Source organism: Stegostoma tigrinum, chromosome 21 (genome assembly GCF_030684315.1).
Source record: "Stegostoma tigrinum isolate sSteTig4 chromosome 21, sSteTig4.hap1, whole genome shotgun sequence".
In the NCBI taxonomy this organism is placed as follows: domain Eukaryota; kingdom Metazoa; phylum Chordata; class Chondrichthyes; order Orectolobiformes; family Stegostomatidae; genus Stegostoma; species Stegostoma tigrinum.
Window position 1 is genome coordinate 3,207,808 of NC_081374.1, and position 60,948 is coordinate 3,268,755.

At 42.7% G+C, this 60,948-nt stretch overlaps 1 protein-coding gene across 1 annotated transcript; it reads left to right on the forward strand.

Moving 5' to 3' along the window:
- Window positions 1-35,201: 35,201 nt before the first annotated feature.
- gpr61 (G protein-coupled receptor 61) lies at window positions 35,202-60,046 on the forward strand. Its single transcript, XM_048552999.2, has 2 exons — window positions 35,202-35,748; window positions 58,348-60,046. The coding sequence occupies exon 2, from the start codon at window positions 58,698-58,700 to the stop codon at window positions 60,042-60,044; it is 1,347 nt and encodes a 448-aa protein (XP_048408956.1). The 5' UTR covers window positions 35,202-35,748; window positions 58,348-58,697; the 3' UTR covers window positions 60,045-60,046.
- The last annotated feature ends 902 nt before the right edge of the window (window positions 60,047-60,948 follow it).

Sequence of the window (60,948 nt, forward strand, 5' to 3'; positions counted from 1 at the left end):
GCACAGGGTGAGATATAGAGTAAATTCATTCTACACTGTCCTTATCCAGCAATTCCCTGACAGGTACAGCACAGAGTTAAATAAGATTAAAACCCCTTCTGCACTGTTCCCCAGCAATCACTTCCAGGTAAGGTGCAGAACGGGGTTAGATTTGTGGCTTAAATCTGTGAGGAGACTGAATGAAGCCCATTGAAGATTGTGACATCAGCCTATTAAAACATCCCAAGACACTTCACTGGAGCATTAAGTATGACAGAATTTGACACAACAACAAAATTTGAATTTGAGTCAGGTGACCAAAATTTGACTAAACAGCTTTTTTTCAGGGCTTTATTGGAAGTTAAGAGGGAGATGTAAAGAGGAGATTCCAGAGTTAGGACCCACACAGTCACCAGTTTGGAGCACTGGAAATTGGGGATATGCAAGAAAGTAAAATTGGAGGAACACAGATATCTCTTCCCATACAGGGTATGTATTCATTTATGCTTCATTGGTATTCTTGTGAATTGCCCTGATGGGCGCAGAAAGCTTCAACAAAATGTATCTTGTCTCATTAATATTCATGTATGTTACTACCAAAGAATTATGAAATTATTCTCTCTTCATTTCTAAATCTGTTACACTGGCTGATTGATACGCTGTATGACAGGAAAAGAAACAAAGTCGTCAACAACTTTATCTGTTCCTGACAGCTTTCAACTTTCAACAGTGTCAATGCTACATCCTTCACAGTACGAATTGAGCTGTGGGCAAGTCATTATGGCTTATCTCTCTCTTTCACTCTTTTGTTGCAGTGCACCAGATGCCTGAAGCTATGTGGAGCTGTCAACACACACAGGAAACTGTTTCTTCGTCATGCTTCAGCAGCCCCAGGGGCTGAACAGAAAGAATCTGACCTGACAGCCAATCTGTTGCCCTTAAGAATAAAACATGTAAACAATTCCCAGCAAGCTGCCAGCAGATGAACCATGGAAAAGTAACAGTATCAAAATTAGCCCAAAAAGCGATACAGAACTCTGCCAGTCCCTCAAGAACAGGAGCACAGAGGCCTGGCACCAGAGTTGAGATATTTTCGGATCTATTAGCTTTTATGTGTGCAGCACACTCAGCTAATTCTTAATATCTCATGGAATAAATCAAATTGGCTGAAGACTGGCGTCTGTGAAGTTAGAAATCACACTACACCAGGTTATCGTCCAACAGGTTTATTTGAAAACACGAGCTTTCAGAGCATCAGTCCTTCTTCAGGTATTAGAAGGACTGAGGGTCCGAAAGCTTGTGTTTTCCAATAAACCTGTTGGACTATAACTGGGTGTTGTGCGATTTCTGACCTGGTCTAGCCCAGTCCAACACCGGCACCTCCATGGCTATGATGTTAGGGAGCTGAGGAGGATATCAAGGTGAGGCATCCACTTCGCATTAACAATAGAAAGTTTTGGAGAATCTCAGCAAGTCTGGCAGCCTCTGTGGAGAGAGAAACAGTTAATGTTTGAAGTCCAAAATGACTCTTCTTCAAAACTCACCATCCATGGCCATCCATCCATTTGGCACTTTAGTTGAAGATGGCTCTAAATTTTTTTTGCTCATGTTCTGAGCTTCCTAATCCTTGAGGGTGGAGATATCCACAGAACAACCTCCTGTTAGTTGTTAATTTACTCATCACCGTTCATGCGGCAAAGATTTGATCTGATAAACTTGGTAGTGGGATCACTTCGTCTGCCGCTTCTGAGAATGGTGGCAGGGATGAGGAACTTCAATTATGAATATAGACTACATGCATTAGAACTGTTTTGCTTTGAGAAAAGGCCAGAGAAGGGATTTGAGAGAAATACGAAAACCATAAATAGTTTGGACAGAGTGGATAGAAGCTAGTTTTTCCCACTAATGAAAACTTTGAAAATGACAGGCCACAAATTTAAAGTTGTTCATAAAAGAAATAAAAATGATACGAGGAACTACTTATTCACAAAGCATGTGGTTTGTGTTTGGAAGGTACACCCTGGCAGTATGTTCTGTGTTGTAGCTTCATCAGCTTCATTCCTCATTCTTAGGAATTTCTCATGCTGCTCCTAGCATACCTTCCTGAATTCCTCATTGAACCATGGTTGGTCCCTGACTTGATGGTAATGTTGGACTTAGTGGTGGATGAAGAGTGGGCAATATGCTGGGCTATGGGATTCTGACGGAATTTAAATCTGCTGATTGTGATGGCCAATGTTACCTCAATTTTAAGCTGCTAGATCTGTTCTTAATCTATCATACTTACAGATAAAAGGCAACAGTGTGTGCTATAATTCTCAGCGTGGGTGATTTCCTGGCAGAAATCTCCAGTGGAAGTCATAGAAGGCTTAAATCAAGCCTCTTGCAGTCAGCAACTTAAAAGAAAAATTGATTCATCAAACCTAGGACTTATAATGCAAACAGCACAATGGATCCGATGCTATCATTCGCTACAATCCTCTTCACACACTTAAGCCCAGCAGTTGTATTCTCATCTAAGAACTTATGACATGGTACTATTGCTATAAAAGCACTGTCACTTTAAGAAATTCAACATGAAGATGAGCCTAGTACCTGGATGTCATCATATGACCAGACTATGGTCAACTCTGCATTGTAGTAGCCCAGGCAAAAGATGTGAGTAATGATTACGCTATACTGTCTATATTTGTTTATTGGTTAACAAACGTACCAGATCATCAAATAAAAAAATCCATGTGCTTCATTTGTGTTACATATAGAGCACAAGAACAAGCATAACATTAATTAATTACATGATTGTACACAGAAACAGGCCAATTGGTCCTATAAGTTCCTGCTGGTCTTTATATTCCATTTGAGACCCTTCCACCCTGTAGCACCTCACCTAATCACTTGCCTTCATATGTTATCTAGTTCTGATTTGATTTGATGTGATTTATCATTGTCACATGTACCTAAGCGCAGCAAAAAGTTTTGCTTTGCGTGCAGTACAGGCAAATCATACCATACAAAATGCATTAGAGTAATAGAACAGAGCAGGGAATACAATATTACGGCTGCAGAGAAGGTGCACAGAGAGTGAGAGCAACATTAAATTTAAAATTTGAGAGGTCCATTCAGAAGTCTAATAGCAGCAGGGAATAAGTTGTTCTGGAATCTATTCACACGTATACACAAACTTTTGTATCTTCTGCCCAACAGAAGAAGGTGGAAGGGAATATGACTGGGCTGGGAGGGGTCTTTGATCCTGTTGGTTGCTTTCCCGAGGGAGTGGGAAGTATACCTGGATCCAGTGGATGAAAGGCTGGTTTGCGTGATGGACTGGGCCGTGTTCACAACTCTTTGAAGTTTCTTGCAGTCTTGGGAAGACCAGTTACCAAACCACAATGTGATGTATCCAGATAGAATGTTTTCTATGGTTCATCTATAAAAATTGGTAAGAATTCTTGTGGGTGTGTGTGGGAACCCAGAATCAGGACTTTCCCTGAAATGTATCAATATTATTCACCTCAATTGTTCCCAATTGCAATGAGATCCATTTTTCACAATGTACAAAGCCTGTTACATTTCTATATTCAAGGTAACAAGGTGTGAAGCTGGATGAACACAGCAGGCAAAGCAGCATCTTAGGAGCAGTAAAGCTTTCCTGCTCCTCTGATGCTGCTTGGCCTGCTGTGTTCATCCAGCTCTACACCTTGTTATCTCGGAATCTCCAGCATCTGCAGTTCCTGCTATCTCTGATACATTTCTGTATTCCTTCATTTCGGACAACCTGTATCAAACTAAAACATTAACCCTGCTTCTTGCCACAGAAGCTGCAGGACCTACTAAGCATTTCTAGCATTCGCTGCTTTTATTTCCACAGTCTCACCGCTCTCTGGGATTTTATTTTCTCATTTCCCTATTGGATTTATTGGCTGTCTCTGAGGTGCCTTCTGGTATCAGGATGGAAATGCTGACTAAGTGGAAAGTTGGAGCTAGAACAGAACAATTTCATGTTTCAAATAAACAAAGACTCTGTTTGACATCCGTGGAAATAAGGCATGAGGTTTGAGCAACTGCTGATGGCAATGTGCCACGTTGCAGGATTTTATTTATTGATTATAAGCCAGGCCTCAGAGTTATTTGCAATAGCTACAGGAATTATGCTGTTGTTTCTATTTAAATGACTGGATAATTTTATGGTGGTGGAAATGAGAGAATGGGAGGGGACAGGTGGAAAGGAGTGAGAGCAGATGAAAATGAGAAACGTGGGAGAGGACAAATGAAGAATAAGAGGAGAAAGAAATATCAAACATGATGGAGAGATGGGAAAATAGGGAAAGGGGATGAAAAGAGGTGTGACAGAGGAATAAGGATGGAGGATACTTGGAGAAAGGCAAATGGGGAGGAAGAGAGAATAGGGGCTGTGAAGGGGAAGTGGGCGAAAATTGATGGGGAGAAGGTGAAAGGGGAAAAGAGGCAGAAAGATAAAGATAGGGAGGATGGAAAAAGGATCTTGAAGGAGGGCAAGAGATGAGGGGAGGAAACAGAGGAATTGAGAGGAACCTAAGGGAGAAAAGAAAAAGAGCAATAAGTTGTCACGAATGTAAGAAGATCTTCCAATATGGTCTCTTGTGCAGACCTTGCCTTCCCTCCGTCTTCCCGGTTGAAAACTCATCCTCTCCAATTCTAACTGCATCTCTTCCAGAACCTCATCTTCCACCTACAAAAAGAGTTGCATTATCTGCTATTCATCCTTGCTGCTTACCCCTGTCCTGAAGATCTTGGCTCTGCATTCACATTTCTCCATAAAGTTTTGCCTCTCAATTAACTTAGCTTTTACTTTGACTTCACTGTCACATTTGCTGTTTTCAATCCATTAATCACTGAGAGTTAACCCAAAGTTATTCTTGGCAAATGAAAGATTGCCAATGTTTAACGTGTACTTTTAGCCTGATTAACAATGTTGTGAATAATCTACTCATTCCTCGTTATTCCTCTCCATATAACAACAGAGAATGAAAAATCATACAGACACAATAATCACCAGGTGATTTGCTATGGAAATCATACAACATCAAAGGGAGGAAAATTCTATTCACCTCCATTAACGAATCCTCCTGCACAATTAATTTTATGATGCTGTTTTCTACTGTAACGTTTATTGATCCAAGCTTCCAACATAGAAAGACAAATTGTTGCCTCCCTCTGTGTTTCAACTTAATCTTCAACAGTTCAATATTACCAACCCCAAGCCTCCATTTATACTGTAACCAATCTTTGTTTGACACTGCATTTGAGGCAATGAACTTAAAGATGATTAAGGACAGGAAGGTCAGGTCAACTATGTTCTTTCCTGATGAACCAACCCCATGAGCTCAGTTTTTTCATCACAGAACAACATTACATGGGTGTGTACACACTATTTTATAAAAGGTTTCTCTTTTCATTGTTATAAATGACACTAGGTTTGTGCAGTGTTGAGACTGCAGATAATGTCTGCCGACTTCACATGGATTATGATGTGTTGCAAGATTGGGCTGATAACTGGCAAATGATATTTAACTTGCATAAGTGCAGAGTTACGCTGAGCACAGGATGAATGATGCATTCATAAATCCTTCAGAGAAAAACAATGAAGGGGGAACAGAAAGAAGAATATCTGGAAGTTCTAGTATTTATATTTCCAGAGGTACATGTGAAAACAATTCCTAAAGCAAACTGAATATTAGATTGTGTCCATAGCATGAACAAGTGACGATAAGATTAAGTATTATATTTTGTCTGCATGCAAGGTGTCATCTAGCTCTGAAATGAAAATGCTAGCATTACCAGCAGCTGTGGCAGCATCTGTGGAGAGAAATAAAGGCCTGGATCTACAGAACAAAGTCTATGGCCAAGGGATTGCCACTCTACATGTAAATTTGCACAACCCGACCACTGAAGCATATTTCAACCAATGACTTCACATCACCATTTCCACAGAAATGTGCTGTTCACCACCCAACTGAGAACTCCAACAGAATAGAGTAGAGTTGGGGAAGACAGGATGTACCCCCCACCTCCTTATGGCACTAACTTTGAATAGTAAGTTGAGAGATCCCATGTTAATATTAGTGCTGGGTATGTAAGCATGTGACCCTTACACCTATTCCAGTTATTTAGTTTGTCTTCAGGACCACCTTATTTTAAATTTTTTGTAATTATCTCTCTGCCTCACTTAATTGGATTATAGCTCATCCCTTCACTGGTAATTCAGTTGTAGACACCTTACTCACTGTTTAACACTCTTGGTCACCTGCAAAGACTTACTATTTGATTCTCGCACCAGTCGTGAGATCTTTTGATCTCTCTGCCCTTGATCTCTCTGCCTATAGGATCTGTGTCTGTGTGCTCTGCTCTCTCTCTGCATCTGATGAAAGGGCTGTGCTCTGAAAACTTACAATTTCAAATAAACCTGTTGGAGTATAATCTGGTATTGTGTGACTTCTGACTGGGTACATAAGTGAATGGGTTGGTGGAAACGTGTATCAACGTGTAAATGGGTAAATGGGTAGGTGGTTAAAAGGGTGAATGTGTATGTATATACTGATGTAAAAGTCAAATTTTTTGAGACCAAAGTTTTAGGCTAAGAGTTGGCAGTCGACCTATATATGAGTAATGGGGAGATGATGGCCTAATGGTATGATCACTGATCTGTTAACCCAGAGACCCAAGTAATATTCTGACACAGGTTCAAATCCTGCCATGGCAGATGGTGAACTTTGAATCTAATAAGAATCTAATGATGACCATGAATCCATTTTAGATTATCAGGAAAAACCTGTCTGGTTCACAAATGTCCTTTAGGGAAGGAAACTGCCATCCTTACCTGGCCTGGCCTACATGTGACTCCAGAAACACAGCAATGTGGTTGATTCTTAACTGCCCTCTAGGCAATTAGGGGTAGGTACTAAATGCTGGCCCAGCCAGCGATGCCCTTATCCAGTGAATGAATAATAAAAAGCAAAACATTTTGAGGTGTTGAGATCCACGTTTGTTCTTGGGGACAGAGAATAATGAGGCTGTTGCACAGTTGCTGGCCACGGTCCTGAATTCAACAGGAACAGGTGTCCAGACCCATTTATTTCTAATGATTTAGGTGAGGCAAGAACAATTGTGAAAAAAATTTCACCTTGCTATTTCCATGAACCACCCAACAAAATTACCTGAGCACATGTAGTAAGTGAGTGAGGTGGGTACGTGAAGAAATCTGCCATCCTTATCTGGTCTGGTCTGGCCTGGCTGTGACTCCAGATCAACAGCAATGTGACTGACTCTTCAATGCCCTCTGAAATGGGTAAGTGAAACACTCAGTTTGAAGGTAATTAGGGGTGGGCAACAAATACTGGCCTTGCCAGCTATGCCCACTCCCATGAAATATATTTTTTTAAATCTCCAATAAGAAATTCTACACAGTCTTCTTTATCAAGGGGTAGTGGGAATATGGGACTTGCCTGCATAGGGAATGGTGGAGGTAACTAATAGAGATGCATTTAAGGGGAAAATAGTGAGGGAGAATGGAGTAGAAGGACACAGCAATAGGGTGAGATGAATTAGGGTGGGGTGCAGGGTCATGAGGAGCATACACTCTATCATGATCCAGTTGCGCTGAATGGTCTTTTTTATGCTATAAATTCTACCTAATACTCAACACAACAATGAAGCTAAGTCCTGTTGCCACCCACTGCCAGGACTCTGAACAGATAGAAAATGTGTGTCTATTATTTTGGCTGGTGCTGTAAGTTAAAACAATGGCAACCAGAGATGGACTCTTTCGTTCTAACGATACACAAAGACCAGCACACCACTCTCCATAAACCTAGAACAATGATAATCTATGCACTGCCCAGGCAGAGGGATCACTGATGACAGTACATGGGAGTACCCAATGGGCTGGAAATTTATTTTCACTAGGGATGTTCATTGGATGCTGATCTGACTGATTGTTTAGAAGACTCTGCTTGTATTAAGATCAGGCCTGTACTCTTGTTGGTGAAAATTAAGAAGTTTTATTAAACATAACATAGCAAAGGATGCTAAGAGAGGGCATCTTTTGGAACTCCACAGCCTCAGGATCCAGTTCCATATGATCTGATATCACTATGACAAAACTCCTTATACACATGCTTTGTCATTATATTTAAAGTAAAACGGCTACTTGTTACGCCACACTTGTACACTTGTAAACTGTGTCAATCTCTGCACGAAAACAGACACGATTAAAAAGAAAATCAGACTTAATGTTTCGAGTCCAGTGAACCTTCCTCAGTACTGAGGAAGTTCTGAAGAATGGTCACAGAACTCGAGTGTTAACTCTGGTTTTTGCTTTACAGATATTGCCAGACCTGTTGAGTTTTTCCAGAAACTTCTGTTTTTGTTCCTGATTTACAGCATCCATAGTTATTTCAGCATCTGCTTTGCATCATTTGGAATCTCTCCTCCTCTAATGTATCAATTACTGAGAGACACAGTATAACAAACACACTGGTTTCAGTTCTGCATAACATCTCCTGGTCAGCCCTCAAATTCTGGGTATTTCTGCTGGATATTTTAGTGTAGCTTTAAATTATATAAATTAATACATTGCAGAAATGACACAAATTAACAACATTTCCATGTTAATAAATGTATGAACACCTTTGGTGAGCTGTATTGTAGATATTTACCCTCTACTTCATCAGAGCAGGGGATTGCTCCCTCATGTCTTGTCCAAAATGTATCCCTGTGTCAACATCACACAAAAAAGCTTCCCCTGTCATTTGTCATTGTGCAGTATGTGGGATGTTGCTGTCTGCAAATTAGCTTCTTTGTTTCTTACAATACACGAATGACTGGACTCCAAAAAAGATCTTTTCGGGCCTGACTCTATTTTTGGATATTCTTAGAGTGCAGAAGGTATAATTGAAACAGAAGGTCATTGTTATTATAAGAGATAACAAGATGCAGAGCTGGATGAATATACCAGGCCAAGCAGCATCAGAGGAGCAGGAAAGCTGACGTTTTGGGTCTGGACCCTTCTTCCAGGCCCAAAACATCAGCTTTCCTGCTCCTCCGATGCTGCTTGGCCTGCTGTGTTCATCCAGCTCTGCACCTTGTTATCTCACATTTTCCAGCATCTGCAGTTCCTACTATCTTCATTATAATTATTTTCTCTTTATCTTCAGAAATGTCTTGAAGTTTGACGAAGGTCACAGCCACTTTGTAAAAGGTATGGCTCCTCAAGAACGGTTCCTTCCTAAAAGTCACGCGATAAGGTCAAACCCCAGTGCTTGATGTCATTTACAAATGAGAAAACATAAAACTATCAATACATTGTCACCTCAGTATGAAAAATAAATTTGTATTAACTGTGCAAAAGACAGCTCCAATTAACGACAATCTCTTGCAGGCTTCCAGACACCAGAGGGAGTGCTAATTATGCAATGGCTCATTTGAAGCTTAATTACTAGAGGATATACACAAGTTTGCCATGGGTTCCTTAAATCACACGTGGAGATGCTGCAATACGCAGCAATTTTAATTGAGGTGGTCACACCTCATTGTCTTGAAGCTGCATTTGCTTATTCGAAATTTCGTGACCACACAAAATCCTTCACTGCAGAAATCAAATGTTGGTTCATTTCCAAATACATAAAGCATTTGTCAACATTCCCTCCCTCCCTCAGGGCATTGTGGGTCAACCTACAGCACACAGACTGCAGCAGAGATAGTAGGAACTGCAAATGCTGGAGAATCTGGGATAACAAGGTGTAGAGCTGGATGAACACAACAGGCCAAGCAGCATTATAGGAGCAGCAGTTCAAGATCCTCACCACCATCTTCTGAAGGACAACTAGGGATGGGCAATAAATGTTGGCCTAGCTAGTGGTGCCCACATCCCATGAGTGAATGAATAAAGAACTTGGCCTATTAAAGTTTCTTGGGCTCACTCTTTGCCTTTCCTTTCCAAATTTCAGTGCCCATCTACGTGATGTGAATAACTGCTCAGGATATTGTTTCCTTTGCAACCACCCAGTGTCATTAATAAAAGTCCACCAGACAGGAATAACAAAGAATAACCATAAGACCATAAGACATAGGAGTGGAAGTAAGGCCATTCGGCCCATCACATCTACTCCGCCATTTAAATCATGGCTGTTGGGCATTTCAACTCCACTTCCCTGCACTCTCCCCGTAGCCCTTGATTCCTTATGAGATCAAGAATTTGTCGATCTCTGCCTTGAAGGCATCCAATGTCCCGGCCTCCACTGCACTCCGTGGCAATGAATTCCACAAGCCCACCACTCTCTGGCTGAAGAAATGTCATCTCATTTCAATAACAGTCCCTTTATACTGCTCTTATGCCACCATCGCCATCCTCGCCTCCCCCATCACCATCCACACCTCCCCCATCGCCATCCTGCCTCCCCCATCGCCATCCTCGCCTCCCCCATCACCATCTACACCTCCCCCATCGCCATCCTGCCTCCCCCATCGCCATCCTCGCCTCCCCCATCACCATCCACACCTCCCCAATCGCCATCCTGCCTCCGCCATCGCCATCCTCACCACCCACATCGCCATCCTCGCCACCCCCATCACCATCCGGCCTCCCCCATCGCCATCCTCACCTCCCCCATCGCCATCCTCGCCTCCCCCATCACCATCCACCTCCCCAATCGCCATCCTGCCTCCGCCATCGCCATCCTCACCACCCACATCGCCATCCTCGCCACCCCCATCACCATCCAGCCTCCCCCATTGCCATCCTCGCCTCCCCTATCACCATCCTCACCACCCCCATCACCATCCTCGCCTCCCCCATCGCCATCCTCGACACCCCCATCACCATCCGGCCTCCCCCATCGCCATCCGGCCTCCCCCATCGCCATCCTCACCTCCCCCATCGCCATCCTCGCCTCCCCCATCACCATCCTCACCACCCCCATCGCCATCCTCGCCTCCCCCATCACCAGCCTCTCCTCCCCATGGCCATCCTCGCCTCCCCCATCGCCATCCTGCCTGCCCCATCACCAGCCTCTCCTCCCCATGGCCATCCTCGCCTCCCCCATCGCCATCCTGCCTGCCCCATCACCAGCCTCTCCTCCCCATGGCCATCCTCGCCACCGCCATCGCCATCCTGCCTTCCCCATCGCCATCCTGCCTCCCCCATCACCATCCTCACCACACCCATCGCCATCCTGCCTCCCCCATCACCATCCTCGCCTCCCCCATCGCCAGCCTCTCCTCCCCATGGCCATCATTGCCTCCCCCATCGTCATCTTCACCTCCCCCATCGCCATCCTGCATCCCCCATCACCATCCTCTCCACCCCCATTGCCATCCTCACCTCCCCCATCATCAGCCTCTCCTCCCCATCGCCATCCTCGCTTCCCCCATCACCATCCAGCCTCCCCCATCGCCACCCGGTCTTCCCCATCGCCAGCCTCTCCTCCCCATGGCCATCCTCGCCACCCCCATCACCATCCTGCCTCCCCCATTGCCATCCTCGCCACCCCATCGCCATCCTGCCAGCCCCATCACCATCCTCACCTCCCACATCACCATCCTGTCTCCCCCATCGCCATCCTCGCCTCCCCCATCACCATCCTGCCTCCCCCATCGCCATCCTCGCCTCCCCCATCGCCATCCTTGCCTCCCCCATTGCCATCCTCACCTCCCCCATCACCATCCGGCCTCCCCCATCGCCATCCTTGCCTCACCCATCGCCATCCTGCCTCCCCCATCACCATCCTCGCCTCCCCCAACGCCATCCTCACCTCCCCCATCACCGCCTTCACCTTCCCCGTCACCATCCGGCCTCCCCCATCACCCAACCTCTCCTCCCCCATCGCCATCCTCTCCTCCCCTATCACCATCCTCTCCTCTCCCAACGCCATCTTCTCCTCCCCCAACGCCATCCTTGCCTCCCCCATCACCATCCTCACCTCCCCCATCGCCACCCTCGCCTCCCCCAACCCAAGAATGTTAAAGGACGGTACAGATCAGATAGAAAGCAATTTATTGTCGCTTGTATTTTTGCAAAAACTACGATGAAAAATGTTTAAGTCACCATTCTCTGGCACCCATATTAATAACAGAAATCATATATATAAAATGAAATGCTAAAAATTAAGTCAAAGTCCATCTCTGAGGATAATACAGAATCCACGTTCTCCACCGCTGCAGATTGAAACCAGGCCTGTTGGAGTCCCAGGCCAGGCCCATCAGTCCCCCAGAGCCACCAAAGCAGACCACAAGGACACGGTCGCAATGGCAACGCGAAACGGTCCACATTGCCTTCTCCGCTGCAGCAGCCTCCTGAGATATTACTTACTGAGGATGGGCAAGGAATGCTGGCCAGCCAGCGGCGCCCACATCCCACAAATGAATAAAAGAAGCTCATTCCTCCACCAGCCAGCTGACACTGAAGCTGCCATCTTGTCGCCAATGGCAGAATTCGGGCCACCTCTGGAGCCACCGATGCCAATAGTCTCCCTCTAGACAATGCTTTTCACCAGCCATTCACCAGAAGGTAAGTAGAAGGAAAAACTTAAAGATAAATAAAGAAAGGAAGAAAATAACGAAAAGCAAACAGAATAGATAAGTCCTGGGCTAAGACACTGGACAATACAGAGTACAGCTCCTCCACACTGTCCCCATCAACCACTCCCAGGCCAGGTACTTCAAGAGGTTATATACAGACAAAAGCTGTCTCTGCACTGTCCCTGTCAAACCCCTCTCAGGGCAGATACAGTATGGGATGAGACATTGATTAAAGCCCCCTTTACACTGTTCCCATCAAACACTCACAGGGTATATTACATACAAAGCTCCCCGTGAATTCTCAGCCTAGCTGATCCCTCTGTTATGGGCCAGACTAGAGGCCTCCCTACCACCCCCGACAAAGGTATTGCTAAGAGATCTCCTAGACCCTAACTTTTATATATATTTTTAAAGGCAAGTGAAAGGTGCTGTGTTTCAGATGTAACTCATTTGGTCTTTAATCAAAACTCATTTTAGTTTTACAATACAGTTAAAATACAATAAAGAAGTAGCGTAACGTCAACTCTGTTGAAACATTTAACAAGCTAAGGTATTATTTAAGAACTAATCATCAACTGTTCTATTATTGGCAGCATCCCATAAGGACACGCTTTGGCAAAAATGCAATTCAGCAAAACAGCTGTGCTCTTCACCTTCTGCCTCTCACCAGCCCAGAACAAAGAAACAATCCGCCCGTTTTGATTTTTAAGAGGAAGCCCCGCTATCAAAGACTTCATTCCGGCTGAAAACTCAGGCTTTTAGTTCAGCAGCCAGTAGATACTCCCACTAACTCGAAATCCATCTGAATACTTTCTTGGGTCGATGTGAGCTCTGACCCCGCCCACCTCTTACTAGAAAGGAAGGCCCAGGGAGGATTCACATGCTGTTTACCATCTGCCTGTGTGAAGCAGAAATTCCTGTCACCACTGTGGCAACACCCTTCGACAAAAGAAGTAGCACTCGTCCTCACACTCAAAACTTCTCTTTTGACTCCTCCCACTTCCTACAGACTAAGAGGGTGGCCATGGGCACCCGCATGGGCCCCAGCTATGCCTGCCTCTTTGTAGGTTACAAGGAACAGTCCCTCTTCCGCACCTACACAGGCCCCAAACCCCACATCTTCCTCCGGTACATTGATGACTGTATCGGCGCCGCCTCTTGCTCCCCAGAGGAGCTCGAGCAGTTCATCCACTTCACCAACACCTTCCACACCAACCTTCAGTTCACCTGGGCCATCTCCAGCACATCCCTCACCTTCCTGGACCTCTCAGTCTCCATCTCAGGCAACCAGCTTGTAACTGATGCCCATTTCAAGCGCACCGACTCCACAGCTGCCTAGAATACACCTCCTCCCACCCACCCTCCTGCAAAAATTCCATCCCCTATTCCCAATTCCTCCGCCTCCGCCGCATCTGCTCCCACGATAAGACATTCCACTCCCGCACATCCCAGATGTCCAAGTTCTTTAAGGACCGCAACTTTCCCCCCACAGTGATCGAGAACGTCCTTGACCGCGTCTCCCGTATTTCCCGCAACACATCCCTCACACCCCGCCCCCGCCACAACCGCCCCAAGAGGATCTCCCTCGTTCTCACACACCACCCTACCAACCTCCGGATACAACGCATCATCCTCCGACACTTTCACCATTTACAATCCGATCCCACCACCCAAGACATTTTTCCATCCCCACCCCTGTCTGCTTTCCGGAGAGACCACTCTCTCCGTGACTCCCTTGTTCGCTCCACACTGCCCTCCAACCCCACCACACCCAGCACCTTCCCCTGCAACCTCAGGAAATGCTACACTTGCCCCCACACCTCCTCCCTCACCCCTATCCCAGGCCCCAAGATGACATTCCACATTAAGCAGAGGTTCACCTGCACATCTGCCAATGTGGTATACTGCATCCGTTGTACCCGGTGCGGCTTCCTCTACATTGGGGAAACCAAGCGGAGGCTTGGAGACCGTTTTGCAGAACACCTCCGCTCAGCTCGCAACAAACAACTGCACCTCCCAGTCGCAAACCACTTCCACTCCCCCTCCCATTCTCTAGATGACATGTCCATCATGAGCCTCCTGCACTGCCACAATGATGCCACCCGAAGGTTGCAGGAACAGCAACTCATATTCCGCCTGGGAACCCTGCAGCCTAATGGTATCAATGTGGACTTCACTAGTTTCAAAATCTCCCCTTCCCCTACTGCATCCCTAAACCAGCCCAGTTCGTCCCCTCCCCCCACTGCACCACACAACCAGCCCAGCTCTTCCCCCCCACCCACTGCATCCCAAAACCAGTCCAACCTGTCTCTGCCTCCCTAACCGGTTCTTCCTCTCACCCATCCCTTCCTCCCACCCCAAGCCGCACCCCCATCTACCTACTAACCTCATCCCACCTCCTTGACCTGTCCGTCTTCCCTGGACTGACCTATCCCCTCCCTACCTCCCCACCTATACTCTCTCCACCTATCTTCTTTACTCTCCATCTTCGGTCCGCCTCCCCCTCGCTCCCTATTTATTCCAGTTCCCTCTCCCCATCCCCCTCTCTGATGAAGGGTCTAGGCCCGAAACGTCAGCTTTTGTGCTCCTGAGATGCTGCTTGGCCTGCTGTGTTCATCCAGCCTCACATTTTACTATCTTAGCACAGAACACATGACTCTTAAAGGCACAGTACCTTCATGTCATAGATCTTGCAAGTTCTGTTCGGATTGTTGCATTCAAATTGAAAGGCTGGACACACCTCTGAGTTCCTGAAACCTGCCCTGGGTATCAGTACTGAGAGTTTCTTCCAATTTTGCAATTTTAATTATGTCCTCATCTCACTCTGTGGGCTGTTATTAACGTGTCTAGCTACAACAGTCTGGAGAAGTTAGGGAGATTCTCTAATGTCATGTCTGGGCTGTAAACAGGGTTAGAGTATTACTGTTACAGGGGATGAATTACATTTACAAACCAAGAAGAAATATTGATCCCTATTCTGATATCAGTAAGGCTTTGTCAGGTCTGTTGTCAAATGAACTGAGTCTAGGCCCGAAATGTCAGCTTTTGTGCTCTTAAGATGCTGTTTTGCCTGCTGTGTTCATCCAGCTCTGCACTTTGTTATCTCAAAATGTTATGGGCCAGACTGGAGACCCCCACCCCCACCAAAGGTATTGTTAAGAGATGTCCTAGACCCTAACTTTTATATATATATTTAAAGGCAAGTGAAAGGTGCTGTGTTTCAGATGTAACTCTTTTGGTCTTGAATCAAAACTCATTTTAGTTTTACAATACAGTTAAAATACAATAAAGAATTAGCGTTGTTGTTGAGTTTGAGTGGGGTGTGGGAGGCTCTTGGGGAATGGGTGCAAGGACTATTATCTCATGGTATCTACATTATGCTCAGTATAGAATTCAGTTTGTCTGAGCACTTTCCCCACTAGATGTCTAAAAAGCTGATAACTCCAACTAACCTTACAGAACTGACAAAGAAAAATCAGTTTCACTGAACATGATGGAACCCAACAGTTTAGTTATCTGCTCAGATCAATTAATCAGTGAGATAGTTCATCAATGCACACTTTCTCCAAGTAAGTTAATCTTTTACCTCTCAGTTACCTGGTTAAGGCTGCTCTGCTCCCTGTCCAAAGTTGTCACATCCTTCCTGTAGTACAGGCTCAGAGAATCATGGACTTTTTACAGCCTGGAAACAGGCTATTCAGCCCTCTTCTCTGTGCTGGCGAACTAAGATCTGACTATACCAATCCCATTTCCCAGCTTTTGGCTAATAGTAGGCTATGACAATGCAAGTGAATGTCTAAATACTGCTTCAATGTCATGAGAATTTCTGACTTTATCCAGTAGAGGTTTTCAGACTCCCAGCACCCTCTGGTGAAAAATATTCTCTGCAATTCTTCTCAGCCTTTTACTTCTCACCTTAACCCACTGGTTATTGATTCCTCTACTAATGGAAAAGGTGCCTTCTTATCCACCTTATTTATACCTCTCATAATCTTATACACCACTATCAGGTCCCTTCTCAACCTTTGCTGCTCTGAAGAAAACAACCCCACCCTCTCCAATATTTCCTCATAGATCAGACCTACAGCCCAGGCCGCATCCTTTTAAATCTGCTCTCTACATTCTCTAGTGAAATCATATCCTTTGTTTAATGAGGTGACCAGAACTGCATGCAGTGCTCCAGTTGTGACCTAACCACAGTTTTATACAGACCTAGCATAACCTGGATACTCAGTATTCTCTGCCATGTTTAATAATGGCAAGTTTTGCCTGTGGCTTCTTAATTACTTTATCTACCTGTACTGCTTCCCTCAGGAGTCTATGGATATTCACACCAAACGTAATCTGTTGTCCAGTACTTTCCAGGGTCCTAGCTTCCTTAGTGCAAGCCCTTGCTTTGTTAGATCTCCCCAAGTCCATTGCCTCATATTTTTCAAGGTTAAATTCCATTTGCCACTGCTCTGCCCAGCTGACAATTCCTTTGCTATCCTCCTGCAGTTTATGGTGATCCATCGCACTATTTACCACCCAACTGATTTTTGTAGCTCTCAAGAATGTCCTAATCACAGCCTCTACATTTTATTGGAACTTATTAATGTGCACCACAAACAGTTTTAGAAGAAGAGTCATTTTGGGCTCAAAATCTTAACTCTGTTTCTTTTTCCACAGATGCTGCCAAATTTGTTCTCCAGCGCTTTCTGTTTTTACTCCCTTTGCCATCACCCTCTGCTTCCTTCCTCTCAGATAATTTTGGATCTAATGTGCCATTTTGTCTTGGATCCCTGTGGGCTCTTATTTTCGGGATCAGCCTACCATGAAGGATCTTGTCAAAGCTTTGCTAAAGTCCATGTAGATCACATCAAATGCATTACCCTCAACAACAATCAATCAAATTTGGCAATCATAGGCAGTTCTGAGAAAGGGTCACCAGACCCGAAATGTTAATCCTGGTTGTTCCTTCACAGATGCTGCCTGACCTCCTGAGCTTTTCCAGCAACTTTGTTTTTGTTGGCAATCACAGTGTTCTCTTCACAAATCCAGAACTGGTCAGAACACATTATAACATTCTAGCTGAGGACTGATCAGTAAGTCGTAAAAGATTTAGGCAACGCCCTTGTTTTCTTTTACTCTGTGCATTTTGTAATAAAATCGCGTTCAGTATGTTTTAAGCAATCTTCAAAACTTATCATGTCACTTTGAAACACATACATCCCAGCACTCTCAATTTAAATTTTGACTAATTAATTTATTTTGATTCTGAAACTAGGATTACTCACCTTGGAGCAAAGAGAATCAGGGAGGTTTAACAACAACATCTAAAATCATAAAGGCTTTAATGGAATGAATAAAGAGAAAGTGTTTCTAAAGACTACAGGGTCCAGAGGACATAGAATTAAGATGATTTGTAAAAGGGTTAGAGGGAGAGATGTGGAGGAATTGTTCTAAAGCATGAGCTATTGTGGCATGGAAGTTCCTGTCTGAAGAGATGGTGGAAATGGATTTTTCACATTAATTTTAATTTTAAAGAAATGGACAAACATTTGAAGGAGAATACATTTTGAAAGGTTGTGGGGAAAGAGCAGGGAGAGTGCGAGTAATTGTTTAGCCCATTCAAACAGCCAGCATGGGCACAATAGATTGAATGGTGTACTTGTACACTGGATAATGCCATGATTATTTGAAAGGGGTTCAAAAGGCTGACCAGAGGTTGGTTTCCCCAAACCACACAGGATGAAGATTATTAGGAAACCCTCATCTTTTTGCATAGGTACCTATGTCCACATTGGTGAGGGCTCAAGAGCTTGGCAGAGAATGAGCTAAGACTGACAACTTAAACTGCATTTACTTCAATGTAAGAGGCCTGACAGGTAAGGCGGATGAATTTAGGGCATGGATGGGAACATGGGATTGGGATATTGGTATTAGAGAAGCATAGCTCAGCGATGGACAGGACTGGCAACTCAGTGGTCTGGGTTATAAATGCTATAAGTAGAGCAGAAAGGGAGGAAGAAAGGAGGGGCAGTTACATTTCTGATTAGGGATAACATTATGGCTACATCTAGGGAGGATATTCCTGGGAGATTGTCCCGTTATATTGGTGGAACTGAGAAATAAGAAAATGATGATCACCTCGTTGGGATTGAATTATGGGTTCCTCAGTAATTGTGGGAAATTGAGAAGCAAATTTGTAAGGAGATCTCAGCTATCTGCAAGAATAATAAGGTTGTAAATTGTAGGGGATTTTAACTTTCCAAACATAAAATAGGTTTGTCATTGTGTTAAGGGCTTGAATGGGGAAGAATTTATTAAGTGTGTACAAGAAATCGTTCTGATTCAAGATGTGGATGTACCTACTAGAGAGGGAGAAATACTTGACTTTCTCTTGAGAAATAAGGCAGGATAAGTGGCTGAGCAGTTAGTGGGATAGCACTTTTGGACAAGTGCTCCAAAAAATTCGAAGTTCCAATTTGGAGTAAGGCCAATTTTGATGGTATTACACGTGAACTTTCAAAAGTCGACTGGGGAAGGAGATTCAAAGGTAAAGGTTCAGTTGAGAAGTGGGAGGCCTTCAGAAATAAGATAATGAGAATTCGGAGACCCTATGCTCCTGTTAGTGTGAATGGTAAGATTGGTACGTGTAGGGAATGCTAGATGAGGCATTCAGAAGGAGGCATATGTCAGGTATAGATAGTGGGTGATTGATTGAGTGAGTCCCTAGAGGAGCATAAGGGCAGGAGGAACATACTTAAGAGGGAAATCAGGTGGGCAAAAAGGGGGCATGAGATAGCTTTGGCAATAGAGTTAAGGAGAATCCAAAGAGATTCAGTAAGTGCATTAAGGGTGAAAGAGTAACTAGGAACAGAATAGGCCTTCTTAAAGATTGACTGGAATGAATGGAGTTGGGTGAGATATTAAATGAATATTTCATGTCAGTGTTTACTGTGGAGAAGCAAATGGAAGTAGCAAACTTGGAGAGATAGCAATGTCTTGAAAAGGATTCATATTACACAGAAGGAGGTACTGGAGGCCCTAAAATGCAAAAACGTTGATAAATCCACAGGCCATGATCAGGTGTTTCCCAGAATTTTGTGAGAAGTTAAGAGAAGTGATTATTGGGCCCCTTCCTGAGATATTTGTATCATCAGGTGAGGTGCTGGAAGACTAGAGGTTGGCTAATGTGGTGCCAAATTTAAGAAAGGTGGAAAGGAAAAGCCAGAGAACTATAGATCAGTGAGCCTTACATCAGTGGTAGATAAGTTATTGGAGGGGATTCTGAGGTACAGGAGTTACATGCATTTGGAAAGGCAAGGACTGATTAGGGATAGTCGACATGGATTTGTGTGTGGGATGTCATGTTCCACTAACTTGACTGAGTTTTTTGAAGAGGCAATGAGGAAGTTTGATGAAGGCAGGGCGGTAGACTTTGTCTATATGGACTTCAGCAAAGCTTTCGACAATGTTCCGCATGGTAGACTGGTTAGTAAGGTTGGGCCACATGGAATCTAGGGGAAACTAGCAATTGGATACAAAATTGGCTTCAAGGTAGGAAACTCAGTGGTAGTAGAGAGTTGCTTTTTTGGATTGGAGGCCTGTGACCAGTGGTGTGGCATAAGGATTAGCTCTGGATCCACTGCTTTTCATAATTTATATATTACACATTAGCCAACCTCTAGATTTCCAGCACATTATCCTATGATACAAATATCTCAGCAAGGGGCCCAGTAATCACTTCTCTAACTTTGCATAAAATTCTGGAAAACACCTGACCACATCCTGGAGATTTATCTACTTTTTTGAGTTTTAAGACCTCTAGTACCTCCTTCTTTGTAATATGAATCTGTTTCAAGACATCGCTATCTTTCCAAGTTGCCTAGCTTCCATCTCCTTCTTATTTGGATGTGAATGTAGGAGGTGTGATTAATAAGTTTTGAAGATGTCACCAAAATAGGTGATGTGATGGACAGTGAAGAAGGTTACAGAGATATTAAGAACAGTCAATACTGGAGAATCTGATTTAACATGGTGTAGAGCTGGATGAACACAACAGGCCAAGCAGCATCAGAGGAGCAGGAAGGCTAATGTTTTGAGTCGAGACCCTTCTTCAGAAAGCAATTTTTTTTTTCTGAAGGAGGGTCTCGGCCTGAAATGGCAGCTTTCCTGCTGCTCTAATGATGTTTGCCCTGCTGTGTTCATCCAGCTCTACATCATGTTATCTCTAGTGAAGAAGGTTATCTCAGAGTACAATAGGACCTTGATCAGATGGGCCAATGGGCTGAGGAGAGGCAGATGGAGTTTAATTTAGATAAATGTTAGGTGTTGTATTTCGGTAAGGCAAGCCAGGCAGGATTTGTACAGTTATTGGTAGGGTCCTGGTACTGCTGCTGAAAAAAGGGTCCCAGAGGTGCAGATGCATAGTGCCTTGAAAGTGGAGTTGCAGGTAGACAGGGTGTTGATGAAGGCATCTGGCACTCTTGCCTTGGTTGTTGAGAACATTGAGCGTAGGAGTCGGGGCATCATGTCGTGGCTGTGCGGGACATTGGTATGGCCATTTTTAGGACAGTGTGTACAATTCTTGCCGCCCTTCAATAGGAAGGGTGTTGTTAAACTTGAGACAATTATGCAAAGATTTTGGAATGTCAGAGGCTGAAGGGTGACTGTATAAAAGTATGAGTGCCATGGTAGGGTGCATTGCCGAGGTCTTTCTCCTAGAGTGGGGGAGTGCAAAACTAAAGGCATTGGTTTAAGGTGAGAGGGGAAAGAATTAAGAAGGGCTTGAGGACCTTCTCATGCAGAGGATGGTACATAAATGGAACAAGCAGCCAGATGAAGTGGTGGATACAGGAACAATTACAGCATTTAAAAAGCATCTGGATGGGTGTATGAATAGGAAGGATTTAGAGGGTTATGGGCTAAATTCTGGCAAATGGGACTAGGTCAGATTGGGATATCTAGTTGGCGCTGACAAGTTGGACCAAAGGGCCCATTTCAGTGCCATATGACTCTGTAACTCTATGACTGTTAAAAAGTGAAGCTTAGGGAAACAAAACAATAGTAAGTTAGAGAATTTGCAGAAGATATCTTTTGTTATAGCACCCATCCAGTTAGTATTGCCTTTCCAAATAGATTTTGCTGCCCATTTAGGGGGTGATGTATAAAGGAATGGAAGGAGGTACAATTCCCAGGATATTGAATCAGATGCTTAACAAAGAATGGTAATAAAATAAATGCATCCCAAACAGAATGCAAAAAGTGTGAATTTGGTGAAAATGTAAATTCGATACAATGGGGTAAGAGCTGCTGCATTTTTCCTCCTCCAATGCTTTTACAAGTGTGTGTTGTGGGTAAATATTTAACTCAATCTACCTATAACTCAAAGTAAGCCAAGTAATTTGCTGTAATGTCTACATCTCAAGGAACGTCAATTGAGTTGTATTCGTCAGTTTTTTTGTATTCATGCAGGGAATGTGGATTTAACTGGCTGGTGCAGATACTGCAGAAGAGGGAGAGAGTTTCTTGGATGCTTTGATCCTGAGAGACTCAGGTCCTGTCGGTTGGATAGCGATATAGTGACCAGAAAGTGTAACTGCAAATTAGATAGATTAGGGAACCCATTGTGTGGTACTAGAAGAGTCTTAGTATTTGCCCTTACCTTTTAAAAGTTGTGACTGCCTATGTAAAGGAAAAGCCAACCAGATAAATGGGCAAAGTGACCACAACAGGAAACTATTCTGGTGGGAGAGTAAAGAGGACTGAGATTCTCACTCCCACCCTTCCTGCTCTTTGCCCACAAAGACAATAGGCAAGAACTGTAGCAGTTCAAAAAAATTGCCTTCTGCAAACAAATGAAGACTGAGAAACAATATTTTGATTAGAAAAAGGATCATCGCAGCAAACTTAGTGAACAAGGAACTTTGAGATAACAAGGTGCAGACCCTAACAACATCCCAAAACCAGTGCAACTTGTCCCCAACTCCCTAACCTGTCCTTCCTCCCATCAATCCCCTTCTCCAACCTCAAGCCCCACTCCTATCTCCTACCTACTAGCTTCATCCCACCCCCTTGACCTGTCTGTCCTCCCTGGACTGACCCCTATCCCTTCCCTAACTCCTCACCTACATTCACCTTTACTGGCTCCATCCCTGCCTCTCTGTCTTCTCTCCACCTATCTTCTCCTTTATCCATCTTCTATCCACCTCCCCGTCTCTCCCTATTTATTTCAGAATCCCATTCCCCTCCCCCATTTCTGAAGAAAGGCCTAGGCCCAAACATCAGCCTTCCTGCTCCTTAGTCTGCTGGGTTCCTCCAGCTGTACACCTTTAGATTAGATTAGATTCCCTACAGTGTGGAAACAGGCCCTTTGGCCCAACAAGTTCACATCCCCCCTTTGAAGCATCCCACCCAGACCCATCCCCCTATAACCGACACACCCCTGAACACTACGGGCAATTTAGCATGACCGATCCACCTGGCCTGGGCATCTTTGGACTGTGGGAGGAAAAATGTGCAAACTCCCTACAGACAGTTGCCCGAGGCTGGAATCGAACCCTGGCCCCTGGCGCTGTGAGGCTGCAGTGCTAACCACTGAGCCACCGTGCCGCCTTGTTATCTCTTTTATCAGGGAACTTTGAACTGCCTTCCCAACTTTCCCTCCAACCATAACACCCATTTTGGTAGTGTTACATATTGGCAGTTCATAATTGTTTATCTGTATTTAGAATCTATTTGTTTATAATAAACAGGAATCTTGTTAAACCTGGTCCATGATTTCCATTAATGTGGGTCTAAAAGGTGGGGAAATTCTACATGATTTTGCAAATATTTAACTTTTGTGACAACTCTGGGAATAGTGCTGCTTAATTTCCAGATTGCTATTGCAGTGATGAGTGTAACTCCAGCTGTTGCAATCCATCCAAAAACCGAGATACAGGAAGAACTAAGAAGAGCTGCTGAGAGTGCTTGAGGAGTAAAAATGAACATTGATAAACAGAACCTCAAAGATAATTATCAATGAATTATTACCCAAAACAAGCACAAATTGACATAGGGTCAAACAAATCAGGAAGTTGAACGCGTGATTGAGAGAGTGGCTTGTGAGCCAAATTTTTGGGTACATGGGGCACAGGCAGCAGTACTGGGCAGAGAGGACATTGTTCTTTCTTTGGAGGCATCGGGGGAGATATATCAAAACTGTCCTGAGAAGAGTATCATGGAAAATTATTAAACCAGGCCTGAAAGTATAATGGTGGAAAGGAGGGTTCATGTGAGAAGAAATACACAAATCCAAAAGAAAGGGCAAGACCACAGAAGAATTTCATGACTTGGATCAAGATAACTGGCATGTAAAGGGAAGGTGCAAAAAGTTTGAACAAAACAAAGGGAACAGGGATATGCCTGGAAATTACAGGCCTGTTAGTCTTACGTCACTTTTGGGCAAATTATTGGAAAAGGCTCTGAGAGACAAGATTTATGATCACTTGGAAAGGCACAGTTTGATTCTTGATAGTCAGCATGGATTTGTGAGGGGTTGATCGTGCCTCACAAACCTTATTGAATTCTTTGAAGAGTTGACCAAACACGTGGATGAAGGTGGAGCAGTGGATGTGGTGTACATGGATTTAAGTAAGGCATTTGATAAGGTTCCCCATGATAGGCTCATGCAGAAGGTAGGGAGGCATGGGATAGGGGGAAATGTGGCAGATTGGATTCAGAATTGGCTGACCCTTAGAAGACAAAGGGTGGTAGTGGATGGAAAATATTCAACATGGAATAGTTTACCAGTGGTAGTCGTGGAAGCAGAGTCATTAGTAACATTTAAGCGACTGCTGGACATGCACATGGACAGCAGTGAATTGAGGGGAATGTAGGTTAGGTTATTTTGTTTTTGGATTGGGATTATTCCATGGCACAACATCGTGGACCGAAGGGCCTGTACTGTGCTGTACTTTTCTATGTTCTATGTTCTATGGTGCTCAGTTACGAGTGGTATACCACATGGATCTGTTCTGGGTCGTCTTCTATTTGTGATTTTTGTAAATGATTTGGATGAAGGAGTGGAAGGGTGGGTTATCAAGTTCATGAATGATCCAAAGGTGGATCAGTATGGAGGGCTGTTCTAGGTTACAAAGGGACAGTGATAGGATGCAGAATTGGGCTGGGAAGTAGCAGATGGAGTTTAACCCTGAAACGTGTGAGGTGAATCATTTTGGAAGGATAAACCTGAAAGCAGAATACAGGGTTAACGGAAAGACTCTTGGCAGTGTGGAGGAGCAGAGGGATCTTGACGCTCATGTCCACAGTTCTCTGAGAGCTACCACCCGGGTGGATAGAGTTGTTGAGAAGGCAAATGGTGTGTTCGCTTTCATTAATAGAGGGATTAAGTTCAAGAGCCGTGAAGTTGTGCTCCAGCTACACAAAAGCCTGGTTCAGCCACAACTGGAGTATTATGTCCGGTTCTGGTCACCTCATTGCAGGAAAGATGAGGAAGCGTTTGAAAAGGTGCAGAGGAGATTTACCAGGATGTTGCCTGGAATGGAGGGAAGGTCTTATGAGGAAAGGTTGAGAGAGCTAGGGCTTTTCTGTTTAGAACGACGAAGGATGAGAGGTGACTTGATAGAGGTATACAAAATGATCGGAGGTATAGATAGAGTAGAGAGCCAGAGACTTTTTCCTAGAGTGGGAGGTAGCTATTACCAGGGGACATAGTTTCAAAGTGAAAGGAGGTAGATATCGGGGAGACGTCAGAGGTAGGTTCTTTACTCAGAGAGTAGTAGGGGCATGGAATACATTGCCTGAGAGGGGTGTGGAGTTGGCCTCATTAGGGGCATCTAAGCAGCTATTAGATAGGCATATGGATAATAGTATAAAATAGCCATGGAGGTTAGATAAACCTTAGGTTTAGGGTAAAAGTTCAGCACAACGTTGTGGGCCGAAGGGCCTGTACTGTACCATTCTATGTTCTATGTTCTAAAACAGCGCACCAGTGAAAAAGGCCAAATCAAGAAAATAATAGTGTGAGTTAAAATTAAATGTGTTTGATCTGAATGCATGAAGCATTCACAATGAGACAGATGAATTAATGGTGCAAATTGAGATAAATGGATTTCATCCAATAGCTATGACAGCGACATGGTTACCAGGTGACCAGAATTACACATTTAATATTTTCAAGTACTTCACATTGTGAAAAGACAGTCAAAATGGAGAGCACCCTAACAATAAAGGATGACATAAAGACAGTCATGAGTAAAGTTAATGACCTGGGAGAGCAGAATCAACATCAGTGGAGAACTGAAATTACGAGGACAATGAAATGTTGATGGTGTTTGACGGCCCCCAAGCAGTAGCAAGGCAAAGCATTCACAAAGGAGATTTGAATCTTCACAAAGACTACACAAATACATTTGAAAAATAATCATTTTGGAAGTCTGCTATTTGTACTGTACTTTATTCATTTGTAGAATGTGAGTATTGTTGGCCGGGCCAGACTTTGTTGCCCATCCTTGAGAAGGTGGTGGAGTGTTGCCTTCTTGAACCACTGTAGTCCTTGTGGTATAGAAACTCTCAGAGTGCTGTCAGAGATGGAGTTTCAGCCTTTTAGCCCAGCAACAGTGAACTGATGGAGTGAAACTTACAGCTGTTGTCTCTCTGTGCACTTTATGTCCTTGTTCTTCTCAAAGATAAAGCTCATGGGTTTGTAAAGTGCTGAAGGAGCAGGCTTTCTGAGTTGTTGCAGTGTGTCTTGTACATGGTGTATGCTGTGAGTCTCCAGTGCAGGGATTACATGCTAAAAGTGGTAGATGGGCTGCCAATCATGTGGGGTTTCTTTATCCTGGATAGTGTAGAAATGTTTTGAGTCTTGCTCATCTGCACTCACCCAGGCAAGTACTTCACAATCCTCATTTGTGGTACCTTAATAGTGGAAGGCTAGGGAATGAGTTATTTATTGCAGATTATTAGTGATTTCAAAGTAAGTGATCATCTGAGAAAGTGTGATCATACTGTAATAGAATTACGCATTGATTTTGAGGGTGATGTATGTAACTCCAAAGCCAGAATACTGAACTAATGTCAATTACATGGCTATGAGGGATGATAGGAGATAAACAATGGGTGTATTGGAAGAAATATGTGATAATTCTCATCAGTTCTACATTCTGTTGAGAAATAAACTCTTCATATTAAAAAGTGATTCATCTATCAATAACTGGAGAATTTAAGAATATTATTATGTGATGACAATAAAGAATATGCTGTTATTTTGGGAATGTGCATTGGGTGCTCCCCAGACAGGTACAGCCCAAGGCCAGATACAAAGTAAAGCTTACTCTACTCCACTCCATTCCCATCAAATACTCCCAGGGCACGGACTGCACAGGGTTAGATACAGAGTAAAGCTCCCTTGATATTGTCCACATCAAACAATCCCAGGACAGTGACAGCATAGGGTTAGATATAGAGTAAAAATCCCTCCATGCTATTCCGCATCACTCCCAGGACAGGAACTGCATCCAGATAGAGTACAGCTTTCTCATGCTGTTCTCATCAAACACTCCTGGGACAAGTACAGCACACAATGAACTATGTCATGTATATCAGGAGGATCTTCAGAGGAAAAAAGGAATAAGAATGTCATCTCACAACAGAGAGAATTGTCTTGCTTCCTATATTATTATGTTTAATTTTTGAGTTACACAAGATAAGATTGCCAGGATCAGGGAATAAAGTGATCAACATCAAGCTTAAAGATCAGGATCCAGCAGGGGCTAAATACAGAATAAAATGCCCTCTACACTGTCCGCAGCAATATTCCGAGGACAGTTATAAAGTGGAATAGATACAGAGTAAAGTTCTTTCTTCCCTATCCTGCCAGTTTAGTTATGCACAATAAAATTCTATTGTATTGTTATAATATTCCTGAAAATAAACATCTGTTGACACTTCTTTGTAAGGTTCCAATTATGATCTTTGGGAGAATTTATAAAGGGGATTGATGCCAATTAGAACTGGGCTGAGTTGCCCAAGTAGAATATCTATCTTTTTGTGACAAATTTACACTGGGCATGGCTTAAGATCATGCAGTCATAATATAGAGAAAGCCCCTTGGCTTATTGAATCTATACTGACAGAAACTACTCTAAATTTACACTAGCCCCACTTTCTAGCATTTGACCCATAGACTTGAATGTTATGACATTTCAACAGGCTCATCCAAATACTTTTTAAAGGTAGCGCTGTTTCCTGCCCCAACTACACTCCCAGGCGGTGTATTCCAGGCTCTCACTACATTCTAGATGAAAAAAAATTCCTCAAATCTCCTCTGAACCTTCTGCCTTTCACGTTAAAACTATGTCCCCTGGTTATTGATCCTTCAGCTATGGAGAACAGCTGCTTGTTAATGCATCTTATCCATGCTGCTCATAATTTTATACACCTCCATCAGGCTTTGCCGCTGTAAAGAATCAGCCTCTCTTCATCTTTAAACTGCTCCTTCCCAGGCAGCATCCTAGTGAATCTCTTCTACATCCCTTCCAGTGCAATTACGTCCTTCCTATGGTGTTGTGACTGGATCTGCACACAGTACTCTGGCAGTTGTCTAACAAAATTCTATACAGCTCCACCATGACCTCTCCACTCCTACAATCTGTGCCTCAACTGGTAAAGGCAAGTGTCCAAATAATGAGCGGTTTTGATCGCGTTAATGGTGATTGTCTTTTCTCCAGATGGGGAATATCAACACTAGGGAGCAGATTTTTATGTTGAGCGGAACGAGATTTTAAAAAAAGACACGGGGTAAATTTTTTTTAATACTGGTGGTTTGCATGTGGAATGAACTTCCCGAGAACGTGGCAGACCTGGGCTCAATTACAACATTGTAAAATACATGTTGATAAGTACATGAATAGGAAATGTTCGGAGGGATATCGGCCAAATGCGGGCAAAATAGGATTCATTTAGTTTGGGAAACCTGGTCGGCATGGATGAGTTGGACCGAAGGGTCTGATTGTGTGATTCTGTGTGTGTGACTCATAGAATTAGACAGAGAGTAAAGCTAATTTTTTTGATGCTTTCAAACAGAAAATAAATGTCCCACAACACTGTATCAAACAGTCTCAGGACCGGTGTAGCACAGGGGTAGATGCAGAGTAATGATCTCTCTACTCCTTTAAAAAGTAGGACTGTCTTTGAGCTGAAAGTAAAGCTCCACCAACACTATCCCTATCAAATACTCACAAGACAGGTACAATGTGGCGTTGCATACAGAATAAAGCTTCCCTGACTCTCTTTAAAACAGCACGTCAAATAATAATGAAATAGCCCCTGCAGGATCACTGTATCAAAATAAACCACAAATTAACCACAAATTCAGTAAAACCTTTGATAAGATTCCACATGGTAGGCTATTGGAGAAAATACAGAGGCACGGGATTGAGGGAGGTTTAGCAGTTTGGATTAGAAACTGGCTTTCTGTAAGAAGGCAACAAGTGGTGGTTGATGGAAAATATTCAGCCTGGAGTCCGGTTAATAGTGGTGTGCCTCAAGGATCTGTTTTGGGACCACTGCTGTTTGTCATTTTTATAAATGACTGGACACAGGAATAGGTGGATGGGTTAGTAAGTTTGCAGATGACTCTGAAGTCAGTGGAGTGGTGGACAGCATGGAAGAATGTTGCAGTTTGCAGGGAGATTTGGATAACCTGCAGAATTGGGCTGAAAGGTGGCAAATGGAGTTCAATGTGGATAAATGTGAGGTGATTCACTTTGGGAAGAATAATAGGAAGGTAGAATACAGGGTCAATGGAAAGATTCTTGGTAGTGTGGATGTGCAGACGGATCTTGGTGTCCATGTACACAGATCCCTGAAAGTTGCCACCCAGGTTGATAGTGCTATTAAGAAGGCTTATGGTGTGTTAGGTTTGATTGGTAGAGGGATTGAGTTCCAGAGCTGTGATGCCATGCTGCAACTGTACAAAATGCTAGTGCGGCCTCATTTGGAATATTGCATGCAGTTGTGGTCACCCCATTATGGGAAGGATGTGGAAGCATTGGAAAAGGTGCAGAGGCAATTTACCAGCATGTTGCCTTGTCTGGAGCACAGGCCCTATGAAGAAAGGCTGAGGGACTTGAGTCAGTTCTCATTGGAGAGAAGGAGGCTAAGAGGGGATTTAATAGAGACATACAAGATGATCAGAGGATTAGATAGGGTGGACAGTGAGAGTCTTTTTCGGAGGATGATGATTTCATCTTGTACAAGGGGGCATAGCTACAAATTGAGGGGTGATAGATTTAAGACAGATGTCGGAGGCAGGTTCTTTACTCAGAGAGTGGTAAGGGCGTGGAACGCCCTGCCTGCCAATGTAGTTAACTCAGCCACATTAGGGGTATTTAAACAGTCCTTGGATAAGCATATGGATGATGATGGGATAGTGTAGGGGGAGGGGTTTAGATTAGTTCACAGGGCAGCGCAACATCGAGGGTCAAAGGGCCTGTTCTGCGCTGTATTGTTCTATGTTCTATGTTCTTCTTAACTGGGTAGCACGGTGGCTCGGTGGTTAGCACTGCTGCCTCACAGCACCAGGGACCCGGGCTTAATTCCAACCTCTGATAACTGTCTGTGTGAAATTTTTACGTTCTCCCGAGTCTATGTGGGTTTCCTTCAGGTAGCCTGGTTTCCTCCCACAGTCCAACAATGTGCAGGTTAGGTGGATTGGCCATACTAAATTGCCCATAGTGTCTAGGGATGTGTTCGCTCGGTGTGTTAGCCATAGGAAATATAGGGTGTCTGGGTGGGATGCTCTTCAGAGATTTGGTGTGAACTTATTTGCCTGCTTCCATACTGTAGGGATTCTAGAACTACCCTATTAATCTGTTTTGGTGCCTTCAGGGATCTATGGACAAGCACCCCAAGATCACTCTGTCCCTCTGAGCTCCCACTGGGTACTCCTTAGTCTTGACACTTCTTCCAAAGTGCATCAATGCTTACTTATCAGGTTTATTCCATCTGACCATCTGAACAATCCATCTCTATCCCCCTGTAACCCAAAACTTTCTTCCTCACTGTTAGCCACCAGGTCATTCTTTGTGCCATCTGCAAACTAACTTATCATCTCTCCCCACATTCTCTTCTATTTTGTTCATAGATATATTTCACAAACAATAAGAGGCTAAAGCACTGATCACTGTGGTATGCTGCTGGACAATGGGCCTCCGTCTCACACAAACAGTCTTCAATGACCACTCTCTCTCTCCTGTCAATAAGCAACTTGCCAAGTTACCCTGGATCCAAACAAAAACAGAAAGAACTGTTCTGAGGAAGGGTCTCTGAACCCAAACCATTAACTCTGATTTCTCTTCTGCCAGACCTGTTGAGCTTTTCTAACAACTTTTGTACCCTGGATCCAGGGTGCTTTTACCTTTTTTTTATCAGTCTCCCATATGGGAACTTATCAAAGACTTTGCAGAAACCTATATAAAATAAATCATATTGCACTACCCTCATTTACACACTTGATCACATACTCAAAAATCCAACCAAATTTTTTTAGGCATGACTGCCCTCTGACAAAGCCATACTGACAATCTCTGATCAAATCTTGCCTTTGCAAGAGAAGATTATTCTTTCTTTCAGAATTTTCTCGAAGTGCTTCCTTCCACTGATGGAGACTCACTGGACTACAATTCTCTGGTTTATCTCTATCACTCTTCATGAAAAGTGGAACCACGTTAGCTGTTCTCGAGTCCTATAAATTTCTTATAAGAATGGCATGATAAACTCATATTCAGGAAATAATTGGGATTTTCTCAAAACCTCCATTCAGCTGTCCACAAAACCAAGGTAAAACCAAATGTGGCCTTAGTCTTCAGATTGCCGATTCTCCGAGTGTAAAAATCCAGAAAAGGTTAGTATGCAGATATAACAAGTAATTAAGAAGGTTTCTGCAATGCCAAATTTTATTGAGAGAGGAACTGGTCATGAAAGGATGTAATGCATCAGTAATATAGGGCACTTGTGAGACTACATCCCAAATACTGTGTAAGTTTTAAGTAAGGACTTAAATGCATTGGAGGCAGTTTAGAGGGAGTTTACTGGATTGAGGGGTAAGGCCATTGAATATTTTGATGGCGGGGTAGACAGACTCTTGTTAGGCAAGGTAATCAAAAATTATCAGGAGTAAATGGAAATGTGATTTCAAGCAGAAACAGATCAGCCAGAACTTATTTAATGGTGGATCAGGCATTGAGGGACTGAATGGCCCACTTCTATTATATGTGGACTGTCAAGGTGTTAAACATCAAGCTCCAGGACACTGCTATGTGCAACCCTTTGAAAGAAAATTGTAGGGATATTTTTTAAAAATTAAGCATTTTGTCACTTCCTTTGAATATTTCTCTTTACCAGATATAAAAATATTGAAAGTGAGAGAAACATTTTTTAGCTGATGGTCAAGCATTAGCCATTTGCTTATGAGTCCTCATATTCCAATTGGTGAGGAAAGGCAGAGCATCATAAGAATGGATGCATTGGGTGGGAGTAAGACATGATAAATTCTCCACGAATACATTTATTGACACCTATACTTACACTCTTGATGAAGGCTGAAGCTGAATTTGCTGTATTTTTCTACAAGAAAAATCACATTTTCCAGCATGGATATCCTCCTTCTTGCATAAGGTAATGATTCTGAAAGTATCAAATCTCATATTATATTGGTTCCACCCATTCTGTTAATATCCCAGACAGTCTGTGGGTGGAGACAAGGAGCTCCACTCAAGCATTGATGGTAGTAGATGTATCTGTACCAGCTCCCTAAGGTTTGTTCTAATAATTATGTGATGACCAAACACAATTATACTTATTGTTATCATTCAAGGAACCTTCTTGTTAAACGGTGCATCTTCTGTAGATAACAAGGTGTAAAGCTGGATGAACACAGCAGGCCAAGCAGCATCTTAGGAGCACAAAAGCTGACGTTTTCAGCCTAGACCCTTCACCAGAAATGGGGAAGGGGAGAGGATTCTGAAATAAATAAGGAGAGAGGGGGAGGCGAATCGAAGTTGGGTAGAGGAGAAGTTAGATGGAAAGGAGACAAACAAGTCAAAGAGGCGGGGATGGAGCCAGTAAAGGTGAGTTTTGGTGGGGAGGTAGGGAGGAGATGGGTCAGTCCAGGGAGGATGGACAGGTCAAGGGGGCGGGATGAGGTTAGTAGGTAAGAAGTGGGGGTGCGGCTTGAGGTAGGAGGAGGGGATAGGTCGGAGGAAGAACAAGTTAGAGTGGCGGGGACAAGCTGGGCTGGTTTTGGGATGCAGTGGGGGGAGGGGAGATTTTGAAGCTTGTGAAACCTGCACATCTGCTAATGTGGTATACTGCATCCACTGTACCCGTTGTGGCCTACTCTACATAGTGGAAACCAAGCAGAGGCTTGGGGACCACTTTGCAGCATACCTAAGCTCAGTTTGCAATAAGCAACTGCACCTCCCAGTCACGAACCATTTCAATTCCTCCTTCCATTCCTCAGGCAACATGTCCATCCTGGGCCTCCTGCAGTGCCACAATGATGCCACCCGAAGGTTGCAGGAACAGCAACTTATATTCCGCTTGAGAACCCTGCAGCCCAATTGTATCAATGTGGATTTCACAAGTTTCAAAATCTCCCCTTCCCCTATCGCATCCCAAAACCAGCCCAGCTTGGCCCTGCCTCCCTAACTTGTTCTTCCTCCCACCGCAAGCCGCACCCCAATTTTCAACCTACTAACTTCATCCTGCTCCCTTGACCTGTCCTTTCTCCCTGGACTGACCTATCTCCTCCCTAACTCCCCACCTACATTTACCTTAACTGGCTCCATCCCCACCTCTTTGACTTACCTGTCTGCTCTCCACCTATCTTCTCCTCTATCCATCTTCAATCTGCCTCCCCATCTCCCTATTTATTTCAGAAACCCCTTGCCCTCCCCCATTTCTGATGAAGGGTCTAGGCCTGAAACATCAGCTTTCCTGCTCCTATGATGCTGCTTGGCCTGATTTGTTCATCCAGCTCCACACCTTGTTATCTCAGTTTCTCCAGCAACTGCAATTCCTATTTCCTCTTCTGTAGATCCTTTATGATGGTATGTATCATCTGGCATTAATGATTATTTGGCCTATAATTAAGCCAAAATAAAGGAGGACTGGTGGCTTCAAAGTACCTCAAACAATCCTTCTCCAGTACTACCCAGTGGTAGGTTTGGCAAGCATCACGTGGTACTGTCAGTGATTATCTGGTAGAATATCACTCTCCTATCTGATTTTTATTTTCCTATTAAGTGGTTTTCCCTTTTGGTTTAATAGGTGCAAGTGCCTACCTTGTGAACAAATCAGATCTCAGGGTGGTCCTGTATTGACATAGGATATGTAGGCTCTTTATTGATTGATGTTGGCTATTTTTGTAAAAATGCATCTGATGTTCACAAATGTCCTTTAGGGTAGGAAATATGTCACTTTTTCTTGGCCTGGCCTACACATGACACAACAATTTGGTCTCTTAACCTTTGGCCTAGCAAGCCACTCAGTTCAAGGGTAATCACCATGGGCCAAAAAATACTGGTTTACCAACAAGGCTCGCATTCCATGAAAGACTAAGGAAAGAAGTGCTTTGGACTAATCCTTCCCAACATGCTTGCCCTTCTTGATTTAGCATATTTCTGAAGAACTGGGTAGAAGAATGATAAGGAAAGAAAGAGCATTCCTTTTATACATTGTATGAACACTGGACATTTCTTTACAACCAATTAAGTATTTCTGAAGTGTAGTCACTATAGTAATGTTGGAAATGTAGCAGCCAATTTGCACACAATAATCTGAACCTCAATGAGATCACCATGAACACCAATTAAATTATGACCATTTACTTGGTTTCTTGATGTTCACTGCAGTTTACACATTGTTCGGGGAGAAATTCTGTCCTTTTCTTTAAATATAGTTACCTGAAAGCACACATGGCTCCTTGGTTTAATGTCACAACCAAAATACTGCATTTTTGTCAGTGCGGCTGTCTTCAGTACAACAGTAAAGTGACAGCCTAGATTAAATCATTACATCTGGAGTAGGGCTGGAACCTGCAACACTCTAAAACTCACAGATTAAGAATGCTATTCCTGAGCCAAATTCCCAACCACTTAGACTGAAGCAGTGCACATGAAAATCTCAAAATTTCTCGTTTAATCCAAGCATTGTCACACAAAATAAATCTTTACTGTGACTGCAGAAATCGCTTTAGCTGGGAAAGTGCTGCAGTTTTCCTATGCAGACTCGAAACAAAAATAAAAAAAATTAAACAGTCGGTTGAAAAGCTTTCTGTCTTTATTTGCCTAATACGTAGTTTTGTTGTTGAGTTAGAAAGTTGGAAACACAAAAGGAAGCAATTTAACCCTGTGTCCAAGCCCATTTGGAAAAGACCTGACAGCGTAACCACACCTTCTAACCCTTGTTCTCTACCTTTGTAGGTTCTAACATCTCAAGGACAAATCCACTGAGTTTCTTTTTCAATGCAGTGAGGTTTCCTACCTCCACAGCCCTTTCAGACAGTCTATGTTGCACCTTGGGACATTTTGTTTTAAAGGGGCTATGTAAATCTAAGTTGTTGTTGCTAGTATGTTTATATTTGGACCGCTTTGAGAAGGAAGGCGCTAGGACCCGATACCACTGAGTGCATGTCTCACGGCTTGTGAGTGCTGTTCCCAGATCCGCAGCGTCTGCACATGGACCCCAGCAGCGGGACAAGGAAGCAGCTTCAGCACCACGGCCAGCGCCCGGGTAGATCGACAACTTCACCGTGGCCGTCAGCGCCTAACAGAGGCGCAGATTCAGCACCACGGCCAGCGCCGGGACACAGCTGCATGTTCAGAACCACGGCCAGCGACAGCATCCGCGCCGGGTCCGGCTCCCGTTTCAACCCTATGCCTGCACATGCATTCCGTGCCTTTATCACCTCTTCCTTCGATCATTGATTTAACTGCAACGCAAGGCGAGAAGGTGAAGCCAGTTAACAGACGGCAAAAGCAAAAAAAACCCAAATATTTCTATTTTTGCGTTTCCAAGGAATTCAATATTTAGCAAATGACACTTAAATCTACCATCGACTGCAAAAATTTCCTTACAACATTCTGGTCGCTGCGTTATTTGCAATAATCAAAAGAAGTGGATCTCCAGGATATTGCTAGATCACACTGTCCAAGCGGATCAGAGGTAGAGTTTATTAATATGGGTTTTGGTATGCACTGTGAGTACAGGCTAATCATATAAATAAATAAATAGCCTGTACTATAAATAAACTTCAACATTCCCCCCAACCCCACCCACCTCTCTTCCCCATCCCATCCACTTGCGTCCTTGCAAAATCTGTTTTGAAGTTTACTGAACGTATGGATGAATACTCAATCTTTCATTTTTTTTTTAGTTGCCTGGCTGTGCTATTCTAAGCTGGTTAAAAAAAATGTATTTTTCAATGTATGTCTCTTAGGAGTTGAACCTCACAAGGGTGCAGATGGGAACTGTAATTTTTAAAGCTGTGACACAGAGCAGACATGGGGTATTGAATTTCTGGCACTTTAGGATGAAATTACGGCTTCCTAAATTATTGTTTCAAAGATGAGTGGGTTTGATCATTTTCAGTTTCCCAATTACCATCCTGTCAAAACCAAATAAAAAGGTCCAAGGATAAGTGATATGGGATTTGCAAACTCCCTTCCATAATGCTTAATCCAAGATTGATATTGAATTTAGCTTAGTATGAACTTGATACGGATCTGAGGAGCTAACATTGATATTTACTCATTTACTTGTCCGTCGTCAAAGTGATCTCTCAGAAATGGTGAGTCCTTAGAAGAAGCATTTGCAGGTTATTGAGAATTACAAGCGGCTGGGCCCAAACTTCTCCCCACTTATTTCATGCACAATTTGGAGTAGCAGATAGATTGGATTGGTCTTGACTTTCATCCTGGGAGAACGGAGGCCAGTTGTGTGGCTTACCTCCTTCCTCTGTCTATCCCTGCCCTCTCACCAGCCAGACCCAACAGAGGTCAACTGCACAGCACAGACTGGTGCATGAATATATGATGTGTGTACCTACTTTGTATTAAACAGTCAATGGGGTGAGCTTACAAATATGACAAACATATGAATTAGTAGCAGAAGTAGGCCACTTGGCCCCTTGAGCCTATTCCATCATCAATAAGTTTGTGGCTGATCTGGTCACTCCACATTCACCATTGGCATAATAAAATGCTCCAGCATATTTCACAGGAATGTAATCAAACAAAATTGGACACCAAGGTGCTAGAGGTATTTGAACAAGTGATCAAAAATTTTATTGAGTAAGTGGATTTAAAGTAAGACCTTAGAGGAGAACAGAAAGAAGGAGAGTTTTAAGGAAGGATTTTCAGAGCTGAAGGCCACTAGTCAGACAAAGAAAACTGGAGAACTAGTCTCTTTTGACCATTCACTAACTTTCATCTAAAAGCTAATTGTTAATATTTCTTTTACTCTGGGCAACTAGAAACAGGCAATAAATTCCGACCTTGTCAGTGACGCCCACATTCTAAGAATGATTCTATTTAAAAAAAATTCTTAGTGAGAGGCAGATGGGGGTGATCTAAATCACCACGGCAACGAAATAATTCAATTCAATGCACCAACTAGTGACTATATTTGTTTTTATTTGTAAATGAATATTGTTTAATTACATGTCGAGTTTTCTTTAACTTTGGGTCAATAGCTGTGTCCAGAGCATTGTGAAAACATGTCAGTTTGCTTCTCATCATTGATACAGGTCTGAGAATAGACTGAAAAATCATTAATATGTAAACTATAACTTGATTTACCCTATTAAAGGGAGTTTCTAATCTGAAGGTGGAATGGTGCTGTTGTTGGTTTGTTCTCTTCATCACTTTTCAAAACCGTTAGCTTAAACTTGAAAGTTTATACATAACTCTCTCTTGAAGATATTAATTTACACCTGCCATAAAGCAGCATGTTGGGCATTCATCTTCCCTAGGAAAGCCCCACTTAGTTGACAAGTCCTTTCTGTGGTGTTTCTTATCCTTTCTTCTGTTCTTCATCATTTTTGTCATAGCAGTGATCAGTTTCTTCACAAAATACCTCATATCCACTGTGTCATCTGCCATCTTGTATAGACCACTTGCTCCTCTATGTTCTACTCCCCATTTGTGTGTTCTCCTGGCCTAGCTATCTACCTTCTGTTTGGTAACCCCCTTACTTACTTCAAACTGCATTTTTATTAACTCAGACAAGTTATTGAAATCATTTCTGCGAAGCATTGAAAGGCAAAAATGGAACAATGAAAGAGATAAGATAAAATGTAGCAAGAACACCAAAAAACAAATAAACTGTACAATCCTTCAAATACTGCTAAAAAATTCAATCCCATTTATCGGCCTCAGCTCAGTAACCTTCAAATACCTTACCTAGTAAAACTAGCAACATCATTGTTGAAATATTCAACTGACATCTGACCTGAACAGTATTTTGAGGGTGGGAGTTCCAGACGCGTGCACCTCCTTGTGTGAAGAAATGTTTCTTACATCAGATCTCTAATTTCAAGATTCTGTCCCCTTGTTCTGAACTCCCACAGCCCCAGGAGAAATATTTTCTCTCCATCAACCCTTTCAAATCCTTTAATAATTTTAACCACTTTAATTCAATCATTTTGTAACCGTTGATACTCAAGGAAAGGCAGGTTAAAATAAAGTACCTGCCCTGATAAACTCAATCATTTCAGTCCCATGGCAATAATGACTGTAAGCACTTGAACGATGGAGAGAAAGTGGAAAGATTGAATTAAAGCTAGAAAGAAGGCTGATAATATGTTAAGAGAGAAGACATAGAGAGAAACAAAGACTGGAGAGAGAGAGAGAGAGAGAGAGAGAGAGAGAGATGAAATGGATAGGGAGAGGTGTGGGAGAGAGAGGGAGAGAGAGAGAGAGAGATGAAAGGGATAGGGAGAGGTGTGTGAGAGAGAGAGAGAGAGAGAGGTGATGGAGACAGAGAAGTAGTGTAGGTAATTTTCTAAGCATACATTAATGGAAAAGGATCATTTCTGTGGAGAGCATGGGAGAATCAAGGCCTTGACTTGGAAGGTTGGCCCCAGTGCTGAGTGAAAACAAGAGTGTATGTGTGACTCACTCAGAAAATGTGGAATAAATGTGACAGTTTGTGCTGAGATAAGAGATGGAGCTGTAATGAGAGATCTTGTTTTGTGTTAGGGGGCTGGTGTCGGGGGAATGGGGGTGGGCCAGGTATTATTTTCTACATCTACAAATAAGTTGTTTGAGTGCAGTGAAATCCCAGGCACAAAAATAAAAATGAACAACAATGGATGCTGTAAATCTGAAATAAAAAGAGGAAATGCTGAAAAAACACAGCAGATCTGGCAGCATCTGTGAAGAGAAAAACAGAGTTAGCATTCTGAGTCCAGTGACCCTGGATTAAAATGTGAACTCTGTTTTTCTTTCTACAGACACTAGCAGACCTGCTGAGCTTCTCCAGCACTTTGTTTCATTCACAGGTAGCTGATGCCTTTGTTTTTGGGGGTGGGGATGCTAGCCTGGAGATTGATAGCAGTTGAAACAGAATAAAAAGCCGGTAATATGAGGACTGGGTTATCGATGCATTGTATGGAACAATGAAAACAGTGAAATAAATGCTTTATATTGAATCTATCACACAGCATTGTTTGCTTCAGGTGGTTATAATCCTCAGGGAAACAGTAACAGCGAGGCTATGGGTGTCTTTCTCCAGGCTATGGTCCTGAAGCAGTGGAGCAGGTGAGAGATTTGATGAAATTAAAAGATCCCACTGCACCATTCAAAGAAACATAAGAGAGTTCCCCTGGGTGCACTAACTAATAATTATCCAACAATACACACGACCAAACAATGCTGATCTTATTCCTGCTAGCAGGAGCTCTCTGAGCACAAATTGATAGCTGCATTTCCCTTCATTCAATCAGTAACCACACTTCAAAAAGTATCTCATTGATTTTCTTTCTTTCTACTTGAAAGAGATATGGAGACATTATGCAGCCACAAAGAGCCACTAACTGTAATGTCAAGCTGATTTTGTTGGGTCTGCAAAATATGTGTCTCATTCACTCAAGAATCGCCAGATGATCCTAAATTTCATTTGACTTGCTGTTGCTGCACTTTCCTGCACAGCACGCAGACCCCACTGTTGGCTGTGCCTTGAGCTGTCTGTGTTCTAAGCTCTGGAACTTGTCCCAAAAACTCTCTAGATCTGTCTCCTTTAAAATAATCCTAAAAAACAAGCTTTTGATTCATGCCCCAGAGCTTCTTTATGGGTCTTGGTGTCAAGTTTAGTCTGATAATTGCCCTGATGAAATGCTTTGAAATATTTAAGTTGCAATGTAAATGCAAACTTTTGTTGCTGATTTAAACAGAGTGAAGCCACAGGGTGGGTGTTTAGGAGAAATAAAATGGGCAAGTTCAATACACTACAATGCTGAAATCTATCAAACCAATACAAGAGTTTCCAAGGGTTAGTGAAAAACTAATGAAAAAGCTTAGGTTTGCCAGCAAGAAGAAAATGTAGAAGATTTTTTTTCCAAAGTATTGTCAGAACAAGTAGCTGTTGCAGTCAAGACTGTTGCACAATTTACAAAAGGTGTTGGGTATATATTTCGTGGAATTACTGACTTGTTACAGAGGAAGCGGAAAGATGTAGGATGGTGGCAGGAAAAGACAACAAAACGGGACTGTTGCACAGAATTCACAGCTAAGAAATAGGCCTTTTGATCTAAGTGATTTAAAACAGGATTTCTGCTCCACACAGATCTCCTTTCACTCTGCTTTATCTCACCTGATCAATGGGTCCTTCTATTCCTTTGCCCTTCATACGTTTGTACAGGTTCCCTTAAATGTATCTATTCTGTTATTCACCTCAATCATTCGTTGTGATAGTGAGCTCCACGGTCTCACCGCTCTCTAGGTAAATAACCTTCACTTGAATTCTGTAATTATTAGTGACTCATATTTATGGTGCTTGGTTTTGGTAGTAGACAGTTCAGCAGAAGAGTCTCACTGGAGCTGATAGATTGAATGGACTTACTCTGTGCTGTAAAGCCTGTGATTTTATGACCTAAGCAGTATTAATAAATTAGAGAGTTGAGAAAGCTTGTGAAAAAGAGATTAGTTTCAACACTTAAGCTATAATTGGATGTGGACCTATAAATAGGATAAAACATTCAAAAACACTGCTGAGACCTCAGCTGGAGTACAGCATCTCATTCAAGGCATCAGGTTAAGGTTGTGAGGAGACTTTGAGATGGAAATTGTCATCCTTAGAAGATTAAAGGGGGATTTAACAGAGGTGTTCAAAACTATGAAATAATTTGATTAACTAAATGGCGCAAATAAGTAAACTGTTTCCAATGCCAATAAGGATAATAACCAAATACAGTTTAAGAGGATATTCTGTACTCAGTGAAGTTTAGAAGGATGAGGGGGTGTCTGATTGAAACTTACTGCATATTGAGAGACTTGGATAGAGTAGATGTGGAGAAGATGCTTCCTCTAGTAGGAGAGACTAGGGCCCAGAGGCACAGCCTCAGATTGAAGGAGTGACTCTTTAGAACTGAGATAAGGGAAAATTTCTTCAGCCAGAGAGTGGAGTCTTTCTGGAACTCATTGCCACAGAGGGTTGTGGAGGCCAAGTCACTGAGTGCATTTAAGACCGATAGGTTCTCGATTAGTAAGGGGATCAAGAGTTATGGGGAGAGGGAAAGAGAATGGGCTGAGAAACATCAGCCATGAGTGAATGGTGGAATGGATTTGATAGGTCAAATGGCCAAATTCTGCTCTAGGTCTTATGGCAAATGGAGCAGGGGGAGTAATAAGGAGGAATTTTCTTTTACATAAGGAGTTGTTGTGATCTAGAACATGCCACTTGAGAGGCTGATGAAAGGGAAACAGATACATAATTGAAAGGAAATACCTGTAGGGCTGTGGGGCAAAAACAGGAGGGACTGAGCTAATTGTCTCATTTTTTTCAAAGCTGGATCACCTTCTATGCTGTTTTGTTCCATGGCATGGTGAGGAAAGGGTCATTTTTTGTGCATATAACTAACCACCCACTTATCAAAAAACCACAGATAGCATGACCATATTGTTCCACTGGCGCACTGAGGTCAATCAGTTCTGAAGAAGGGTCACTGGACCCAAAATATTAACTCTGTCTTCTCACTCCAGACCTGCCGAGTTCTTCAGCAAATTCTGTTTTTGTTTCAGGTTTCCAGAATCTGCAGTACATTGCTTTGATTATCATTGGTCAGTCAGTCTTGTCTGCCTGAACAGGTTTTAAAGATCAACTCTGTAGCACATCATAGCTTCATAGAATTATTGGGTAATACAATATGGAAGAGGTACTTCAGCTCATCAAGTGTGTGCCACAACTTGAACTACTAGAAATCTTAAAGAAAGAAGGAAAATAACTGAAAAGTAAAAAATAAGCTTATTATTTTATATTGAAAATTATCTTCAAGGCAGTTGTAGCTGTTGTTGGTGAATGAAGATTATAGAAAAGCTTTGAACAATTGTTCAATAAAGTCTTCATGTTAATGATTCAAAAGCCCAGTAGCAGAACACCTACTCACACTGATAAGAGTGAAGAGCTCAGAGAGTCTGCCTGCAGCTCAATGATCCTGTTATAAATCTCCTGGCCCTTTGTGGTTAGAATTTGGGAGGTCGAGTGATAGACTAGTGACTGGAGAGTTTCTTTCACACCGAGTGGATCACATCAGCATGTGCAGCTGTTGTGTATGCGCAGAGTCATTCCACATGGAAACTGTTTTTAGTTTCTGATGATATTATTGCTAATTTGTCTCTGCCGTTGTGTAGTGCGGCAGGATTATTCTGAACTTGAGACACCAGTTTGAGGAAGGGAGAAAATGAATGTTAGATTAATTGGAACTTACAGCACAGATGGAGGCCATTTACCCTATCTTGCCTATGATGACTCTTCAGCAAGACCTAATCAATAAGCCCCATTTCCCTGCTCTTTCCTATTAGCCCTGAAAAAATATCCCTTTCAAGTTTTTATCCAATTCTCTTTTGGAAGTTCCTATTGAACATGCTTTCATCATCCTTTCAAGCAACACATTTCAGATCACAGAAATTCACTCGCCTCAGCTTCTTGCTTACTTTGCCAATTATCTTATGCCCTCTGCTTACCATATGTCCTACCACTTGATACAATCTCTCCTTACTTTCTCTATCAGAATTCTTTACCATTTTGTGCCTTCCATTAAATCTTTGCTGAAATCTTTCTACTCCACAGAAAACAACCCCAACATTTTCAGTCTCTCTACATAGCTGATATTTAAGATTGTAAGACAATAAGATATAGAAGCAGAATTAGGCCATATGGTCCATCAGGTTATTCTGCTATTCAATTTTGGTTGATACATTTCTCAAACCCATTCTCCCATGTTCTCCCTGTAACTTTTGATCCTCTTACTAATCAAAAACCTAATTATCTCTGTCTCAATGACATTCATGACTTGGCTTCCATAGTTTCTGTGGCATTGGATAAATTCCTCATTCCTTGCACTTGATAAATCTTCCTGCAGCCCCACTACTTTAAGAATGACAGTCCCTGATTGCCTCATCACTCTAAATAACTAGAAGCTCCAACAATATACTTAAACATGAGCCTATCCATTATGCACTTGGGTGGCCTGGAATTTGCTCGTGTTGTACTGACCATTCCTTACCCATTTGTATGACCATTCGTTCTCTTGCCTTATGTGGCCTTTTCTTTTCTAGATTTCATTTTCCATTGGCTTAGTCCTTATCATCTATATTTGTCACTCCTTCCTACGCTTATTTTCTCTTTCTGAAACTTCAGTGAGAATGTCAAACTGACTACTGCATTGATGCATTTATGGGGAACCTTAAAATGCACATGAGAGAGAAAAGAATCAAAGAATATTAACAGGATGAGATGGAAGAGGGTGGGAGGAAATTTGTATGGAGCGCAAATTTTCTTTATTATTTCATCTAATGTCGTTGTCATTGGCGTGGCCAACCCTAATGTTCCTTGAACTGATACACTTGCCAGGTCATTCCTGATGGCAGCTAAGACTAAACTACATGTCAGCAAACCAGATAAGGATTGCAACTTTCCATTTCCAAAGAACATCAGTGAACCAGATAATTTTTTTATGACAATTGTTTTGGTCACCATCAGACTAGTCTTATTCTTTTATAGTTATTAATTAAATATCAGTGTCACCAGCTGCCAAGGTGGGATTTTAACCTATAGTTGCCAGTTGCTATGATGTTACTGCTAGACAATTCGGATCCTAGAATTATATCTGACTTGGTAGATCACACTTTGTTTATTTTTAAATAAACAAAGCTGTCTTTCACTGAAACATAAAGCACAGGAGGCTACAAATTTGGTTTCAACATTGAAACAAATTAATTTCAAAATTGAAATCAAAATAAAACAAAACAAACTGAGCTATCTTTTAAAATCTTTGATTCACAGGATATGGGCTTCGCTGACCAGGCCAGCAATTATTGCTCATTCCTAACTGTCCACATAACCGTGTGCCTGGAGTCACATTTAGGCCAGAAATTTCATTCCCTAATTGACATGAGTGAACATGATTGGTTTCTCACCAAAAATCAACAATGGCTTCAATAGTCATCATTAGATTCTCAATTCCAGATATTTTATTGATTTAAAATTCCACCATCTGCTTTGTTGGGATTTGAACATTGGTCTCTGGATTAATAGCCGAGTGAACATACCGTTAGACCATCACCTCCCAAATCTAAACATATCATTGCTTGAAAACACAGAACATAACAAAATCCCATTTATTTTCCAAAGCCATGGCTTTCCAATTACTCAAACATCTGTAGAAATTCCTTTCCGATCAATTCTGTAGGTTTGATTTAACTGTGTTTTTTCAAGTTCTCGGCCTGTGAACAGACCTTTGCAGATGACACAAAGTTGGGTGGGAGGGTGAGCTGTGAGGTTGATGCAGAGATGTTTCAGTGTAATTTGGATAAGCTGAGTGTGTAGGTGAATACATGGCAGATGAGGTCTTATGGGGATAAAAATTAGGTTAATCATTTTGGTAGCAAAAACAGGAAGTAGAATTATTATCTAAATGGTGATAGATTGGGAGGTACAATGGGACCTGTGTGCCCACGTACACTAGTCACTGAAAGAAAGCAAAAACAGAAATTACTGGAAAAGCTCAGCAGGTCTGGCAGCATGTATGGACAGAAATCAGAGTTAATATTTTGGGTTGAGTAATACTTCCACAAAATCATGTTCTGAGGAAGGGGCACTTGACCCAAAATGTATTAACCTCCAATAGTAGTCCAGGAGGCACATACTAGTTTAAAATCATGGCTCCAGAAAGATCTAGTTAATTTTAAATCCCTTCATTAAAATAGGCCAACACCCATATGCCACTAGTGTAAAATCCAAACTTTAAAAAATACTGCTGTTAATATACATAACTCACACAGTTTGTACAGTCTGAACCAATTTTAAGGGAAGAACTTGGGCAGAAATGACCAGGAAAGGGCATAGAGTTACAAACAAGATTAATAATTAAGCCCCAGGCATCTGAAAGGAAGTTAACAAAACATTAACTCTAATTTCTCTCCACAGACGCTGCCAGACCTGCTGAGCTTTTCCAGCAATGTCCATTTTTGTTTCTGATTTACAGCATCTGCAATTCTTTCGGTTTTCACTGAAAGTAAGCATGCAGTTGCAGCAGGTGGTGAAGAGGACAAATGGCATGATGGCCATCAAAACGAAAGGATTCGATTACAGGAGCAGGGATGTCTTGCTGCAATTGTACAGGGCCGTGCTGAGACTTCACCTGGAGTATGTTGTGAGCAGATTTGGTCTTCCTATCTGAGGAAAGGTGTTCTGGCTATGGGAATGCAATGAAGGGTTATCAGACTGATTCCTGGGATGACAGGACTGATTTATGAAGAGAGATTGGATCATTTAGGACTATATTCACTGGATTTTAGGAGAATAAAGGAGGATCTTATAGAAACCTCTAAAATTCTAACAGGACTAGAACCAAGGGTCACAATCTAAGTATATAGGGAAGGCCATTTAGCACTGAGATAAGGAGAAATTTCCTTACCCAGAGAATGATGAGTCTATGGAATTCTCTGCCAAAGAAAGGTGTTGAGGCCAAAGCATTGAATGTTTTCAAGAAGGTATTTGATATAGTCCTTAAGACTAAAGGGGTCAAATAAATGGCAAAGTAGAAACAGGCTTCTGAGTAGGATGATCAGACATGACTATATTGAATGATGCAAGCAGACTAGAATAGCTGAATGGCCTATTTTCTGCTTCTATGTCTGCCTCAAATATTCACGTAAGTGAGAACTTAGACATTCTCGGCCTTTTAACGTTCTGCAGATTCTAACCAAACACTCCTGGTCTGGACATTTCTTTCACTGTGATAACTTATTTCCTTAACCACTATTTCCAGAGAAAATATGCTTAATTCTGGCTTCAGACAAGTATCTTTTGAACATTAGAAAAGCTTTTCTGCTTTGAAAAATACATGCTCATCCTTGATTTTGCTCAGCTAATGGTTTGATATTATTTCTCTCTGGTCATAAACTCCCAAAGTATAGACCTCCAATAACATTCTGGGAGGCATATATTGGTTTAAAATCATGCTTCCAGAAAGAATGTTCTTGTTAATTTTAAAACTCTTCACGAAAATTGGCCAGCACCCGTATGCTACCAATGTAAAATCCAACCTCTAAAAGATGTGCTGTCAATATATATGTATTACACAGCTTTCATTACATGATGAAATAGGCCAAATCACTGGATTGCTAATCCAGTGACATTACCACTATACGACTATCTCCCTGTGAATATAGCAAAGATTTCTTGCACTGCCAGGCCCATTCCTGTGCTCTACTTTATGTTTAATGTCTTTCATTGGTTCCCTTTCTTTAGTTTGGCAAATTTATTTTCTCATTTACTTCCTATTTAATTTGCCTTCTGTCTCTCCCTATTGCTCTGTGACTCTCACTTCCTTTTGCTCTCACTAGCCATGTCTCAGAGTGCCTTTTTATATTTGGAAAGATCATATGTGTGCATGTTCAGAGGCTGACAAAGTCAGAGCTAGATATCAAAGAGGGCGGGTTAAAAAATAGTGTTCAGATGAATGATAGAATGTGCAAGATGAGGAAAGCAGAAAAGGAAATAAAGGCCCAAGTGTCAAATTTAACCATGTTTATACAATCTGGCCCAATTGTAAGGCAAGAAAATGAACAGAAATGGCCAGGGAAGGGAATATAGTTACAGGCAAGGTAAGCAATTGAGTCCAGGCTTCTGACAGGAATGTAGGTTGTGAGAAAGGAAAAGCTGTAGGAATCAAAGGTAGAACACTGCACAGGGAAATGTTATCAGTAACTTGTTATTTTTAGGCTGTAAATATTACCTGACACACAAACAAAAATGACATTTGAACCATTTCAGCTTGTTTGTAACAGTACTGATTACTTGGAAAATTCACAGGCCTTTATTGAAAGAAATCCCTTTGGTGAAGTTCTTTCCTTCAACCAATTAGAAAAGGTTGATGCTCGAATTTCATTGTTTACAGTGTCCCAGCAAGCTGGCATTTATTGACGACCCCAAATTGCCATTCAGCCCCTTGAGCTAGTTCCCTGATTCCTTGAAAAATATTGCAACCTTATTACAATTCACCTATATCTTTCATATTCTAATATTCCAAAATAAGAACACATCACACAAGGAATATCTGTAAACATTTTAAGTCCACACAGAGGGCTGAAATTATAATCCAGGATTTACAGGAAATATGAAATAAAAACAGAAAATTCCGGAGAAACTCAGCAGGCCTGGCAGCATCTGTGGAGAGAGAAACACAGCCAATGTTTCAAATTCCATCAATCTTCTTTGGAACTTCATATTAGATTTAAAACAGCTGTCAGCCTTCAGTAATTAATACGTGACTCCAGTCCTACAGTAATGTCGTTGACTCTTAACTGTCTTCTAAATTGACTGGCAAGACACACCATTCTGTCAAACCCACACCAACCTTCTTAATGTCTTTCTTTTGTTCCCTTTCTTTCGTTTGGCAAATTTATTTTCTCGTTTACTTCCTATTTAATTTGCCTTCTGTCTCTCGCTTATTCTAGGGTATTCAGATGAAATAAAAAGGAGGATGGAATGGAGGTGGGGGGGGGGGGTTTCAGGTTGCAATATTTTTCAAGGAATCAGAGAACTAGCTCATGGAGCTGAAAGGCCTTCTCCTGTTCCAGTGCACTGGAGTTCCTTTGAGAGGGTATTTTCCTGCATTGGGGAGTGTAGGACCAGAGGACATGGGGCACAGCCTCAGAATAAAGGGGCACCAATTTAAGATTGAGATGGGGAGGAATTTGGGGGTTTGTGTGTCCTTGGAACTCATTGCCACAGAGAGCTGTGGGGGCAGAGTATAACTAAGGCTGAGGTGGATTGATTCTTGATTAATTGGGGAATCAAGGGTTAAGGGGAAAGGGCAGGAAATTGGATGTGAACAGATTAGAATCAGTCATGATTCCATTGAATGGTGAAACAGGCTTGAGGGCCAAACAGCTACTCCTGTTCCTATTTCTGATTGGTCTTCTAATTATAGCAATGAGGATGAATAATGTCTTGGAAGGATCATCAAATGATTCCATATGGATAGAAGTAAAAACATATGGCAATCAACTTATTGGTGTGTGCCATAGTCCCCAAACAGTGATAGGTAGAGGACTAAATACAAAATCACATTTCAGAGAAATGTACAAATAAAAATGTAGTAATCTTACCTACCCAAACATTAACTGGGATTTTTTCAAGTGCTAGGTAAGGAGGGAACAGAATTCTTGCATTGCATCTGGACAAACCTTTTTAACCAGTACGTAGAAAGCTCAACAAGGGATGGGGAAGTTCTCGACTTCATTCAGAAATGAGTCTGGGCAGATAGGAGGTGCATCAGTAAGGGAGCATTTTGGAGATTGCGACCATTGGTATGACAGGTCGGCACAACATCGAGGGCCGAAGGGCCTGTACTGTGCTGTAATGTTCTATGACTCTGGCAGATTTAAGATATTTATGAAAAAGATAAAGATGGGTTGGGAATAAAAGTTCTAGACTGGGAACAATTTGGCCAAAGTGGACTGATGGCAGCTACTATCAGATAGAATTATGTCCAAAAATGGGAGACATTCAAGAAGAAAATAGTGGGAATACTAGACAAATATGCAATGACTAAGTGTGGGATCAGATCTGGAGAACCCTGGATCTTTTTTCATAGAATCCCTACAATGTTGAAACAGACCCTTTGGCCCAACAAGTCCACACCAAACCTCACAGGATCCCACCCAGACCCATCCCCCTATAACCCACAAACCCCTGAATACTGTGGGCAATTTAGCAATGCCAATCCACCTAACCTGCCCATCTTTAGACTGTGGGAAGAAACCAGAGCACCTGGAGGAAACCCATGCTTTATTGGTTAGAGCATAGAGTGCAACAGCTTGGCAGTTGTGCTGGATCTGTATAGATATAGATATAAGTTAGACCCCACCTGGAGTATTGCATGCAGATCTGGTCACCACATTAAAGGAAGGATGTGATTGCACTAGAGATAGTATGGAGAACATTTAGCAGGCTGCTGTCTGAGTTGGACGGCCTGAGCTGTGAGGAAAGGTTGGATTAGCTGTGATTGTTCTCCTTGAAACAGTGAAGGTTGAGAGGGGACCTGATAGAGGTGTAAAAGATTATGGGGGTGTATAGAAAGGCATGTTTATCCAGTAATAGAAGGGGCAATAACCAAGTAGCATAGGTTTAAGTTAAGAGGTGGAAGGATAAGAGGAGAGATGAGGAGAATGGTTTTCATTCAGAAAGGGTGATGGGATTCTGGAAAAGGTGTATTAGTCAGAATCTCTCATAAATTTAAGCATTACTTAGATATTCACTTGCATTGCCATACCCTCCGAGGCTATGGGCAAATGCCAGAAAATGGGATTCCTGTGGTTGGATCTTTGTTAACCAGTGTGGACACAATGGGATGAATGGTCTCCTTCAGTTCAGAAAATGCCCACATGCCCATGTACAAAGCATTAGATTGAGAGTAGAGCTCCCTCTATAATGTCCTCATCAGACACTCCTTGAACAGGAACAACACAGGGGTTAAATACAGAGTAAAGCTCTCTCTACACTGTCCCCAAAAGGCACTCACAGGACAGGGATAGCACAGGGTTAAGTACAGAGTAAAGCTTTCTTCACTCTTTTTAACAGAAATTAAACTGAAAGTAAGTCTCCTGCTACTCTGTTACATTGCAATTAAAGCTCCTTCGACACTGTCCCCATCAAACACTCCCAGGACAGGGACAGCACAGCATTAGATTCATTATAAAGCTCACTCTGCATTGATCCCATGAAACACCGAAGGACAATTATGGCAAAGGGCTTAGATATAGACTAAAGTCACTCTACACCATTGCCATCAAACACTCCAGCATATGTACAACACAAAATTAGATACAGAGTAAATCTTCCCCCTACACTCTTTCCAAAATCCCAGGCAATGTTCAGCATCGCCTTAGATGCTTATTAAAAACCACCCACACTGTATCCATAAACACTCCCAGGACAGGTATAGAACAGTGTTAGATACAGAATAAAACTTCATTTACATTGTCTGCATCAAAATCTCCCAGGACAGGGAAAGTACGAGGTTAGATACGGAGCCAAACATCCTCTACACTGTCTCCATCAAACACTCCCAAGACAAGAGATAGCAAGGTGCAGACCCCTGAAACATCAGCTTTCCTGCTCCTCTAATGCTGCTTGGTCTGCTGTGTTCATCCAGCTCTACACCTTGTTATCTCGGATTCTCCAGCATCTGCAGTTCCTACTATCTCTGATACACCCCCAAGACAAATACAGTTTGTGACAAACGCAGAAGCTCAGAAACGTTTAATTTGTAAATTTTGTGTGATTTCCAGCTTGATGTCAGAATTGACTAATTCAATTCCGTGGCCCCCAAACAAGTAGGAAGCAGATTGAAACTACTGAACAGCATTATGTTGTGTTATTTTTGACATATCTGTCATTGGTTCCTGATCTTGATCAACTCAGAGTCTGCAATACCACTGGCATTGCTTTAGGAGCTGTTTATCCCTGCCTTTGCTACTACACTAACTATTCAGTCCTTTCACTTCTTTCTCTTGCAAAATGGCACACAAACTCTGAAGAATGACAAAATCTAGAGTGGATCTGCGCCTGTAAGCTACATCTTGATGATTGCCTTTGCTTTTTACCAAACAAAACTATTTTCTGTCCTCTCTCCTATGTATTTTGGGAACTACTTATGTCTTGTCTTTCTGTGAAACACGTATCAAGCCTGTGAACTGGAAGTCTGCTCAGTCTGCTCTTGAATCCTGAGCCAATGCACCAATTACAGGATTCTTATGCTGTCAGAAAAGTTGTTAAATCAAGTGGATGTAAATGAAACTCTCTTATCAATTTACAGAAAAGGAATTGAAGTTTCATGTTTCCAGAAGGGGACTGTGGTTGCTAAAAACATAGAAGAACAGATATAGCCCCTGCACATTTCCTTCCATCCTGGACTGTACAAGGGCACCTAATCCTGTGACAAAGGCAGAATGTAGCAAATTCAATCCCCATTCTAGGCTGAGTGAACACATGTTGATCAGTGTTCTCACCACCTTGAGATCCCTGCGGCTGTCAGCCACGAAAAAAAAGCCAAGGTTTTTGGGAACTATCTAATGTTGTATCCAGGTATAAAAGGATTGAAAGGGTTAACACTGAGGACTGCTATAAATGCAACTCCCCTGTGATGGTATCAGGTGGCCTTGTGGCCAGAATTGTTTAGAGACACGGAAATGTAGAAAGTCGGAGCAGGAGTAGGCAATTTAGCATGTTGAGCCTACTCCACCATTCAATATGATCACAACTGATCATCCATCTCAGTACTCTGTTTCCACTTGCTTCACAAACCCCTTGATCCCTTTAACCCTAAGAACTATATACCAACTTGAGTAAGATTAAGTGGGGGACCTGAGATTTTGCTGCTAAAATATGGGAGGCCAAATGATATAAAATCATGTGTGAAATTCAGAAGATGCAGTTGATGCCCTATTAAGTCTTTGATGATGTTTTATTGATACACAGTGCTCTCTTTATCCTACAAATGGGTAAACACACAACCCACTTGAAGCCAGCAGCATTCCGTCAACATGAGAATTTTCACAACAAGAAGACTCACTCACAGTTTGAACTCACTCATCAAACCTAACCCGCAGACAAGTGAGGCACCGTTGTAGTATGGCGCACTGACTTTTACATTGCTGAGGCCAGACACCAACATTCCGGCACCTCCTCCCACCACCCCCTGGATCATGACCCCACCCCCGAGCACCAAACTATCATCTCCCAAACCATTCACAGCCTCATCGCCTCAGGTGACCTCCCACCCACAGCCTCCAATCTCATTGTTCCCCAACCCCGCATGGCCCGTTTCTATCTCCTTCCCAAAATCCACAAACCCACCTGCCTGGTTGACCTATTGTCTCCGCCTGCTCCTGCCCCACCAAACTCATCTCCACCTATCTGGACTTCATTTTCTCCCCCATGGTCCAGGAACTCCCTACCTATGTCCGTGGCACCACCCACGCCCTCCACCTCCTCCAGAACTTCCAATTCCCCTGTCCCCAACACTTCATCTTTACCATGGATGTCCAGTCCCTATACACCTGCATTCCCCATGCAGATGACCTAGAGGCCCTCCACTTCTTCCTGTCCCGCAGACCCGACCAGTCCCCCTCCACCGACACCCTCATCCGCCTAGCCGAACTCGTCTTCACCCTCAACAATTTCTCTTTTGATTCCTCCCACTTCCTACAGACAAAGGGGGTGGCCATGGGTACCCGCAAGGGCCCAAGCTATGCCTGCCTCTTTGTAGGTTATGTGGAACAGCCCCTCTTTCTCACCTACACTGGTCCTAAACCCCACCTCTTTCTCCGTTACATTGATGACTGTATCGGCACTGCCTCGTGCTCCCACGAGGAGCTTGAACAGTTCAGCCACTTCACTAACACCTTCCACCCCAACCTTAAGTTCACCTGGACTATCTCCAACACATCCCTCACCTTCCTGGACCTCTCTGTCTCCATCTCAGGCAATCGCCTACAAACCGACATCCATTTCAATCCCACCGACTCCCACAGCTACCCGGAATACACCTCCTCCCACGCACCTTCCTACAAAAATTCCATCCCCTGTTCCCAACTCCTTCACCTCCACCGCATCTGCTCTCAGAATGAGGCACTTCACTCCCGCACATCTCAGATGTCCAAGTTCTTCAAGGACTGCAACTTTCCCCCCACAGTGGTCGAGAACGCCCTTGACCATGTCTCCTGCATTTCCCGCAACTCATCTGTCACACCCTGCCCCTGCAATAACCGCCAAAAGAGAATCCCCCTCATTCTCACACACCACCCCACCAACCTCTGGACACAACGCATCATCCTCCGACACTTCCGCCATCTACAATCCGACCCCACCACTAAAGACATTTTTCCATCCCCACCCTTGTCTGCTTTCCGGACAGACCACTCTCTCCGTGACTCCCCTGTCCGCTCCACACTCCCCTCCAACCCCACCACACCCGGCACCTCCCCCTGCAACCGCAGGAAGTGCTACACTTGCCCCTACACCTCCTCCCTCACCCCTATCCCAGGCCCCAAGACGACTTTACACATCAAGCAGATGTTCACTTGCACATCTGCCAATGTGGTATACTGCATTCGCTGTACTCGGTGTGGCTTCCTCTACATTGGGGAAACCAAGCGGAGGCGTGGGGACTGTCTCCACCTATCTTCTCCACTTTCCATCTTCGGTCTGCCTCCCCTTCTCTCCCTATTTATTTCAGAATCACAACCCAATCCCCCTTTCCTGATGAAGGGTCTAGGCCCGAAACGTCAGCTTTTGTGCTCCTAAGATGCTGCTTGGCCTGCTGCGTTCATCCAGCTCCACACCTTGTTACCTCAGATTCTCCAGCATCTGCAGTTCCCATTATCTCTACTGTTACATCTCAGCAAGTTTAGTTTCTGTGCAACCCTGCTGTTTTGATCAGTTCCAGCAACTTATTTCCAATTTGCTTCTCTCAACATTGAAACTCTGTCCTTAACTTTATGAACAAAAACAAAGTTGCTGGAAAAACTCAGCAGGTCTGGCAGCATCTGTGGAGGCAAAAGCAGAGTTAATGTTTTGGGTCCGGTGACCCTTCCTCAGAACTAGCCACCGGACCCGAAACGTTAACTCTGTTGTCTCCTCCACAGATGCTGCCAGAACTGCTGAGCTTTTCCAGCAACTTTGTTTTTGTTCCTGATTTACAACATCCTCAATTCTTTCAATTTTTCGTAACTTTACGAATGTCAAAACCACTATTAGTGTAACACATTAATGTAGAAGATCCCAGACAACCCATAGTTACTTCCCGGGTATGGATGTGTGGTGATTATGTTACCAGGTAATTAATATGCCGAAAGATGAGTTCAAATTCTGCAATGATATTTTGACAATTTCGTAGTAGCAGAAATTTAAAAGCTGATATCGTAAAAGTGAGTGTGAAGCTGACATTGATATCCCTAATAATAAAATGTGAGGCTGGATGAACACAGCAGGCCAAGCAGCATCTCAGGTGCTCCTGAGATGCTGCTTGGCCTGCTGTGTTCATCCAGCCTCACATTTAATTATCTTGGAATCTCCAGCATCTGCAGTTCCCATTATCATTGATATCCCTAAGATTGTTTTGTTATTGTCTGTGACAAAATACAAACTACTGCCTTTACCTGGGATGGTCTATATATGGTTCTTGTCCTGTGTTGATTTTCTAAACTGTCCTCTGAAGTAACAGAGCTTTTTAGGCTTATCGGGCTTCAAATGATTCAAGAATAAGACCCATCATCAGTTTCTCAGGGCAACTTGGGTTGAGACTTTGAAAGTAATTCTTTTGCAAATGTAACACTCATCCAATTAAAATGGGAGAATGGTATATTTACTCCATATGCCACGAATTTGTAATCTCATTTCTAAATGCAGCTTCAGTTTTGATTATCTGGTGGGAGTGAAGGACAATGTGCAAATTTGCATCAATACAATCTGAACAATGGAGACAAGCCAACCCTTTTTGATCAAAATTGCAATGATGCTAATTAAATTCAAAGAAACAAACCTCTTTGATCCTTTAACAAAAGACACACACTACTGCAGGAGATTCTAGCCTTTCACAACGATCTCCCATTTAGATTTATCTGTCCTCAGATGATGTTTTCGGAACTAGTACGCTATAAGTCAAAGTTCATGGTACAAGATGCTACTTAAGATTGAAGACAGAAGCACATTACTTCTCTTTGGTTCATTTTTTTTCATTCATTTCCCATTTATTTTTATTTTTTGCCCGTGCCTAATTGACGATGTCAACATGAGCTGCCTTCTTGACCTGCTGCAGCTTGTATGGTGCAGGTTTACCCGGAGTTCAGTTGGGCAGGGAGTTCCAGCATCCTGACCCAACAACAATGAGGATTTGTATCTAAGTTGGGATGGTGAGTGAGTCGCAGTCGTGCAGTGGTGTGGTTTCTATATATCTGCAACCTTTTGTCTTCTAGGTAGTAGACGCTGTGGGTCAGGGAGCTGCTATCAAAGATATTACATACTGAGTGAAGAAGTGAATGTCTAACTTGGTATTTGGGTGCTATTCTTCCTAAATTTGCCCATCAATGTCCAAGAAAGTGAAAGGTTCTGGTGTTTCTGGAGTTTCCCATAGTGTGGTATACTCCAGCTATTTTGTACAGCTCCAACATAACTTCCCAGGTCTTATAGTCTATGCCTTGCCTGAGAAAGGCAAGTGTCCCATGTGCCTTCTTAACTACTCTATTAACCTGCCCTACACCTTCAGAGATTTGTGGATAAGCGCCCCAAGTTCCCTGTGTTCCTCTAAACGTTCTAGTGTCCTACATTCATTGAATGTTCTCTTGGCTTGTTGCTTCTTCCAAAGCTTCTTCTCACATCGTACTTACCAGTGTTAAATTCCATTTGTCACTGATCTGCACATCTGACCAATCTGTCCATATCTTTCTGCAACCTAAGAACTTCTTCCTCACTGTCAACCAACGACCAAACTTTGTGTCATCTGTAAACTTACTCATCTTCACCTCCCCTCACCTACATTTTCTTCCATATTATTTTTATACACCATAGACAATATGAGACAAAAGCACTGATCGCCATGGCATGCCACTGGATACCAACCTCTAGCCACACAAACAGCCTTCTACTGCCACTTTCTGTCTCTGATCACAAAGACAATTTTGGATCCAGCTTGCCTTGTTGCCTGGATTCTGTATACTTTTACCTTCTTTATCAGTCTCCCATGTGGAACATTCTCAAAGACCTTGCTGAAATCCATATAAACTCCATCAACTGCACTACCTTTCTCAACACGCTTGACCACCTCCTTGAAAACTTCCTCTCACAAACCCATGCTGACTATCACTGACAAAACCTTACCTTCCGAAATGGAGATTCATTCTTTCCTTCAGAATTTTCTCCAATATTTTCTCAATTGCTGGAGTGATTGATCTGTAATTCCCCGGTTTATCTCTATCACCCTTCCTGAAACGTGGAACCACATTAGCTGCCCTTAAGTCCTCAGGCACACTACCTTTGGCCATTTGGGTCAGGGTCCTGGTGATTTCCTCTCTTGTCTCCCACAGCAGCCTGGGATACAACTCATCCAGATCTGGGGATTTGCCTATTTTAAATGGCCAAAACATCTAATATCTCCTCAGTCCCAATGTCAGTCTGCTCAAGGACCTCACAGTCCATTTTCCAGAATTCTGTACCTACATCCTCCTCTTCCAGAGTAAAGACAGATGTGCAGTACTTGTTTAACGCTCTATCAGTGTCCTCCAGCTTCACACACAAATTTCCCCCTCTGTCCCTAATGAACCCTACTTTTTCACTGTTTATCATCTTCCTCTTACTCTGCTTGTAAAATTTCTCGGGAACCTTTTTAATCTTGCCCATCAGTATTTCATCATGCCACTTCTTTGCTTTTCTAATTGCTTTCCTAAAATCCCTCTGAATATCCCACACTCCACGAGGGCCTCTGTTGACTAGCTTCCTTTGTACCTGCCTTTCTTTTCCTTTTAATCCATGCATGAATATTTCTGGACATTCAGGCTATTCCGCAATTGTTGCTCCTATATTTCACTCTAAAGGGAACATGCTGGGCCTACACAGTGCCTAATTCCTTTTTGAATGTCTTTAGCTACACCAAACCACCTCCCCCCAACCCCATACACCTGCAACCCCTGATATTTACCCTGAAGTAACTGTTTGCAGTCTATTTTGGCTAGGCTCTGCATTATTTGAATGAAATATGTCTTCCCACAACCCAACAACAAATTTAAAACTTATGGTGTTGTAGTTGCTATCACTAAAATGCTCCTTTAGTGCCATCTCAATCTGTCCAGCTTCATTCCCCAGAACTAAGTCCATTTAGAGAAGTGAAAAATGTTCTATTGCACTTCTGACCTATGTCAGGCTTTGAGGCATCAGAAAGTGAGTGACCCTGCCCCTCTCAAATCTCACAATATGCTCAAGGCTTCATTTTACAAGGGAACGTTCCTTGGGACATTTTTCATAAATACTAAAAGCTGCAGGCAGTGTTGTAGTGGTAATGTCACTGGACCTATCTTCCAGAATGCCAGTTAGTGTTGTTAATGAGTACTTCACCCTAGTATTCACAAGAAATAAAAGCAGGAGCAGGCCATTTGGCCCATCAAGCCTGCTTTACCATTCAATAAGATCATGGCTAATCTTTTTGTGGAGTCATCTCCACTTACCAGCCCACTCACCATAAGCCTTAATTCCTTTACTGCTCAAAAGTCTATCTATCTTTGCTGCAAGGAGGGGTTGGGCAAACTTGGATTGTGTTTGCTAGCGTGCTGGAGGCTGAGGGGCCGAAGTGATAGAAGTATATAAAATTATGAGAGGCATGGATATGGTGGGTAGTTGGAATCATTTTCCCAGGATGGAAATGTCAAATACAAGGGGCATAGGTTTAAGGTGAGATGGGGGAAGTTTAAAGGAGATGTGCCAGGTGAGTTTTTTAAGCAGAGGGTGGTAGAACAAAGAACAAAGAAAATTACAGCACAGGAACAGGCCCTTCGGCCCTCCAAGCCTGCGCCGATCGAGATCCTCTGTCTAACCTGTTATCTATAGTAGGGGCCTGAAACATGTTTGTAAGGGAGGTGGTAGAAGCAGATACTTTAGCAACATTTAAAATGCATTTAGACAGACACATGAACAGTCAGGGGATAGAGGGAAACTGACTGTGTGCAGGCAGATGGAATTAGTTTAGAATGGCATCATGGATGGTACAGACATGACGGGCTGAAGGGCCTGTTCCCATGCTGTGCTGTTCTGCGTTCTTAAATATTGGTCCAGCCAGTAAGTCCCACATCCCACTGATTAATTTGTAAAAAGTAGACCATTGATCGCTTGGCAAATTCCTCTATTAAATGGATGCAGTTCTTAAACCCAGACCTGGCAAAGTAAAGTTCCCTAAGACCATTCATTTGCAAAGTTGGCCCAATAATTATACAGCAAAATCAGAGGCAGACAACGACAGCTAATTCTTTTCACACTTTTTTTTTCCTACAGATTTTTGTGTTGCTGAAGACGTGGCAAGTGGATGATGTGAACTCAATGTTTACAAACCAATGCAGGAAGCAAACCTAAACTGAGGACACATGTCAAGTCCTAACTAGTTATGCTGGTTGGTAATGAAAACTGACACAATCCACAAATTTGAGGCAAATAATCCACCAGAATCTGTCTGATCTGAAATGTACAAACAACTAATAGGTGGATGCTGATGGCTGTCCAAGGTTTACATGATTAGGAAAATAAGTCTACCAACAAACAAGTAACTCCCTATCCCAAAAGAGGATGGGTGATGGACTAGGAAAAAGGGATTTAAGGTCTCCATCCTTACATCGCCCTACACACCCATGGCTGCTCCAGTTTCTGTGGAATGGGCATGGAATGCTTCCACTCCAGGAAGACAGCACCGAGTCTCTCCTACATCCATCCTCTTCAATCAAAGTCTCGTATCCAAGGACAGAGATCTTGTTTCTCAGTCCATAGGTCTCTTCTTCATGTTATTGGTTGACCTAGTTGGGTTAATTGGCAACACTGCAGTGATGCTTGTAATTATAAGGACCCCATTGTTCAAAAAATTTGTTTTTGTTTTCCATTTGTGTGTAGTCGATCTGACAGCTGTCTTAATCCTCATGCCCTTAGGGATGATGTCCAGCTCCAATCTTTTTGACAACATAACTTTTGGTGACACCTTGTGTCGGATATACCTCTTCCTAAGCATGTTATTTATAAGCGCATCCATATTGTCTATACTGGCCATTAATGTTGAACGCTATTATTACATTGTACATCCAATGAGGTATGAGGTAAGGATGACACTGAAGTTAGTGGTGTCTGTCATTATTTGCATATGGATCAAAGCCACTTTGATGTCAATTCTGTCGGTCTTGGGTTGGAATTCCCAAAGACATGTGAACAATCAGTGTTCCTGGCAATGGGGCAGAGACATGTACGAAAAGGTTTTCATAGTTTTCTTTGGCCTGTTTTACTTCTTGTTCCCAGTGTTAGTTATCCTGATTGTTTACTGCAACATGTTCAAAGTTGCCAGGGTTGCAGCACTACAACATGGACCCTTGCCCACTTGGATGGACACACCAAGGCAAAGATCAGAATCACTCAGCAGTCGGTCCACCATGGTGACCAGCTCTGGAGGGACAAGGGCGTCCCCACAACGGACATTCGGCGGAGGGAAAGCAGCTGTCATCCTCTTTGTGGTTGGAGGCCAGTTTGTATTCTGCTGGTTGCCATTCTTTGCATTTCACCTGCACTCTGTTTTGAGCCCAAGGTCAACCCCTCTGGACCTTTGGGAAACCATCGTCACGTGGATTGGGTACACATCCTTCAGCATCAACCCCTTCTTTTACGGATGCCTCAATAGACAGATCAGGGGGGAGTTAAGCAAGCACCTCAACTGTCTCTTCAAACAGACTCTGGAAGAGGACCTCCGGTTGCCTAGCCGAGAAGGTTCCATCGAGGAGAACTTTATGCAGTTTTTGCAGAGGACAGGTTGCAACGCAGAAACTAGGTCTAGCTATGATGCTTCCAGTCCAAAGTTAGACCAGTCGGCACTGGGTTTCAGGATCCCAGGTCAGATTGTGGAGGAAACATCAGAATTCCTTGAACAACACATAGCCACTGACTTTACAATGTCCAACAGCTGCATTCGAATTAGCAGGTCTCCAAAACATGATGCTTAATGTTTATCTGTAGAATGATTGAGTTTGGTCCACATCATTTAATGTTAAATGGTTAAATCTCTCCTGATTGGTTCCAGAGAGAAGGTTAACTGTTACAGAGAGGAAGCCTTATATTTGACTGGATCTGCTTTTGTATTGTTTATCTTAATTGATTCCTGTTTTGAGTTACCTTTAAACTCATAGACCAGTCATCAGAAGTAATCACACACTGATGTGCTTTTGCAAATAGGCCAAATATTCGTTATAGAGGCCATATATAAAGATGGTGGCTAACCTTTGCTGTTTGTAGGTTTTAAAATGATTTTGTTCCTATGTCTCTCTTAAAATTGTGCCTGCTTCCTCGCTGAGGATTGTAGGATAATTTTAGACTGGCACTCATTGGAGAGTGGATCTGGTGAGTCAAAAAACAACAATTTTGCATTTATATAACGCCTTTACCCATATTAGAAAATTCACAGCTGCTTCACAGGAGCATTAGCAGATAAAAATTGGACTCCAATCCATATAAAGAGATATCAGAATAGGTGAAAAAAGCTTGGCCAAAGTTATGCTTTTACAAAACACCTTAAAGAAAGAGAGAGAGAGAAGTAAAGATGTTTGGAGAGGAAATTATGGAACTTGAGGCCCAAACAGCAAGCATGGTGTCTAAAGCTGGACCAATTAAATTTGGGGATGTATTAAAGGCTAAAATTGACAGAGTCTGCAGCCTCAGAAGATTGTAGGTGTGGAAAAGAATTTAGGATGAGCAAGCCAATGGAGGGATTTAAAAACAAGGAAAAGAATCTTAAAAGGAAAGCATTGCCAACCAGTCCATACACTTCAGCAAATGCGGTGGTCAACGGGACACGATGTATGTTAGTAAAGTTTTGAATGTGCTCGAAATTTCATAGTGTAGAAGATGGAA

Coding starts and splice junctions, on each gene's coding strand:
- gpr61 (XM_048552999.2), top strand. CDS start 58,698: ATGGCTGCTCCAGTTTCTGTGGAATGGGCATGGAATGCTTCCACTCCA.